This window comes from Hakea prostrata, chromosome 2, assembly GCF_041222555.1.
Source record: "Hakea prostrata isolate BN-2017 chromosome 2, UWA_Hpros_2, whole genome shotgun sequence".
In the NCBI taxonomy this organism is placed as follows: domain Eukaryota; kingdom Viridiplantae; phylum Streptophyta; class Magnoliopsida; order Proteales; family Proteaceae; genus Hakea; species Hakea prostrata.
In genome coordinates, this window is record NC_142601.1 from 24,105,971 (window position 1) to 24,166,918 (window position 60,948).

Genomic DNA, 60,948 nt, shown 5'->3' on the forward strand with positions numbered 1-60,948 from the left:
TGAGTGAACGTACTCACCTTGAATTTGATTCGTAAACTCCGAAGTATGAGACCAGAGGGTGAGTCCAAAATCACCAAAACAACCCTAAACAAACAAGTATAGAGTATAAGGATCAAACTCTAATGATCAAAGACAAAATGGATACAAAATAGAGGAAAGTTGTTGTCACAAACTCCTTTGGTCACTTGGGGCGACCAAGGCAGGCAACCAAGCTTGCTGTGTACGGACAACAAACTCCAACTTTGGTCGAAAAATCTTCGTTTGAGATCGGAACACTCCAAAATTAATAGGAAAATTATAAAATAACATATGAAGACAATCTATGAAAATCTAAACATCAAACAAGGTCATTGAAGTGATGATCCAATAAATCACATAGTAGGTTTGATCCGCGGATTCTCACGGAAAGACTAGAATGAATGGGGATTCATTCTCAAGATAAGAAACCAGTAGATCATGATTAGAAAACAACCTAAGAACAAATCTATCATAGATTAGAAATCAAACAACTCAAATAAGAATAGATTATGGTCATCATGCAAGGTTAAACACCAAAATCACACCATGCTTTCCACAAAAAGAATAGAGTGAATGGGAATTCACTCTAAGACTATGAGAATCATAGATTAGGTCATTACAGCAGTGTAAGACCTTCCTCACAATCAAAACAAAGAGTTGAAACAGTAGAGAGATTAGATCAATAGAGTATAGATGCGAATACTAACCTTGTAGAAGAAGATTCAATGGAGGAATCTTTCATGGATGCTTAGGGTCAACCTTGGCCTTGAAGAGGAAGCTCTAGGGTTCTCCTCACATTCTCCAATGGCTAAGAGAGGCAAAGTGGTATGAATTAGATCGAAGTTTGAATATATAGGGCTCCAAAAACCTAATTTTTTCCAAAAGTGACAATTTTGTCCCTTGCCAGCTTTGGTCGCCTAGGGCGACCAAGGCAATCCCCTTTGGTCAAATGCTGAATTTTGGTCTCCGGAAGCCATATTCACCACTTGGGTCCTCTTCCAACTTAAGAAAGGGTCTTACCTAACTGTGTAGGACCTTCTGAAGGTGTCAACACTGTACTCAAGGTCCATTCCCAAGTCCATCTTTATTCAAGCTACATCTTCTCTCAAAGTCATTCAAGGTTTCCCTAATGGAATCTTCATTATCAACCACCATTGGTTCTAGGTCAGACCCAATGGGTTCAAATGAAAGGGTCCACATCTATCTTCTACCTTGACTTTGGGTCTTCGGACCAACAACATAGATTAGGGTTTGTGAGGGATTTCACATCACTTGCCTTTACTCTAAGTTGATGATACCCACATCTCAAATCTATCTTTGAGAATATTGTTGCTCCCTTCAATTGATCGAAGAGATCATCTATCCTAGGTAGTGGGCACTTATTCTTAATAGCCAACTTATTCAACTCCCAATAATCGATGCATAGACGCATTGCTACCATCCTTCTTTTTCACAAACATAACTAGAGGTCCCCAAGGAGATAGATCTGGTAGATAAATGATCCCTTTTCTAGGAGCTATTTCAGTTAGTTTTGCAGTTCTTTTAACTCAATGGGTGCCATCCTATACGATGCCTTTGACACAAGAGCAGTCCTGGAGTTAATTCTATCATGAATTCCAATTCTCTTCCTGGTGGCAAACCCGATAAGTCTTCTAGAAAAACATCCATGAAGTCTCTTACTAGTTCAACTTCTTCCATTCTCTTCTCTTTCTTGCTTTCATTCCCAGATGAAGCATTAAGTGATTCACTTTCCACCAATGCTTTTACTAGCATAATTGCAGTCAAGGTCTTTCTACTAAATCTTCCTTGATCACCTTGAAATTTAGAAGATGAATTTCCATCAAGCTGGAACTGTACCCTTCTCAAGGAGCAAAGAATAACTACTTTGTGTGCAGTTAGCCAATCCATTCCCAAGATTACATTGAAATCTTTCATATCAAGGATCACTAAATCAGCTTCGAAGTTTCTTCCATTTATGGTAACAGGGCAAGCTTCTATTACTTTGTCTAGTTGAACTACCGATCTAGTGGGTGTACTAATCACTAGACACTTAGGCAACTTCTTTGATATTGCCATAGTTCTCCTTACGAATGTAGATGATAGGAAGGAATGAGATGCACCAATATCTAACAAAACGAAAGCTGGAACTGAAGCTACAAGTAGTGTACACGTCACGACATCGTGACTCTGATCTCACTTAGTCCTAATAATACTATACACTTTTCTAACTGGAGGGGCTTGTGTTGGCTAAGCCACAGTTGTTGTCGGCTGACAAGTCAAGGGCAAGTACGAGCATAGTGTCCTATCTGATGGTAAAAGAAACAAACATGCTCTTTTTGTTCCGCAAGAGTCACTGTTGCTGTTGGTCTTTGATTCATTTGCCTTGGATTAGCATAAGCTAGCCTGGGGGCTTGAGTAGTACCAACTGGTTGATTGACACCACAGTTACCAAACTGTCCAATATGTGCATTCCCATGTTTATGTCCCACACTGTCACATCCACCCATTCGGTACCCTATCTGGCATACCCAAGTGTGTGATCCACAACCCCGAAGTTCAGTATCGAGGAAACCAACCTCCCACATTTACAATAATATAATCACGAACAAGACATAATCAATGTTATATTACATTAACAGAGAGATCAAAATAAGATTCAGAGAAAACAACATAATCAGAGTGCGGAAAGAATGATACCAATATAATAATCAATGTAGAGTGTAGTGAAAAATCACTCCACATAACACAGCAGAATAGTAGATCGAAAGTCAAAAGAAAGATTACAACCGGTTCTAAAAATGAAAGGAATAGAAAAGAGGTAATCAAAACTAAACTAAGGTCTCTTCTAACTTATAAATACAACTTCTAAAAGTAAAAGTCTCAGAATCCAGATAACGCGTAACAAGCACGTGAGTACGACTAATCCTGACGCGATATGTCTTCTTCACCCATGAATTCCTCACTTGCGTTGTCATTGTAGCCAACACCTTGGGAGTAGTATGCGTCATCCGCTTGTGCTTCATGGTACTAGCCTTCATAGTCGTCAGTACCTGCAGAATAGTCTAACAAAGATATTTGCAAAAATGAGTGAGTTCAAAAGAACTCAGCAAGGCAGGTTATATCCATAGTAACATAGTAAACATGATTTTAAAACATACATGATACAAGATGATATAAAACAGACAATGCATGTATGAATCTAACTCTATGTATGTTGGTCTCTATTGGCAGACATGCTTTAAGTCATAGCACCATACTCCTCTGGGTAGGTCTCAAATCACTCTCCCTCAACCATCTCGGTATCTTGGGTTCTCCGGTGGTAATTGGGTCCTGCATCCCTCTCGGACGTTCGTTGGCTAGGGTTTAGGTCACCGCTCTCTCACATCACCATTGGTCAAAGTATTGGTGCATGTCAAGGTTAAGCCTAGCCAAATGCAAGGCTTCTACTTAGTTATATCAAGTCAAAGTCAAATACTTCCATTTCTTGGCTCTCGTGATCCTTTCCGGTATCATTCTCACTAGAGTCAGCATATCCTATGGCTACAACCGACTCGAACTACGGACTCATCAACCCTATTGGTCATCCACAAATAATAAACGGGAAGCTTTCATATCCTCTCACGGGTTGGATACCGATCTTGAGCGCCTGTGAGCCCAAGTCCACTACTTGCAACCCTCCCAACGAATGGCACCTCACAATGTGATCCATGTCCTCTCACGGGTTGGATACCGGTCTTGAGCGCCCACAAACCCACACTGTTACCATGGGTTAATTGGTCTTAATACCCTTCTGAATCGAGTCTGATATAACAGGGACATCTTAGCCAAACACTGCTAGACAAGCCCTAGGTATGACAAACAATAATTCAAGAAAGAGTCAAAGGTCACCATAGGAAATGTCCCACCACTTCCACTGATGTCCAAGGACAGAAATGTCAAAAGGACATTCCCCAATCCCAAATCATACATAAGCAATCACATTCCCAATTCAGTCATAACATACATAACTGATATTTCAACATATACAAGAATAAGTATATAAACATGATCAATTGAATAAGAAGAATTACATGAATAAGACTTATTGTACCTAAAGTACTTACAGCAGTAATATCATAATAAGAAAATGGAAGAACAGCAGTAAATCCATGAAATCCCCTAATTAGAAACTAAGATTCATGCAATTCGGAGAAAGATTCGTTGGAAAAACCATACCAATTTGGTACTTTTGGATATGAAGGATTTTGATATCATTTTGAGTATTGATTGGTTGACTACCCATAATGTTGTAATTCTTTGTTCTTCGAAGAGAATACAATTTCGGATTAGTGGAAGTTCAAATTTTGAATTCCAAGGCGAGAAAGGAAGAATTTGTAAGAAGACATTATCTGCACTGATGCAAGTCTGTTCGTTAGTTGAAGGTTTGCCATCTGAAGGAAAGGTTAAGGAAGGAAAGAAAGTAGAAGAAGTTGGCATTGTATGTGATTTTGCTGATGTCTTTCCTGAGGATCTGTCAGGTGTGCCACTTGATAGAGAAGTGGAATTTTCTATTGATTTAATCCCTGGTGCTGCCCTGGTATCTAAGGCTCCATATAGAATGGCTCCTATTGAGTTGGTTGAGTTACAAAAGCAGTTGAAAGAACTCTTGGATAGAAGTTTCATTCGACCTAGTGTTTCTCCCTGGGGAGCCCCGGTCTTGTTTGTTAAGAAGAAGGATGGTAGTATGCGTCTATGCATTGATTACCATGAGTTGAACAAGTTGACCATTAAGAATAGATACCCGCTGCCCCGAATTGATGATCTCTTTGATCAGTTGAAGGGTGCACCAGTGTTCTCAAAGATTGATTTAAGGTCTGGATATCACCAGTTGAAAGTGAAGTCAAGTGATATTTTCAAGACGGCTTTTAGAACAAGGTATGGTCATTTTGAGTTTCAAGTTATGCCTTTTGGTTTGACTAATGCTCCTACTGTGTTCATGGACCTCATGAACCGAGTCTTTCATGATGTGCTCGATAAGTTTGTGATAGTTTTCATCGACGACATCCTGATTTACTCAAAGAATGAAGATGAGCATGCAAGGCATCTAGATTTCACTTTGCGAAGACTAAGAGAAAAAAAAGCTTTATGCTAAGTTTAGCAATTGTGATTTCTGGCTCAAGAGTGTAGTATTCCTCGGCCATGTGGTTTCTGCTGAAGGTATTCGTGTTGATCCCGAAAAGGTATAAGCAATTGCTGATTGGGAAAGACCGAAAACTGTTACAGAAATAAGAAGTTTTCTTGGTTTGGCAGGCAATTACAGAAGGTTTATTGAGAATTTTTCTAGGTTGGCTACTCTTATGACTAAGCTAACTAGAAAGGAAGAGAAGTTTGTTTGGTCTGATGCATGTGAGAAGAATTTCCAAGAATTGAAGGTTAGATTGACAAGTGCTCCGGTTTTAACTATACCTGATAATTCTGGTGGTTTGACAGTCTACACTGATGCGTCGAAGATTGGTTTGGGATGCGTGTTGATGCAACATGGAAAGATTGTAGCCTATGCCTCTTGGCAATTGAAGGATTATGAGCGGAATTACCCCACTCATGACTTAAAGCTTGCCGCAGTTGTCTTCGCTTTGAAAATTTGGAGACATTACCTCTATGGTGAGAAGATTGCTATTTTCACGGATCATAAAAGTTTGAAGTACTTCTTTACCCAAAAGGAGTTGAATATGAGACAAAGAAGATGGTTGGAATTGGTCTCTTATTATGACTGTGATATTCAGTAACACCCTGGTAAAGCGAATGTGGTTGCTGATGCTCTTAGCAGGAAAAGTCAGAAGAAAGTATTGGACTTGAATGCTTTGAGTCAACCTCTGGTGTCTTTGATTTCAGATTTTGGTTTGGAAGTTGTCTCTGAAGGTTCGAAAGTTGTTTTGTCTGCTATGACAGCAAGATCCACCCTTAGAGACAGAATTGTTGCTCTGCAAGGTTCTTATCTAGATTTTAAGGAGAAGGTTGAGAAGATTTCTTTGAATCCTGATTCGGATCCTGACTTTGGTATATCTATGGATGGTGCCTTATTGTTTAGAGGAAGACTTTGTGTGCCCGCTGATGAAGGAATCAAGAAAGAAATTTTGAAGGAAGCACACCAGTCGATCTTTGCAATACACCCTGGAAGCACCAAGATGTATAAAGACTTAAGAGAAAGTTTTTGGTGGATTGGATTGAAGGCCGATGTTGATGATTTTGTTGCCAAGTGCGAGACTTGCCAGCGCGTGAAAGCCATTCATCAACCTCCATTTGGATTACTTCAGTCTCTTGCTATTCCTAGTTGGAAGTGGGAAGATATCTCTATGGACTTCGTGACTAGTTTACCTCGGACAGGTAAAGGTAATGACACTGCATGGGTAATCGTTGATGGGCTGACCAAATCAGCCCATTTCATTCCTATGAAGATCACTCATACTTTGGATAAGCTAGCTCGGCTATATGTGGATAATGTAGTTCTTCTGCACGGTGTGCCTATAAGTATTGTGTCTGATTGTGATCCTAGGTTCACCTCAAGGTTTTGGAACAGTTTGCAGAAAGCCTTGGGAACCCAATTGAACTTGAGTACAGCTCATCATCCACAGTCTGATGGACAATTTGAGCGGACGATTCAAACTTTGGAAGATATGCTTAGATCTTGTGTAGTGGATATGGGTGAAAATTGGGATGAACACTTAGCTTTGGTTGAGTTTGCCTATAACAACAGTTATCAAGCAACTATAGGCATGGCTCCATTCAAGGCTTTGTATGGTAACACTTGTAGGACACCCTTGTACTAGACTGAGACTGGTGAGAGAAAAGTCTTAGGCCCGGAGATGATTGAAGCTACTATCGCAATGGTCGACATGATAAGAGAAAGGATTAAGTCTGCTCAGTCAAGACAGAAATCTTATGCTGATAAGAGAAGTTCCAATTTGGAATTTCAAATTGGAGAAAAGGTTTTCTTGAAGGTTTCACCTATGAAGGGTGTGATGAGATTCAATGTTAAAGGAAAGCTTAGCCCTCGGTACATTAGACCTTTCGAGATTTTGGAAAAAGTTGGACCTGTTGCTTATCAATTGGCATTACCTCCGTCTATTGCTATTGTGCACAATGTGTTTCATGTTTCGATGCTTCAGAAATACATTGAGAATCCGGAACATATTCTACAGCAAGCACCTGAAGGACTTAGTGCTGATCTTACTTATGATGAAAAGCCAGCTGAAATTTTGGATAAGAAGGAGAAGCAATTGCAGAATCGCGTCATCCCTTTGGTAAAGATTCGTTGGAAAAACCATACCCCTGAAGAAGCTTCTTGGGAGAAGGAAGAAGATATGAAGGAGAAATTTCCTTAACTTTTTGGAAGTTCAGGTTCGCTCTCAATTTCGAGGACGAAATTTCTTTTAAGGGGGGAGAATGTGAAACCCAACCCTAACCTAACCCTGAACTTGACCCGGTAACCCGGTTGTTTGTAGGTCCGAAGACCCGGAGTAAAGGAAGAAGCCAACTATGGGCCATTTCAATAGAAGACATGGTGTTTGACTCTAAACCCATGGATGTTGATGATGGAGTTCCATACTTGGAAGTCTGTGCAGATTTGGAAAGGAAGCTGCACCTGTCTGAAGATGAGAGTAGTTGAAGGACTTGGAGTATTATCTGACTTGGTTTGAAGGTATTTCTACACGCTAGATATGTCACTTGATGTGTGTGCCAAAGCCCATAAGGTTTAGAGCCCATTTGATCCTTCAATTCCCTGTTTGAACCTTACTGTCTGCCTTGGTCAACTGATTGGTCGACTGGACCACTCGACCAAAGGATTGCCAAATCCGAGAAAATGTAATTTTAGGGTTTTTCACTTATACTTAAACCCTACTTCGTGTTTCTTTTCTACGGGTGCCTCCTAAACACTTTTTGAACGTGAGAAGACCTCTCCAAAACTCTCTCTGGTGATTTCGAAGACTCCTCTGCAGATCTGAAGCCTCTCATCTCTATTCTGACAATTCAAGGTTAGTATCTCTTCTGAAATTTTAATTATTCTTTCTTTGATCTTGTTCTTGATTGAGATCAGGAAGAAGATGTTGCATCCTTGCAACCATCTATTACATGATCTCATTCTATTCTTTGAGATCTATGATCATCGTCATGATCTTAACCCTAGCCGAATAAATTTCTTGAAAACCCTGATCTTGTATGATCTTTCTGGAAACCTTTGGTAACCTCCCATGCGAGGGAAACCTCATGGGCAATATTTATGTTAATCTAAACTAGATTTTCTATGATTTCTTGTTATTTTCTTGATAACAATCATTCCCTCTCACTCTGTGATCACAACCTTTTCATGAAAGCCATAAAAATTGAAACCCTAGTTTCTTGGGTCAAATCAAGAACCCATAGTTTGACCATGATTTGATGTTTTTATCTTCCCATATGATTCTAATACATCCTAGGAAGTTCCCCTTCGAATTTCGGATCAATCCAACTTCAAACGAAGAAGTTATGACCAAAACAGTTTTCACTTTTCCGTACTGACTCGCTTGGTCGACTGGGCCAGTCTACCAAGCACTCGACCAATGATGTCAGTAGCTTCATTTGTCACCCGATTTGATTCGTTTGGTCTTTGATCTCTTAGGTATCTTTCCTAATGTTGTATCTATGATTGTTAGGAGTCTATTTGCTAAGTTTGGAGTTGCTCTCTTTGATCTTTGGATTATCTTTGGCAATAATCAAGGTAAGGATAGTTATTTCATAATAACATAGATCGCATACTCTTTGGTTTCTACTTTATGAAACTATGAGTTTGGTTACTGTTCTTGTACTCTATACTTCTGATGTACTACTATAAGTACAGTAGCACTTGTTTATGTATTCTTTTTCATTATTCAAGTATATGAGATGTTTATTACTGCTTGATTGGACTATGCTTTTACATTCTCTTTTATATGATGAATTGTTGGTTGTGTATGTCATGACTGATCTGAAAATGTGTTTGATTAAGTATGGTTTGGGATTGGGAAGTGTCCTTTTGATGCTACTGTCCTTGGACATCGGAGGGAGTTGTATGGGATGTTCTCCGAAGATGCCCATCGACGCTTTCTTGAATCATTGGTTGTCATACCTAGGGCTGTCTAGGCAGTGTTTGGCTAGGATGTCCCCGTTATATCAGACCCGAATTGGAAGGGTATTGAGACCAAACAACCCGTGGTAGCAGTGTGATTCACAGGCGCTTAAGACCGGTAACCAACCCATGAGAGGACGGGAATCATATTGTGGGGGCCATTTATTGGAGGGTTGCATATGGCTAGACTTGGGCTCATGGGCGCTTAAGACCAATAACCAACCTGTGAGAGGACATGAGAGCTTCCCGTATACCATATGTGGATAACCAATAGGGTTGATGAGTCCGTAGTCTGGGACTATTAGGACTCTAGTGTGAAGGATACCAGAAAGGACCGTCAGGGACGAGGAATGGAAGTATCTGGATTTGAATTGATGTAACTGAGTAGATGACTTGCATTGGGCTAGGTTTTACCCTGACATGCGCCAGTACTTAGACCAATGGTGATGTGAGAGAGCAGTGACTTAACCCCCAGCCATGGATTGTCCTGAGGGATGAAGGACCCACTACCAACCGAAGCCGAGTGACTGACCTACCCAAAGAAGTATGGTGTTACAACTTAAAGCATGTCTACCAATAGAGACCAGCATACATAGAGTTTAGATGCATACATACATTATTTGTTTCATACTGCATTGCACCTTGTTATGATTTGCTATATGTTATTTATGCTGTTATGAGTTAACTTGCCTTACTAAGTTTCTTTCGAAACTCATTCCTTTTTGTACAATGTTTTGTTAGATTATTCTACAGGTACTGACTACTATGAAGGACAGTACAATGAAGCGCAAGCCGATGAAGCGTACTACACGCAAGGTGTTGGCGACAATCAAGATTACTCTGATGATCCCTCAGGCGATCACATTGTGTACTACGATTAGAGGCAATGTAGAATTGGAGCATCTCTGTTGGACTGACGAAGTCCACTATTTTGAAGATGTCATCTATAGGATAGAAGACTCTTAAGTTTAGTTTGACTTTCTTATTTTCTATTGATTTGGTTGTAATTCTTTTTAGACTTACATACTACGTTCCGTTGTATCTATGGAGTGAGTTTCCGCCTCTCTCTACTTCTTTTGATATCTTCAGATATCTGGTATCATTTTCCGCACTCTGATTATATTGATTATTCATTTCTTGATTTTAAATCTTTTGTTTATAATATTTAAACCTTGATTATTTCCTGTTTATGATTATGTTATTGTATATGTGGGAGGATGATTTCCTCGATACTTGATCTTCGGGGCTATGGGTCACACTCCTGGGTATGCCAGTTAGGGTACCGGCTGGGGGGATGTGACACTTGCTCTACAATGTCCGTTGAAGAGGATAGGTCTCCCTTTCTGACTCTTCCACCTTCTTTGAATTTTGAAATAGTTGGGAATAGCTCTCTATAGGTAAGACTAAAAGATATGTCTTGATAGAAGGTCGAAGTCCTTTGAAAAAATTCTATGCCTTTTCTCTGTCCTCTTTCATCGACTCAGGAGCAAAGTAGAACAATTCTTCAAACTTCTATTGGTACTCCAACACCGACAAGGGTCCATTACAAGTGCTATAAACTAAGATTCTTTAGCGTCCTTAATCGCTTTCATCAATACCTGTGAGAAAGATCTAACAAAGTTGTTCCAGAAAGGATGAGTTCAAAAGAACTCAACAAAGCAATTCATTTCACAAACAACTCATATAACATGATAGCAGAAAATACATGATGCAATATGATATGAAACAGATATGCAAGTATGCTTTTAACTCTATGTATGTTGGTTTCTAGTAGCAGACATGCTTTAAGTCATAGCACCATACTCCTCTAGGTAGGTCTCAAATCACTCTCCCTCAACCATCTCGATGTCTTGGGTTCTCCGGTGGTAATTGGGTCCTGCATCCCTCTCGAACATTCCATGGCTGGGGTTTAGGTCAACACTATCGTTCACCACCATTGGTCTAAGTATTGGCGCATGTCAAGGTTAATCTTAGCCCAATGCAAGTCATCTACTTTGTTATATCAACTCAGGGTTAGATACTTCCATTCATTGCCTCTCGCGATCCTTTCCGGTATCCTTCCCACTAGAGCCTTTGTATCCTATGGCACTGACCAACTCGGACTATGGACTCCTAACCTACTGGTCATCCACAAGTAATAGACGGGAAGCTCTCATGTCCTCTCACGGGTTGGTTATTGGTCTTGAGCGACCATGAGCCCAAGTCTACTAGATGCAACCCTACCAATGAATGGCCCCTCACAATGTGATTCATGTCCTCTCATGGGTTGGTTACCGATCTTGAGCGCCCACAAATCCCCATTGCTGCCACGGGTCACTCGGTCTCAATTCCCCTCCGATAGGATCTGATATAATAGAGTAATCCTAGCGAAACATTGCTAGACATGCCCTAAGTATGTCAACCAATAATCAGGGAAAGAGTCAAAGGGCACCATAGAAAAGCGTCCCATACCACCTCCACTGGTGTCCAAAGATAGAAATGTCGAAAGGACATTCCCCATTCCCCAGTTACAACTTAGGCAATCACATCTCAAATCGGTCATTCATAATCATACTAATAAACCATTCACATGAGTAATAACCAATCATTCATATTCAATATAAATAAGTGAATCACATGAGCAATGTCTTACTGTAGATACAGTAGCAATATAATTATAAACAAGTCCTGAAAGCAGTAGTATGATCATGCAATCCAATTCCAATATAAGCAATCATGTATTTTAGGTTATTTGCAAACGAACGTCCTTACCTTAGTTAACTTCATAAAACTCTGAAGAAAAGGTAGAGGATAGATCCAAAGTTTACCAAAGAAACCCTAAACAAACATAGGTTAGGCATTAGGAACAAACCCTCCAAGATTGAGATGAAACGAATCAAAACAAAGCAACCTTGTTGTCATTGACCACTTTGGTCAGTCATGCTTGGTCGCTTAGGCCCACCAATTCTGATCAACCAAGGCACTTCTGTACAAACAGAACTTCTAGTTTTTTTTATCCAAAACTCATCTTCTGGGATTCGAAACACTCTGAAATTTCAAGGAAATTTTTAAAATAGTAAACTAAGATTATCTAGCATAGTCTAATCATCAACAATGGTCAATGGAATAGAATTCTAATTTAATCATAAACTAGGCTTCTATCGAAATCAATCCGTGGACTCTACGGAAGACTAGAGAGAATGAGAATTCACTCTTGGAAAGAAATCTATCCAAATCTCTTCTTGAGACTTGTCAGCATCAAAATAGTGCACCTTCAAATCACTTTTCCAATTTCTCCACTTTGTATTGATGAAGTCCAAAATCCATGTTGAGTAATCTTCTTTTCCCAAATCAAATTTACTCTGCAAAATTAATAAAATCAGCTTCTTTTACATTTAACTAAAAAATAAAAATTTCGTTTACTTAAAAAGATTTATTGTTTTATTACCTTCACAGCCTCCAACATGTATTCTTTATAGATCTTAGGCATTTTCCTCCAATCATTGAAATTTAGAGAGCATAATGATTCCTTCCTAGCTACTGTACCCAAGAATTGCCTAGCAAGCCTCCCTCAACATCAATAGGTTGTCCTTCATCATTCCAATCCACCATAATCTTTTCACCATGTAAGTTCCATACACTTGTTAACACTGTCTGCCCTCGATGATTATCCGTCTTAGATTTATCTAGTCAGCACATGAATTAAAAAATAAAAAAGTAAAATAAAAACACAAATATATCAAAAGATGTAATATAATCCATTGGGTTATGAAAAATATTAAAAGGGTTCTTGATATAGTATTATTAGACATACCAATAGCATCAGCTTCGTGTTTAGTTGTTTGAAAATCAGCTTGTGAACCATCTGAATTCTCAAACGTGAAAGATTAACCATGATTTATATACTATAAGGAAAAGGCATGAACATATATTTAATTACTCGTGCAATAATTCATTAGTATAAAAAATCATGATCTACAAAAAAAAAAAAAAAAAAAAAAGACAATTGTACGATACCCCTATGAATACAAAGTTTGAAAAAAACCAGGATAAATTAATTATCAACTAATCACAACAACCAATTATTTGAAAATTATTCAAAATCACCATTTGGAAAGGAGGGGGGGGAATCAAAGTTAGTTGCTATTATCAGCTTCAACATCATTTGACTTTGTTTCATCTATATTATGAAATCCTGCCCTAACCTTGACCCGAAAACCCTGTTGTTTGTAGGTCCAAACACCCAAAGTGAAGGAAGAAGACAACTATGGGCCCTCTCTGTAGAAGACATGGTGTTTGACCCTGAACCCATGGAGATTGATGATGGTCCTCCATACTTGGAAGCTTTCGCAGTGCTTGATAAGAAACTGCACCTTGAAGAAGGAGAGATTAGTTGATGGACCTAATGCACCCTCGGACATGAATTGAAGGTAATTCTCTGACCTAGACTAGTCAATTGAGAAGTAGGAAGAAGCCCACTTGATTTTGAGTTGATCTAGGTTGTCAAATCCTTGTCTAGGCTTGTTGTCCTAGCCTGGTCGACTGGCCAATCGACCAACAAGTCAGCCACTGATTGTAAGATCCGAGAATATTTGATTTTAGGTCTTTTAAGGTTCTATTTAAGTAGACTTCGTGGTTATTAGCCTCCTTTGTTGCCAGAACTCTAAGAATGTGTGAAGCCTCTCTCAAAGCCTCTCCTTGGTGGTTGTGAAGAACTCTTGCAAGATCTCAAGTTCTTCATCTCTAGTTCATCTTCAAGGTTAGTAATCTCTTGTTTTCTCTTTGATTTACTCTTATTTGATCTTGTTCTTACTATCTGTGATTATAAAGAAGGTATTGCAACCTTGCAAACACCTCTTCTACAGTCTCCTTTGAGTTAGAATGAATCTCCATTCATTCTATGAATTCTATGATTCTCATAATTGATTCTAGCCATGATTATATGATTTTCTTCATGAAAGCAAAATTATTCTTCTAATCTGATTTCTCCAGCATATTAGATCTAAGTTTATGATAGTATTCATCTCTGATCTATTGCTAATGCTCCTCTTGTATGATCCTCCATTCTCCTTTGCATCCATGGTTGAATTGCTAATGATCCTCTTGATATGATCCTCCATTCTCCTTTGCATCCATGGTTGTTTTCATTGAAAACCATGCTTTGATCAAAATTAGAAAGTCATGTTTTCAAAATAGAAAGTCATGGTTTTGATCCTTGTTTGATGATTAATCTTTGCTAGATAGTCTTAGTTTACTATTCCTAAGATTCCTTTTGAATTTCGGAGTGTTTCGAATCCTGGAAGTATGGTTTCGGATAAAAAACTTTGGACTTGATTTCTTTGACTTCCAGAATATCTTCAAATCTATTTAAGGTAAGGACAGTTGTTTCCATAATTACATAGATTTCATGAATCTTAGTTTCTATTTTGGGAATTTCTTAGATTCACTACCATTATTGTATTTTCTTAGTATTGTATTACTATTGTAAGTACTTCAAGTACAGTAGTACCATATTCATGTATTCTTTTGTTATTATGAATACTTATTCTTGTCATTTAGATATGTGATTGATCATGTTTATGTGTATCTTTATGTACGATGGATTATTGATTGTGTATGTTATGACTGAATTGGGAATGTGATTGATTATGTATGATTTGGGATTGGGGAATGTCCTTTTGACATTTCTCGTCCTTGGACATCAGTGGGAATAGTATGGGATATTTCGATGGTGCCCATTGACACTTTTCCGAATTATTGGTTGTCATACCTAGGGCTTGTCTAGTGGTGTTGGCTAGGATGTCCTTGTTATATCAGACCCGATTTGAAAGGGTATTGAGACCGAGTAACCCATGGTAGCAATGGGGATTTGTGGGCACTCAAGATCGGTAACCAACCCGTGAGAGGACATGAATCACATTGTGGATACTCGTGAGAGGCCATTCATTGGTAGGGTTGCAAATAGTAGACTTGGGCTCATGGGCGCTCAAGACCGGTAGCCAACCTAAGATAGAATATGAGAGCTTCCCGTCTATTATTTGTGAATGACCAATAGGGTTAATGAGTCCGTAGTCCGAGTTGGTTGTAGCCATAGGATACGCTGATTCTAGTGTAAAGGATACCGGAAAGGAACGCCCTAGGCGAGGAATGGACGTATCTGGATCTAAGTTGATATAACCAAGTAGATGACTTGCATTTGGCTAGGCCTTACCTTGACATGTGCCAATACTTAGATCAATGGTGATGTGAGAGAGCGGTAACCTAAACCCCAGCCATGGAATGTCCCGAGGGATATAGGACCCAACTACCACCGGTAGAGCCCAAGATGTGAAACCCAGCCCTAACCTTGACCCGGAAACTTTGTTATTTGTAGGTCCAGTGACCCGAAGTAAAGTAAGAAGTCAGCTTTGGGCCATCCCAGTGGAGGACTTGGTGTCCGGCTTTGAATCCATGAGTGTTGATGATGAGGTTCTATTTATGGAAACCGAATCTTGATGAAGATCGGATTAGTTGATGGACTTGGAGTGCTCTCTATCATGGTTTGAAGGCATTTCTACCTATTAGGTAAGTCACTTGGTATGTGTGCAAAACCCCTTTAGGGTTGGATTTGATCTGGGCCTTGAATTCCCTGTTTAGAAGTTGCTGAACTGATTGGTCGACTCATTGGTCGATTGGACCAGTCGACCAATCCACTCGACCAATGGGTTCTGTCTTTGGTAATTAGGTCTTGCTTGCTCTATTTAAGTCCAATCTCGAGTCTACTTCGTATTTTCTGCCTCCAAACTCTTTGGAACGAACCAAAGACCTCTGCAAGTCATCTCCCTTGCGTCCTTGGTGTTTATGTTGACGGATCTTCGTCAAAACTCTTGTTCTTACACAAAAAGGTATGTTTACACTCTCTTCTTCTTCTTTATCCTTGTTTTCTTTCCTTTTTGAGTTGAGACAGTAGAGGAGATGCTGCATTCTCTGTTGCAAACATCTCTGAACTTGTCTCTCATGATCTTCCTAAGGATTAATGGCTAATGCGATGATCTTAACCATGATCATTGCAAGCTTTTGAAGGAATCATGATCAAATCATGATCTTGTCTTTGTTCATCTTTTGATTTAAATTCTGATCTTCTTAGATCTACTATATTGATCATGTTAGTAGTCAATCGCTGTGTTTTCTTTACATGATCCATGATCTATCAATCTCTAGTTGTTTCTCTTCTACCATACCATGCTTTCTTCAAGAATCATGACAGTTACATCTATGGTAGGTTTTGTTTCCTTATTTAGATTTATGTTCTTAGATCTATTTTCTTGAAGATCTAAGTATGCCTTCCATGATATCTTTATCTGAATCAATGATTCATTCTCCTATTGTTCTTGTCTATGATTTCTATCTTGAATTCTTCAAGAACCATGATTGATCTAATTATGGTAACTTTTTGTTTCCTAATTTGTAACTTGAAAACTTGATTCGATTAGTGTTTTGAGGTCCTCTATATGTTAGGATACTACCAATGTAGTTTACCCCTTGTTTAGTACCCTTTTGAACCACCAAATTCGGTTCTTTATTCTTAAAACTCTGATTTTGTAGGCCACCTGTCTCCATTGGTCGACTGATTGGTCGATCGGGACAGAGACCAATCCAATCAACCAATGAGTACAAAGCAACTCCAGATTTGGTCTGTTTTGGATGTTTTGATATCTTTTCTGTTAGGGATCTTTCCTAATATGTTGTATACACTTGTTTAGGACCTTCTTCTCAAGTTTGTCAAGATCTTACTTGATTTCTTAGGATTCCTTTGCAAGTTATAAAAGGTAAGGATGGTTACTTCTTTAACAACATAAATTGCATATCTTAAGTTTCTATATTTGAATCTTGTTAAATTATTTCTTTAACTAGATTCTTATAATGTTATACTACTGTGGTACTTGTCTTGATATCGTAGCATTACTTGTTTATATTAAATTGACTCATGTATGATTTACTTACCAGTTTATATACAAGTTGATTGTAATTATTGATTTCTTTCCATATATGAAGTTACCATATATGGGATGTTATGAATTGATGCTTGTGTATGCTTAAGTATGGTTTGGAAAGGAGAGGTGTCCTTTTGACATTCTATCCTAGGACTACTACGGGAATATTATGGGATGTTTCCGGAGATGCCCTCTGCACACCTTCCTAAACTGTTGGATGACATATTTAGGACTGTCTAGTAGTGTTTGGCTAGGATGTCCCGTTATGTCAGACCCTAATCGGAGGGGTATTGAGACCGAACGACCCGTGGTAGCAATGGGGATTCATGGGCGCTCAAGACCGGTAACCAACCCGTGAGGGGACGTGAGAGCTTCCCGTTTACCATATGTGGATAACCAATAGGGTTGATGAGTCCGTAGTCAGGGACTATGAGGACTCTAGTGTGAAGGATACTGGAAAGGATCGCCAGGGGCGAGGAATGGACGTATCTGGATCTGACTTGATATAACTAAGTAGATGACTTGCATTTGGCTAGGTTTTACCCTGACATGCGCCGGTACTTAGACCAATGGTGATTTGAGAGAGTGGTGACCTATACCCCCAGCCATGGAATGTCCCGAGGGATGCCAGACCCATTACCAACTAATGATGAGTGAATGAGACTTTCCTAAAGAAGTACGGTGCTATGACTTAAAGCATGTCTGCCATTAGAGACCAAAGATACATAGAGTTAGATTCATACATTCATTGTTTGTCTCATACCATATTGCATTTATGTTTGTTTTGTAATCCTGCCATTTATGTTATTATGGATTTAACTGCCTTACTGAGTTTCTTTGAAACTCATTCCTTTTTGTACAATGTTTGTTAGACTATTCTACAGGTTCTGAGTATCATGACTGCTCATATGAAGAAGCGCAAGGAGAAGAGGCATATCTCCAGGAAAGTGATTGCGGTTACGACAATTACACCGAAGATTCCGCGAGTGGTTATGCTCCATACGATGCTTAGTCCGACCATAGAGTGGAAGCGCCCTTGTGCCATTTATGAGATTTATACTTATAGGGATATTGTCTATAAGATTGAGAACAATTTAGTTACCTATTGTACCTGCTATTGGGATTATATTCTATCCTGTTTCTTCTCTTTTAGAACTACATTTCCGCTGGTTGTAGAGTGGGATTTCGCCTCACTTTACTTATCTGATTTAGACACTCTGATTATATTTAGTACTCTGATTTATATATGATTCATTCTTTCCTTATTTGGATCTATGGTTTATCTTTCGCACATCGATTATTATTGTTCATGATTATGTTATTGTTTATGTGGGAGGTTGATTACTCGATACCTGATCTTCGGGCTGTGGATCACACTCTCAGGTATGCCAGATTGGGTACCGACTGGGAGGAAGTGACAGATTGGTATCAGAGCCGAAGGTTCGAGGAAATCCTAACCACAAAAGACAATAACCGAACATTCCTGAGTCATAGATCTGAAATGACTCCTCTACTCTTAGAAGTGAATAATAGAACACTTGGATTAGAAAATTAACCTATGAAGCATAACAGAACATTTCTGAATAACATACCATAATTATACTTAAACAAATGTCACTAATGCAAATAAAAGAAAGGTGCATAATATACAATAATTAAGTGAAACAAAATGAACTTCATTAATTTCAAAAGCTTTTACAACGATTACATCTGAAATGCATAAATGAAAACCCTAGGGTACAGTCTATCTAGGTGATCTCCTCTGATCTCCGTATGCTCCCGAACTCCTCCGCTAGCTAAGTCACCTGATGCTCTATCCTATCCTGTCGTGACTCCATCCTTTCATACATCTGCTCCTGTCTGACCTCCATCCTCTCTAGCATGGAAGTCATCGAACTTCTGTTGGTACTCCAATAGAAATGAAGCTCCTCAAACTTGTTCATTGTTATATTATATTACATTGATTACATCATGTTCATGATTAAGTTATTGTGTATGTGGGAGGTTGGTTTTCTCGATACTTGTTCTTCGGGGCTATAGATCACACACCCGGGTATTCCATGTAGGGTACCGGCTTGGTGGATGTGACATATATAATATTCTCAATTGCTCGATTTCTTGAAATAAATGTTGTATCAACTGTTATTTCTACTATATCAGTCTTCATGCAATATTTTCAGTACCCTCATTCATATCACTCAAAGTGGGATATGAAGCAACTCATTTTCCAAATATGAGTAATCCATATCTTTAGAAACCTCTTCACCCATATAAAATAGATCCCTTGGCTTTATCTTTATAACAATAAACCAATCTTTCTCTTTTGGATCTGTCACATAAAATACTTGTTGAACTTGAGATGCTAGCACGAAAGGGTCATCTCTAGGTTGGTTACCAATATGTATCAAGTTTGAGAAGTTGACAAGCGTGAATCCAAATTCATCATCCATTATACCTCTACAATGGCCAACCTCGACCCTATTACACTTGAACAACATAACTTTGAAACTGTCATAAATAATTTAATTCAAGAATTTTCACCAACTTCCCATAGTATATGACATCTCCAAGAATCGGACATTTGTCTCTTTTGAACTTGAATAGCTTGAGGTCTTTGCAGAGTCATTAACTCCACAATTTTTTGTTTTCAACCTCCTTGACCATTTTAGAGTATAAAACCTAAAACCATTGATATTTAACCCGACTAACCTTTGCAACTTGATTTGGACCTTGAGTTAGCCACCTTATTTCATCAGTAATTTGTTCATTTCTTTCATTATCCAGCTGTGCAACCTAATATGTGAATAGATATGTTAATACATATACTAGAAACCTCGATATATATAATTAAAGCGTATACCTTGTATACTTACTTGGGTTTGGAACCAATCTGAAAAATTTTCAATTTGAATATTCTCTATTTGATATTCATTCAATTTTGCCTTTGATCACCTCAAAGATGTTCTCTATATAGACATTGATTGTATGTGATTACAAAATTATTACAATCCATTCATACTAGTTTAAGTATTAGAGTAAGAATTACCTCAAGAATAGAGCAATCGCTTCACAATTAAAGAGTACATATCGATGAGCTTGTATCCAACTTATTTTATCTAACCACATATTTTCTTCGCCCCTATTGGTTTACCTAATGTAGAAACTATTAATGAACCATTTTGATGTAACTCCATATAATCATCATTTTACTGTTAAAATTTGCCTCAACTCCGAGAGATTTGGCATGTTTCCTTCTGCAGTTTCCTTGCTGTTTGTGGGTGTTTGTTGTTTCTTGGGGGGTTTGGGGGGGGTTTGGGGGGTTTGGTTGGTTTGGGGGTTTGGGTGGGGGGGGGGGGGGGGGGGGGGGGGTGGGGGGGGGGGGGGGGGGGGGGGGGGGGGGGGGGGGGGTGGGGGCGGTTGGTTGGGGTTGGGTTGTTGGGGGGTTGTTTTTGGTTTTTTTGGGTGTGGGGGGGGGGGGGGAAAATCGAAATTGTTGTGGGGGCCTTTTGGTCCGGGTCGCTGGGTTTTGTCTGGTGTTGTGTGGGTTTTTTTGGCTTGGGTGGCTGTTGTGGTTGGTTCTCTTCTGGTTTGGGTTTCTCCTTGGTGTTCTTGGTGTGCCCCTTTGGGTTGGTTTGTCTGTTTTCTGCTGGGTCCTTTGGCCTTGGCAGTGGCCTCTGCCTGGGTTGCTTCTTGTTTTGTTTTTGTCTCTCGTTCCGTTTTGTTTTGGGCCGCCCCCGTTTTTGCTTTGGTGTTTTTTGCGTTTCTTTTGTTTTTTTTTTTTTTTTTTTTGGGGGGGGTGTTTTCCGCCCGTTGTTGTTCCGTTTGCGTGTTTTGTTTGGTTTGGGTGTTTTTTTGTTTTTTTTTTTTTTGGTGGCGGTTTTTTTTTTTTTTTTTTTTGTTTTTTTGTTTTGGTTTGGGGGCGGGTTTTTTTTTTTTTTTTTTTTTTTTTTTGTTTTTCGGTTTTGGGGTGGTTGTGTGTTGGGGGTTGTGGGGGTGGGGGTGGGGTTTTTATTTAGAATTTTAATTTGCTGGTGTGTGGTGGTGTTCCCCCCTTGGTGTCCCGGGTGGGGCCCCCCGTGTGGTGTTGTTTCTGGTCGGTGTTGTTGTGTTTTGGCCGTCTGGTTGTTCTCTTTTGTTTGTCTCTCCTTTGTTTTGTTTGTTTTGTTCTTGTTTTTGTTTTTGGTTTTCGTTTTTGTTTTTCTTTTTTTGGTTGTTTGTTGTTTTCGTTTGTTTGTTTGGGGGGGTTTGGTGCGTCTTCCGGTTCCGGGTGGTTTGTCCTCGTGTTTCCCCTGGTGGGGCTTTTGTGTTTGTGTTTTTTTTGTTTGTTTTTGGTTTTTTTTGTTCTTGGGTTTTTTTTCTTTTTTTTTTTTTTTTTTTTTTTTTTTTTTCTTGCCCTCTCCCGCGGCCGGCGCCCGCTCCGCCCGGCCCCGCCCCCCCCCCCCCTTTTTTCCCTTAGGCCGTTGGTGGATGTGACATATATAATATTCCTTGTTCGTTTTTGAGAATGCGATTCAGTTTCTCTCTCCCCATGCAATTTTCAGTTCCCTCATTCATATCACTCAGTGGGTTGAAGCAGCTCTATTTTCCAAATGTGAGTAATCCATCTCTTGAAACCTCTTCACCCATATAAAATGGATCCTTGGCTTTATCTTTATAACAATAGCCAATCTTTCTCTCTTTGGATCATCTCACATAAAATGCTTGTTGACTTGAGATGCCATCCCTTAAGGGGTCATCTCCTAGGTTGGTTACCAATATGTACTCAGTTTGAGAAGTTGGACAAGCGTGCACCCAAATTCATCTCCATTATACCTCTACAATGGCCAACCTCGACCCTATTACACTTGAACAACTCTTTGAAACCTTGTCATAAATAATTTAATTCAGTACTTTTCACCAACTTCCCATAGTATCTGACATCTCCGAGGTCGGACATTTGTCTCTTTTGAACTTGGATGAGCTTGGAGGTCTTTGCACTAGTCATTACTCCACAATTTTTTGTTTTCAACCCCTTTGACCATTTTAGAGTATAAAACCTAAAACCATTGATATTTACCCGCACTAACCTTGCAACTTGGGTTTGGACCTTGAGTTGTCACCTTATTTCATCGTTAAGTTTGTTCATTTCTTTCCATTATCCAGTGTGCCAACCTAATATGTGAATAGATATGTTAATACATATACTAGAAACCTCACGATATATATAATTAAAGCGTATACCTTGTATACTTACTTGGGTTTGGAACCAATCTCAAAAATTTTCAATTTGAATATTCTCTATTTGATGTTCATTCAATTTTGCCTTTCGATCCCTCGGCTGTTCCCTATATGACATTGATTGTTGTGATTACAAAATTATTACAATCCATTCATACTAGTTTAAGTATTAGAGGTAAGGATCACCTCAAGAACCGAGCCACCGCTTCACAATTAAAGGTACATTCGATGAGCTTGTATCCAACTTATTTTATCTAACCACATATTTCTTCTCCCCTATTGGTTTACCTAATGTAGAAACTATTACCGAACCATTCTTTGATGTAACTCCATATAATCATCATTTCTTACTTGTCTCAAAATCTTGCCTCAACTCCGAGAGATATCTTGAACAAAATGTTAAATACTCATCTTGCTAAATATCCCTATGCAATTGAACCCTCTCGGCGAGCTTTATTATGCACATAAGACTTTAATTTTGACAAGTACCTATATTCAAACAAATCTCAATTTGTTTTAAAATGAAAATAGTTAATCAGAATTAGATATAGTTGAAATAGATCTAAGATTTAAATTAATAAATGTACCTTTCTATAGGATACATCCATCGATAATGCACTAGACCTACAATCTTGGCTTCTTCTGCCAAATGAACTACTAGATGCACCTTGATGGTAGGAAAAGATGGAGGAAAAATCTTCTCCATATGGTAAAGTGTTAGTACAATTTGGGAGTTAAGGCGTACAAGCTCCTCTTCATGGAGAATTTTTGCACATAATTCTTTGAAGTAATTGCATAGGTCAATCACGGAGTTGTAACATTCTTGGGAAAAAGTCATCGTATTGCAATAGGAAGAAGTTGTTGCATCAAGATAAGATTATCATGACTCTTAGGATCTAAAATTTTCAACTGATCAATGGATACACAATGTGGGATGTTTGATGCATAACCATCTGGGACTTTGATATTCTTCAAGCATTTACAAAATTTCTCTTTCTTTGCTCTTGCCATTGTAAAACAAGCAAGAGGTAAATATGCTTTAGACCCACAATGTTGCAGGTGAAGTTCATGTCTAATACCCATATCTTGTAAGTCAAGACGTGCCTTAACATGATCCTTTGACTTCCACTCAAGGTTCAAAAGTGTGCCTAGCAAATTGTCACACGCATTCTTCTATATGCATAACATCAAGATTATGACGTAATAAATTATGCTCCCAATAAGGTAATTGAAAAAAAAATATACCTCTTTTTCAAAGGTTGTGGACTATTTAAATTTTCTTTAGTTCTCGGCCGTCTTACTCTCTTGCTAGCCAATGTGCATTTCTTTTTTTTCTCGTAATTGAATTTCATTCCCTATAGCCAATATAACATTGTAGAACCGGATGGTCGAATAGGTGCAACTTTAACCTCTACATTTACATCAAAAGCTTGCCGATCAAATCTAAATTTGTGAGACGACTCTAAGAATTGTGGTGGCCCATATAACAATTCTTCCTTGAATACTTCAAACACTTGCTGCAAGTGTGAAAATTGCAAGATGGGCATGCTAGTTTTCCATTGGTACTCCACCCAGAGAGGTAAGCATATGCAGGAAAATCACTAATTGTCCACATCAGAGCTACACGCATTTACTTTCAGCATCATAAGTCCCCACCCATGTTCCCCATAATTCTACCAACTCTTCAATTAGGGTTGCATATAAACATCAATGTCACTTCCAAGTCCGTTTGGTCCAGGAATAATCAAAGACAATGTAAGGCTAGATTGCTTTGTACACATCCATGGTGGTAAATTGTATGGCATCAAAATAATTGACCATATGCTACATGTACTACTTAGTGACCTAAATGGGTTGAATCCATCACTAACAAGACCCAATCTAACATTCCTAGGATCTAAGGAAAAATCTGGATATCGAGATCGAAGTTTTTCCAAGCAAGGGAGTCTCACAGGATGTCTTAATGTCCCCATCTTTATTATAACCCTCATCATGCCATCTCATAGAAGAAGCTCTTTTGATGACATGAACAATCTCTGTAGCCTCCCGCTTCAATGGAAAATAACACAATACCTTAGCCGCTTTCTTCTTCTTCTTATGTGAAATTGATGTTTCATCCTTCATGTCACATCCCGCCCTAATCCACCCGGGGGTTACCCTATCCGGATTACTCGGGGAAGTGATCCACAAATCCCGCCGATCAAGTTTAGGAACGATCATAGCCACTTAGCACAATAATATAATCAAAAGCAAGAACAATTCTTTGTATTCAAATAATTTAATAATAAAAGTCAATAAAGGATCTCAGAGGGATCACAAAGGACATCAGAGTGCGGAAAAGATACCAATAAAATAAATGACCAACATATGGAAATGAGGTGGAAATTCCCTCTACAACATTAGCGGAAGGTAGATCGAATAAAATTAAGGGTTACAACCGGTTCCCAAAATGACAAGGGAACAAACTAAACTACGGTCTCGAAAAATCAAATAAAAAGGTTAAAAAGGGAATGAGGTGATATCCCATCCCTAACACATAAGTGCAAAACCGGTATTCACCCGTAAGTCTCGCTCTCGGACTATTAGTCTTTATCAGCCTATTCACCATAACCAGTGTGGTACGAGTCACCAACTTGGTCTTCAGAGTGTTGACTGTCATGGTCAACAGTAGTAATACCTACAATAGAGTCTAACAAAAGATGTTGCAAAAAGGAGTGAGTTCAAAAGAACTCAGCAAGGCAGTTATTCCATAAAACATAAACAATATGATACAAACCACAACATGATGCAATATGTTATGAAACACATGATGCAAGTATGATTCTAACTCTATGAATGCTAGTCTCTAAGGTAGACATGCTTTAAGTCATAGCACCATACTTCTTTGGGTAGGTCTCAATCACTCAAGCCGGGGAATTGAGTTCTGCATCCCTCGAAACAAATCCATGGCTGGGGTTTCGGTCACCGCTCTCTCACATCACCATTTGGTCTAAGTATTGGCGCATGCCACGGCAAAGCGTAACCCAATGCAAGTCTTCTACTTAATCATATCATGTCGAGATCCAGAGATACGTCCATTCCTCGCCCCAAGCAATCCTTTTCCGGTATCCTTCACACTAGAGTCAAAGATAGTCCTAGACTACGGACTCATCAACCCTATTGGTCATCCACAAATAATAGACGGGAAGCTCTCACGTCCTCTCACGAGTTGATTACCGGTCTTGAGCCCCCATGAGCCCAAGTCTAGCTATTTGCAACCCTACCAATAAATAGCCCCTTTCGGGTATCCGTAGTATGGTTTATGTCCTCTCACGGGTTGGTTACTGATCTTGAGTGCCCATCAAACCATACCCTACCACGGGTCGTCCGGTCTCAATGCCCTTCCAATTCGGGTTTGATACGACAGGGACATCCTAGCCAAACAACTAGACAATCCTATGTATGTCATCCAATAACCCGGAAAGTGTCGATAGGCATCTTCGAAGAACATCCCATACTATTCCCTCCGATGCCCAAGACAGAGTGTCAATAGGACACTCCCCACTCCCAAGTTATACCTAAGCAATCACATACTCAAGTCCATCGTATCGCATACATTTGATACATTATCATGATAGAAGTTAAATCATAACATCGAAATGATCCATCATATATACAAGTAGCAAGAATAATAAATCATTATAACAAGAGTATATGAAATCACAATACTACTGTTCTAAAACATGTATAGTAGTCCTATGATATTCAAAAGCAATTAAGAGGCTATGTTCACTAAGTCATGAGCATTAAGACACAAGTACATAGCCTATGTATTTATGGCGATAACCATCCTTACCTTAAGTTGAGTCGATGACGATCCAAGAGTCACAAAGGAATGGTCCAATAATAGTGTTAAGACCCCGAACAAACATAAATAAGAGATTAGAGAAGAAATCGGGAAGATCGGAGGTCGAACGGGTCAAAACGGAGCAAGGTTGCTGTCAGCAAGATGTTTGGTCGATGCCCTTTGGTTGATGGGATCGACCAAAAGTGGTTTCGAGGCACAAGTTGGATTTTGGTGATTTGGTCCAAAATCGATCTTCCAGGGCTCGGATCGATCCGAAACTTGGAGGGATGATTAATAACAATGTAAGAACACCTACCAATTATTATCACAATCCAATGGTCCAAATGAAAACTCCCAATTTGAGGTCCTATGTTCTATAAACAAGAATCCTAGCATTCATGAGAAATCGATGTAATTGAAAGGGAAGCTAGAGAATTATTTGGGGAGTGGGTTAGGAACAAGATTACAATCATTTGCAAGCCAAAAATTAGACTAATCATACTCCACATTTCAGTCTAGTATAAGAAATCAAGTTGTTAAGCAAGGAATCATGGTAATGCCTATGCAAGGATCAAGTTGCAAGTGAGGCATAGCAAGAATGAAGGAGAATCAATGTAAATGGGAAGAGACATTCATGGCAAGGTGTTTGCAAGGTTGCAGCACCTTGGCCATGGTCTCATCAGTAAAAAGAAGAAGAGGAGTGAGTAGGATAGAGAGCAAGAGAGAGAATCATACCTTAGAAGATGATAATTAGAGAAGAGAGACAATGATTGCAATGATTGGGGGCAAGAATCCTTCACAAATACCAAGAGAGTGCCTTGGGAAGCTCCACTCTCGTTCTCAGTGGTCTAAATGAGTGTAATAGGGCTCAAAACACAAGGCTAGCATATATAGATGAAAGAATATTCCAACAGCATCTTTTACTCGAATCTAGGAAACTTTGGTTGATGCTCTTTGGTTGATGGCATCAACCAAAGAGGATCGACCAAAACAGGTTTCAGCAGAAAATCCAGAAATAGTTCAGCAACTTCGGATAGGGATTCGGAGGGCTATACAGGGTCAAATTTAGTGGGGTTTTCTCCTACAAGTCCATCAAGAAGTCTAGTTTCCATAAATACCTTTGGATTGAGCATGGGAGTCCATTAGGTACTTCAAATAGTCCACCCCTCTTCGATGCGCAGATTCTCACTAAACACCGACAATGTACCCAAGTAAGGGGTATCATCGTCAATGTCCATGGGTTTCGGGTCAAACACCATGTCTTCCATAAAGAGGGCCCACAAGGATTTCTTCCTTCACTTCGGGACATTGGATCTACTCTAAGGAAAAGGTCAGACATAACCTCCTAAGGCTTTCAAAGATAAAAACACTGAAATCACGGTCTAACATTAAGGTCTAACATTGAACAAGCCTTTCTTTAACCCAAGACAAACAGGATGTCCTAGTTAGGTTTGGGCTAGATTTCACACTTCATATCACTATCATTTGTTTGCCATCTAGAAGCACCACATGTTAAACATGAATCTTCACTTGATTTATCCTTCCAATACAACATACAGTCATTTGGGCAAGAATCAATCTTTTCATATTTAAGACCCAATTTTCCCAAGTACCTTTTGGTTTGGTACATAGATTTGGGGAAGTCTTCATCCAAAGGAAATGCTTGCTTCAATAATTCTAGCAACATTGTAAACAATTTTCCACTCCATCCATTGAGACATTTTAGATGAGATTAATGTATAATAAAAGATAGCTTTATAAAGGTCTTGCGACCAGATATAGTTCTTGATCGGCGCCTTTGACAACATTATAAAAGTTTTATGTTTCTACATCTGGCTCATGTCTAGGTTGTTCATTTAAAGGACCATCCTCACCTACATTGTGCTCTTCAATATGTGCTCCAAATAAATCATGTAGCACCCCATGCATGTCATCTGACACTTGAGGGTCTTGTCATACACAACTTTCTGTAGAAACTTGAGATGTGGACCTCAATTCTCCATGACAAAACCAATGTGTATAACTAGCAACAAATCCATTACAAACAAGATGTTCATAGACTTCTCCGTGAATCATCCAATATGCATTAACATACTTAATGCAAGGGCATGGGATCTTTCCATCAGAAGAAACTTTGCTAAATGCATAATTGAGAAAGTGACCAACCCCTTCCAAGAATTCCTTAGAAACCCTACTTGAATACATCCAACTTCTTTCCATTTATACCCAATTGCTCAATATGTATAAGAAAGGTAGACAAAGATTTAACAAGATCTCTGTTGATCACAAAAATAGTAAAAAACCTAGATCAGAATGCAAGGGAAGAGCAAGGTAGATTAGTGACATGAGCTTTCATGCTAAGAGATTCCCACCACTTCATGTAACAGTTGGAAGATCTTGGTTTTCTATAGACCAGAACACGTTTTGCTAACCAAATCTACCAAACAAAATCCACTAATCAGTGGTGGTCTTAAAACTTCACTACATGACATAATATTATTTCTAACAAATTAGAAACTTGATGACATAGCAAATCTAACAAATCTGAAACTTGGCCCACTCAAAAAATACTTAGGAAGGATAGAGATGCTGTTTTGTAGCTCTATGCCTCTACCATGGCAGGTTCCTTGACCAAGCAAAATGGTTGTATAGGGGCACATGGCAAGCAAAAAAAAAAAAGAACGATATTTATTTCACACTTAATTTAAGACTCTGCATTGCAGCATAGTACTTAATTTAACTGTGCATTACAGCATAATACTATGGCATAGGAAAGCATAAGGAATATAGATTTGTAAGTTTGCACTTAATAAGCTTTGACTTAACTTCAATGATCTAAGTTTGCTACAATGGGCTGAGTTTTGCTACTGACAATTCTAGATTATCTATCCCTAACTCCTCAACCAATGGTTCTCAACAACGAGACACGACCTCGGATCTCTCGAAAGCCTTCGGAGCCTTGCTATTGGCGATCACTCTAATGGAAGGACCCCATAATATTCAACAAATTTCAAATCAGTTGTCACCATTGCAAATGGTCCAAACACTCCACACACTAATACAGTTTTATCATCTGACCAAAGAGCCTTTTCAAAATATTTTCCACAATGAAGCATGCAACCACTAGGGACACTGAGTATACTAGGTAAAGAGGCAGTCTCTCTCTAGACTGCTGAAAAGCACACTACACATAATTGAGGTCTTAAAATGGAAACTGACATTTTTAAGGTGTGAGGGTATGCAATAGTAACACTCTAATGATGGCGTAACAAATCTCATATAACATAGGAAATTTTGAGAAAGTCCATAAGTTTGTGTAGAAATTTATGCATAAGCACATAAATCTATGTGTGAAACTGTAATTGTGGTTCTGTGATTTACATTGTTTTCTGTTCATGTCTTTTTACAACTTTTTAATAGTTCATAAAATGGTTTTTTCTACTCAAGAATATATACTTAGGAGAACTCCTAGGTGAACCAATAATTGCTAATTACAATCCTCATCTAAACCAAAATTTTCAAGTCAAGTCCATTTAAGTACTTGCTACAAGTGATAAATCCAATGATGGTCAAATTGAGGTCGATGAAAAGCAAAGGTTTTTAGTCAAAGTATCAGAAAGTGTTGACTTCATGGCATATCATGGAAACTTGGCAAATTTGCTTGGACATAAAAATCAATCTGCTGTGATTGGTAGCTTCAATGAGTAGAGGAGAATGTGGAGTTCACCAACCAAACAAGGCCCATTCACAAGTTTTGAATTAATTGTTTTTTCAGATTGTTGTAATAATAGCAATCCAAGACTAAATAGTTGTATTTTGTTTAATCTTTTAATATCAAGTCATGCTCATCTTTTTCACTCTTTAAGTCTAAATCTAATTGTCGAAATCAACTGAAGTTTAAGAGATTATTAAACTGAATTAAAACGACTTAATAGAAGTCATGAAAACAATTCAAATCAAGTAGACCGCAATCCATATGGATGAGCGATACCTAATCAACCAAGCGAGAGGCTCAAGAAGGTGGTGTGGTGAAGTTATCAAGCAAATCTTCAGTATTGGAGAAGGAGACAAGCTATTGAATATCTCACAATGTTATTTGTCAATGCTCAAGTATCAACTAATAGTGTAACCATTAGGATATGTTTACCCAATGAGATCCAATCGTCCATTGCAAAACAACAAACATGTCAACAATATAAATCAGAAGTTAGTTGAAATCCAATACACTAAAATCAGAACATGATTTACCCCTTGTTTGGAGTGATTAACAAGCATGAAGATACGGATTTAAGCGAGAGAGAGAGAGAGAGAGAGAGAGAGAGAGAGAGAGAGAGAGAGAGAGAGAGAGAGAGGGATTGGAGAGGGGAAGTGTGCAAATTGTGAGACAGAGGAGGGGGAAGGAGAGATTATTCTCTTCCTCTTCTTTGTTCTCACTATCTCACTCTCTCACCTTTGGAAGTCGCAATCACGACCTCTCCCATTTCCAACCTTTCTTGCTAGCTAGAATAATCAAAAGAAGAAAAAAATCTAGAACATACTGTTTCATTTTAATACATGTAGAGAGGGATCAATTTACCTAAAAATTGATGTAGAAATGGATCAAAAGAAATCAACTCAGACAGATCTTGCTGCTCTCTCCACATCAAACCTAGGTTTCCTGAACTACTGTTTACTGTCTCATTGCACCATTCTATTCACAAAGAGGAGAAGAGAATGCGGGAATATTAGGAGGGAATGGGTTTTCTTGGGAACGTGGGTTTTTGGGTGTGAAAAAGTTGTTCTTTTTCAAATAAACCGATTTCTCCCCAAAAAACCGCTAACAGCTGAATCCAAATAAAACTTCCTCCTTTTTTATTGGGTAGAATAATCCAAATTTTCCACTTTAAATCTAAAATATTACATAAAATCCAAGTTTATCTTCTTTCCTTAGTGTTTCAATTTCTATTATTTTTATCTTTTTCCTTATAAATATATTTTGCTTCTTTATTATTGTTACTTTCAAACTAGCAAGATTTAAGTTTAAATAAATTGGTGATTTTGTTAAATAATTTAAATCATCAAATATTTTCATTTTAGGGGAAATATTGTTTCTGAAAATTTATTGTTTATTTTTTTGTTTAATTTGTTTGACGTTTCATGGTTTTCCTCCTTTCATAGGTCAATATAAAATTTTTAATTTAATATAATTCAATAATAATAAATAATAAAAAATTCGATGTAGAAAGAAAGGAAACTCTAAATACTTATAAACTCTGATTTTCGAATCTGATTATCATCCATTTTCAGATAAAAAAATGTTGTATACTTTACTCTATTAGGAGATTATTCAATCAGATAAGCAATTATCCGAAACCGAATTTGGTTGCTTAGCGGACGAATATCGACATTTTTCGGATACGGACACCCTTAAACGAATATGAATGCGAATTCGGAGGCTGATTTCGACTATAGGTCCAAGTGTAACAAGGTCTATGATTTAAATGGGAACAAAATGGAGAAATTTCTATATCTCCCATAGATGAAGCTACATTGGGGCAAGAGGACCATTCCCCCTCCACACCCCCCCCCCACAAAAAAAATAACAAACACAATGTTTTGAATATTCCTCCGTTCTCTTATAAAAATTTAAATATTTTCCCTTTGACCCTGACCCTCTTTTCATGTATGAAATATAGGGATGTCAATAAAACCCGCTTGACGAGCAAAGTCGACCCGAAGGGCGGGTCAAGGTTACAAAATAGATCTTTAAACAGATTGGATACACTAGTATCCGAATCTAAATCCGATTAGCAAAACCTCTATCCAAATCCGAATAATCTGGCAGAAATTTAGAGAAGGCATCGGAATTCAAATCTGGAACTTTACCAGATATTCGATAATAATCCGATCTGATAAACTATCCAATTATTGATTGGTGATTGTCTTTTTTTTTTTTTAATTCCAATTTACAATTTCCTACTACTGATTACTAGAATCCGAATTTGATTATCTACCCTTTTTTAGAGAAAAGTGCTAAATACTTTACTCTAACAGGATAATTTTCGATTTTCCGGTTACCAATTATTGGTTTCCAAATCTGATTAGCATCCATTTTTAGAGAAAAAAATGTTAAATACTTTATTCTATGCAAATAAATTTTTATCCGAATATTATCCGATAGGATAAGCAATTATTCAAATCTGAATCCAGTTGCTTAAAGGACGGCTACAGATATTTTTCGGTAAGAATAATTTCGAATACGGACACCCTTAAATGAATACGAATGCGAATTCGATGGCAGAATTCAGCTATCCATTTACAGGTCTATTACAAAATACTTGATCTTAACAGGGTCGAGTTGGGCTTGGGTTCCATCCTGTTATTATAGTATAGAGTTAAAAAACTCAATGTCGCTTATTAATTACCACAGCAATATGTTTCTCATATTACTACAATTCCTAATTTTAGTGTTGTTTATGTAATTGTAGCATTTTTTTTTATTGTTGTGGTTTAAATACTAGAATCTAAAATATCTTAAATTACTACAATACCATAACTATAATAATATTTCTATAGTTATAGGGAATATGTTTTACTACGATTTTTAGCAGCGGTTTTGTTTCCGCAGCTAAAAAGAAATTATTATTACAATTTTAAATATTATAGCTATTATATAAACTATATTACTACAATTCCACTTTAATAACTAAAAAAGTTGATATTGTTACACTTTTAATTCCATAGTAATAAGTTCCATATTACTACAATTTTTAGTTGTAGTTTTGTTTCCATAGTTACAATTTTTAGTTGTAGTTTTGTTTCCATAGTTACAATTGTTTTTTATTACTCTGGTTTTGAATATCGTAGTTAAAAATATTTATTTTAAATCACTACAATACATAACTATAGTTATATGTTTACAATTAGAGGTAATATATTATTGTGGTTTTGGATACTGTAGTAAAAAGTTGTTCATATTACTACAATTTTTAGTTACACTTTTACAAGCACATCTATAAATATTTTTGTTATTGCCGGTTCTACATACTGTAGCAATAACTGTTTTATATTACTACACATGGAAAAACTGTAGTTTGAAGAGACTAATAGCTTCAATTAAAAAAACCATAACTAATTATCTATAGCTATAAGGTATTTGTGTTGTAGTGGGAATATATTTTGAAAACAACAAACTAATCCATAAACCTTGGTTGTCCTATTGTTTAATTTTTATGAGGAAGAAGAACAGTCACTCATTGCAAAAAAGAGGAAGAACAAGAACACACATCATTAGGTATTTGAGGTCAAGGCAAAGAAAATTGAGTTCGTGGGACTAATCTGAATTTGTTCTTCTCATGCTAAACCAATGAAAGAGTAACTTGGTACATAATTCTCTCTGCAAAAGGTATCCACATACGTTCTAGAAATAAGAAAGAAAAAATAACAACAAAGAAGCCAAGAATGTCGAAATAGAAACAAGCAAAGAAGACACAGATTTGGGGACTCAAAACTGTATACCCTATTCGACATTAAACATAAACCATTGGACAGTTCGAAGTAGAGTGAAAGAGAGTTCGAAGGTCAATATACCTCTCTGTTGTCACAGCTTTGGCTCTCGAGGAAAGAGGTATCAGCTCTCTCGTTGCAACACCCTCTTCCAAAGCATCTCGCAGCTCTCTGTGTGTCGATTCCTAGTTCCAAATCATAATTTCAAGATTACTAAGCACAGTTATTAAAAAACTGAAATCATCTTCGATTTGCAGGTGAAACTCGATTTGCAAATCTCAAATTGTTCGATTTGCAAGTGAAACTCAATTAAGGCTTTGAGAACTTTCAAGCTTTGGTCCCGTGAGTTGCAGATCTTCTCAGAACTCCATGGATAGAGCAAATCTTCAAAACCCTAAGGCTTTCGTTCTCCTTCGAGTTGCAGATCCTCAAAGCCCAATGAGTTGGAGATTTCTATTATGTTTCGATGTCATTTGACATTAATACCCCTCACTTTCATCGACTGAACAAGCGTGGCTCGCATTTTGGGACATAATTGCTATTGTGCCTTGGGCACAACCAATTTGTGTGCATAATGCTTAGTTCGACACACTTTTGCTGAACCGGCACACTAATTTCAGACCAATTTACCATACAAGGTTTTAGTGACTTTTGTGCTAAAATGGACAAATGACACAGAATAAATGTTAGATTCGTTACTATACAATAAATGTGTCAATTGCGTATCAAAAACCTTTTAACTGTATCAATCAGTGTCGTCTAAAACTCAGACCTTTGCATCGCATTCAAAATTCATGATGGTATGTACCGTAATCAATTTTTTCAGGACGCTTTTCGATTTTAGGTACTCATACCCTTGGTATGTACCAAAACCGTACCAAATTGGTACCTTACCAAATTAAGGGAAATAAATATAATTTTGCAATTAAAACACTTTACCTTTACCCTATCCCTAATTCCTTGTTTCAATTTTTCGTTTTGTCATTCACTCTTCTTCTTAGATTTACTTGCTTTGTCTTTGTTAATATTAGATTCTATCGATTGTTTGATCACAATTTCATGAGGATCTTAATGAACTAATGACAAAAGTGGCATGGGTTTGTTTGTATCCAATTGTACTCGTACTAGGTACTCGTGTTTAAACCGTTTTTCCTTACCGATTAAATACCGAAACATTTTTGCAAATATTGAAATCGCATCGCGTGCCGTAAAATTCGCATGCGGTACCTTTGGTTTTCGGTATTCAAATTTGGTATCGTACCAAAACTGTCCCGAATTACCGAAACGGTATGGATTGGCATTCTTACCATACGACCCCTGAACTTCCAAATTTATCATTCCAATGAAGTAGCCTTCCCCCTTGGATTGAAATCTACTTAATAAATCTCAGGGCTCTTATTGAAGTAAATGCAGCACGTGCGTGTTGGTTGGTGTAGCCACCTTAGTCTCGGAATCATAAATCTCTATTACGCTCAGACAGAGTGGATTACGGATATTAGTTGAACAGAGCAAACTACTATTTAATTTGATAATCCAGTATTAAACTGTTTAAGACAGTTGGATTTAAAAACGACAGGGAAAGTGAGGGTAGTGTACTGTGTACGTGGTGGATATCTACTTGAATGACTAAATGGAAATATTCTCCATTCCTAAATTCCATTAGATTCCGAATAATTCGGGCGAACAGAGAAAAAGATAGAGATTTGTCTGCAGCTACATTGTCTTAGTTGTAAATTTGTAATCCTTTTTGGCGTTTTTCCGATCCAAATTCGTCTAATGTTCACACGTCTCCTTCCCTGATTACTGAAATCTTGAAGCTTAGCGCAGAAAACCTCTCCCTTGCCTCACTCGAAACCCTAAACTAGTGAACGAAGTAAACTACTTCGGGAGCTTGGATACCAGTAAGTAGAGATCAGATCTAGAGATTTTCTGTATTTGTTATCCAGTGATGCAGATTTAGCTAGTCAGAGGAAATGGCGAGCAGCACCGACTCAACAAGACGCCCAAAGCCAGGGCCATGGCCACCGGCTCCTGAGTCCACTGCAATGCAGTCATCGTGGGCTAAGAAGACCGGATTTAGACCGAGGTTTTCTGGTGAGACGAATGCGAGTGAGTCTGGTCAGATTGTTGCAGCTCCCTCACCTAAAGAACCAGAGCCGCGAGTTGATCTGGAATCTGGCCGTGCTCGGCCGCCTCCTGCTGCTAATGGTGAACTTGAGAATGGGAAAACGTCGGTGCCGACGGATAGAGATCAAACTGTTAAGAAGAGGAGAGAGACGGAGGGGACTGCGAGAAATGGAGCTGCAACGGGTACCAACGGTCAGGCTCGGCCTGACCCTCCTCCGCAGGTTCCGAAACCGAGACGAATGGAGGAGGTTGTGGGTGTTTTGCCTCAGTCAACAGACGACGATGGGTTTGTGGCTCGTCATTCTCACATGAAGTACGAGCTTAGAGACACCCCTGGGCTCGGTGAGCTTTAACAGGAAAATAAAGATTGTGGCTTTCAAATTTTCTTATGATTTTCAACCTGTAACGGATTTTCCCGTAAATGTTTCAGTTCCTATTGGTCTGTATGGGCTTCAGCATTATCTTTCAATGTTGGGTTCATTGATTCTCATTCCACTGGTCATAGTACCAGCAATGGGTGGCAGTCATGTGAGTTTTCTATGCCTGTCATGATTTTTGAAAGATCTCTTTCGTTTATGCACGTTAATTTGTAGATCACCTGGTCTAATTCAAGTTAGTGAGTGTCAGGAGGATACTTCTATCGTGGTGTCCACAGTACTCTTCGTTTCAGGGTTAACTACACTTTTGCACACCTTCTTTGGGTCGAGATTGCCATTGATACAGGGTCCCTCTTTTGTTTATCTGGCTCCGGCGTTGGCGATAGTTAACTCACCTCAGTTCCAAGGTCTGAATGGCAATGTAGGTTTCTTCTCCCATTAGTATATTTCCATCTATGTAGTAATATACTGAGTTTTCAAGTTTTGGTATAAAGAATTTTGGGAAACATCAGTTCTCGTAATTTGTACCCCAATCTCAATGTTCTTTATCCTTCATCGGGAGAATCTAATGAAGTTATTGGGCGCAGTAATAGCTAACTGTTTCACTATTTATAACTTACAAGGTGGTTGAGGAGATGAATGATGCGTATTTTACAGATGACCTTCAAGCTCATCCCTTGAAACAATCCAGTCCTATTCTCTCTTGGAAGTCACTTCATATGTTTGAGAAATAAGTCACTCAGATAATTGTGAGGGAAAATATTCTATCAGCTGACTGTGGAGGGTATATTTGCACCTTCTGTTTTCTTTCCTCTGATACCGAACAACATTTGGCCTCCCCCCCTTTCCTATAGCTCGCTCATATAATCCTGTCCCATATTTTGAAAGTAAAACCATGACACATTTTATTAATTGCAAGTGTGAAAAGATGCATAATATTTTTTTCGAGTTTAATTTCGAGAATGAATGCTGAGGTTTTCCTTATTAGTTATGTTCTTGGAATATGGACTGACATTAATCTTCCACGAAGTGGAGATTTAAATGAGCACTGTTATCAGAGTGACGCTCATATGTTTGTGGAGGGATGCTTTAGGTTCTATTTCCTCATGTTTCGTCCACTATCTCCAAATTGTTTAAATAGTTCATATCATAGTTCAAAATCCTATTGAAATCTTGCCAAAATTTCGCTTATGGCTCTGACTTTAACTACACCAAGATGAAACAGGAGTTGACTAGAAGGATTGGCACTAAATTCAAAATTCTATGATTGCTTTAGTTCAAAATTTTGTTTTGAAAACAGTCTAGGAAGATCTTGGATTCAATACTTGACCCTTGCCTTTTGAGGCATGTCGAAATCTCAAAACTGGACTTGAACTGTATTCAGTTCTCTTATAGAGCTTCTACAGATCAAGGCTTAATTTTCAGAGCTGTGAATAACTGGAGCTGGAAGTCTATGTTCTACTCCTTTTTCTTCTTTAGAATCCCATAAGCACAAGGATCTATTTGAAACCCCAAGACACTCCCTAGTCAAGAGAAAAGTGAGAACTTTTCATATTTGTGTGTGAAACATTTCACGAGTTTGTCAAAGTTGGTAGATTGATGTGTGTTTTGTTGATCACTGGTTACTATACTGCATTTGTGTGTTTTGGTGGTGGTGAAGATATAAAACCAATGAATGGCTGAAGATTTTGTCGCTTTGTAGAAATAGGTTGACCACTGAGAGCTTCTGAAATTTATTTATCTGTCCTTTCTTCATTAGTAGCTTATTTATTCATGGGACTTCAGTTAATCCTCAGCATAATCATTTTCTGTTGCAGAATTTTAGACATATCATGAAGACATTGCAGGGTTCCATTATTATATCTTCTGCATTCCAAGCAGTGCTGGGGTATAGTGGATTCATGTCATTGTTTCTAAGGTTGGTTCCATGAAATATTGTTCATTCTCAACTTTTTATGGTTCTCTCTTTCTGTGCATGTGTGTGGATTGTCAAAGGAAATGGAAGTTATTTATCAGTTTGTTGGATCTACATAGACGTAGAAGTTCGCTTTGCATCTTTCAGTGGAGTCTTTTTTCTGTGTTAAACAAAATAGAAGCGCTTCCAGTTATTAAATGTATCCAATTTTTTCAAAAGGATGATATTGTATCTTTTCATTGCGTGCTAGATATTTCATTTTGCTACTGTGGACAGAGTAGATTTTGAATATCAAAGATGTTTTTATGGTCTTCCTGTTTAAATTGACACAGATTGAGTCTCACAACATGCGAATTTGAGCTTATGAATGTCTCTTCAAGCATCTTTGGACTTGTGGGTTATGTAAAGATTTTCATAGAAGTTAGAGAAACAGAATGTGATTCAGTTATCTTATAAGTACAATAAATGTGAAATTATTAACTTAGTACGTCCATATCATAAACGTTACTGCATATTGTTGCAAGAGTCTATGAGAGAACTTTCTAGGGCAAGGCAGTCAGAGTAATATATCAGTGTGAACTTACCTCATCCCAGATCACTGGTTTTGTTCTGTAAAACATATATTTCTTCTACAATGAATTCCTGAATTTTAGAAATTGTTGCTTGCATTTCCAATTACTCATCTTTATCAATTTTTTTTCTCAGATTGATCAATCCAGTGGTTGTAGCCCCTACAATTGCTGCTGTTGGACTTTCCTTCTATAGTTATGGTTTCCCTCAAGCAGCTACCTGTATTGAGATTGGTTTAGTGCAGATATTGCTAGTCATCGTTTTTTCACTTGTAAGCTTACATGACATCTGTTGATTCTAGTTGCACTAAATTTTGGGAGTAACTTCTTATTCCATCACCGTGTTAACAAAATAAGTTGATTATAATGGCTAACTCATGTTTCATGATATGCCAATTGCCAACTTACTTTATTATTATTGTGCTATATTACTCGGAAATGTCTAATATATGTTTCCCTGTGATTTACTGCAGTATCTTCGTAAAATATCTGTGTTGGGTCATCGTATATTTCTAATTTATGCAGTAAGTATACAATCTTTTTATGTTCAGTGGCTGTTCTATTTAGCACATTTTAATTATATTACTAGAAAATAATTCTCATTTTGAATGTGAATTTTTACTGATATATCCCACAGGTTCCCTTGGGTCTCGCAATCACATGGGCTGCAGCTTTCCTTCTTTCTGAAGCAGGTGTATATACTTACAAGGGTTGTGACATCAATGTTCCTTCCTCAAATATTGTATCTGAAGACTGCAGAAAACATGTTTCAAGGATGAAGCATTGTCGAGTAGATACTTCTCATGCCTTGAAATCCTCCCCATGGTTTAGATTTCCATATCCATTGCAATGGGGTTTACCTGTTTTTGACTGGAAAATGGCTATTGTAATGTGTGTGGTGTCCATAATTGCATCAGTTGATTCGGTGAGTTTCCTATCTTTTCTTAGCATGTATTGGGAATTTGATAGGATGACATTGTTGTATTTTGCTGTGTTTCAGCACTTCCTAATTATTGTACCCAGTCTAGGCAATACATAACAGGTTTGTGTGGTTGCTTAGAGTTCTTGGTTTATTATGCTTAGGCCATTAGGAGATAGTTGGGGCATATAATTTTAGGCACATGGCTCTGCCCGTTCAGTTATTTTTGCTTTGAATTTTTGGTGATGATAGGCTTATATTTCCTTGCATTTATTTATCATGTTTAATTTGCTGATTGTGTCGCTAACCAATCAAAAGTAAAGTCCTAACTAACCTAGCTGGCAGAAAGTATGGGGTTGAACTATGGGGAACTAAAAGGCTAATTTACTAAGATTGAATTGAACAAAACCTAATTTAAAGTAAATCTGATTTTTTTAAAACTTTATTAGCAAAAAGGAATTAACTAATAATTAATGTGAAAACTCTAACTTTGAGTAAGTGAGGGTCTTTGGGATATCAAATCCCCAATGCTTTTCACTAATCTATTTAACTCTACACCTCAAAACAAAAGATGGTCTCTACTAGATATGCCTTATCTTCACAAGACTATCTTCCTTGGCCGAAGCTTGGCATACTTAGTTTACTTAGCTATAGAGCATCATTGATCAGACTCAATTAAAAGCATCAGCCAAAAAGGCATATTACTATCAAATTAATGAAATAAGCAATGGTTTATCTACATTCCAAAGAAAAATAAACTAGTTACTCATTTAACAAAAACTCATAAAACAAATAATAATAGATTTGAAACTCTTGCAAGGACTGCGACTAATGCGGACAACACTCTGACGAAAGCTTCATTTTCGGACAAAAAACGCAATTGATCTCTTGGACAAAATAGGGGTGGAGACTGTTTGTGGTCTTCTTGTTGCGCAATGAGAGAGAGGATGGTTCGCTTTCTTCTTCTCTATCTGTGGCTGACTCCTTTTTATCTCTCCCGCACACTATGAATTCATCCTCTTTACTCGTTAATTTGACCCTTACTAGTTCCGATTCTGGGAAAACTCAAAAGTAGAAAGTTGTAGATTTTTTCGTTTTCTTTCCATAACATCTTGAATCACCTCATCTGAGTTCAAACGAGAGAGTTATGCCCCAAATAACTCAAGGTGGGTTTGTTTGCGAGAGTTTTGGATCTTTTTACCAATTTTTTTCCTTGGGCCTCCACCTGTTTCCAATTTGGCTAAGATTTGTGCTCACCTTGCATTAATTAAATTGGATCTCAGCATTCATGATTCTTGGGCAGCAAGATTGGATCCCATGATTTTAATTTGATTAAAATCCACCAATATCTAATATAGGTGTCAATTTTGCTCCATATTATCTGTAATAACCAAAATCACCTTATTCCTGAAAAAGACAAAAGAAACTTAATTAGATCTCTTCTAATTAATTAAGTTTGGGAAATTAAATCACATGCATAATGATAAATGCATGCTTATCAATTACCTTTAAAATGGATTTGTTTACAAGAGTGTAAAATAGATGCTGATATAATGCTTCACATCCTGTAATTTTTCAGAAAGAAAATATTGAATACGAAGTAAATGTTCTACTTGTTTTGAGGAACGAGTTTCCATTATCCTTGTTGCTTTAGTTTTTCTTTTCTGCATGTCCCTCTGTAACAGAAATACAAATCTGAGATGAAATCATCAAGATGAGTTTTAAAATGGCTGGAGAAGATCGAACTGTGAAATTTTTAGCCTACAGACCCTTTGCATCCCCCATCTAACATGTAATAAAGGTATATGGGAATTCTGGGTATTAGTTTGCATAATTGTTTCTCGATGCTGCCTTTACCTAGGGCTTCCTAGGTGGTTTACAAATATGGGGATGTTTGAATCCTGAATCTGATGCAATTCTTGTCAACTTAGTTTCACATAAAGTACTTGCAAGATACCTTCAAATCAATCTTTAGGTTTTAGGAACTTTGACCCCCCCCCCCCCCCCCCCCCCCCAAAAAAAAAAAAAAAATCAATTATGCAATGAATTTTTAGAGCATACAGGCCATTTGGGTATTACTTTGCCCAAGTGCCTGATTCATCAGGATTCAGGAATTCCACTGGCTATCAACCAAGCCGTTACCTTGGAGTTGCCCTGATTTTGTTTAAAAAAGTTGGTGTTTTTTGAGTTGATTCTTATACTGAATATGCCATTGAAGTGGGGGCAGTTTATGGTGCATTGTTTCCTTTGCCAACTGCATTCTCTTTGTATTCTGTTGGGAGACTAGCTAGGACAAGGGTGCACGCATGGGTCTATGTGTATATTACTAACGGATTACAGCCCCGGAAAATAAGCCGGGTTGTGTTCGAAATATGTCCGGGTTTTGTGTGATCAGCGTATTCCATTAAAGCTTAAAGAAAAATTTTATAGGACCGTTGTTCGACCAGCTATGATGTATTGTGTAGAGTGTTGGACTGTTAAAAAGAATTATATAGATAAACCCAGTGTAGTAGAAATGAGAATGCTAAGATGGATGAGTGGCAAAACTAGGATGGATAAGATAAGAAATGATCATATTATAGTTGGTTTGGGAGTTGCTCTCATAAGTGATATGTTTCGAGAAAGTCGTTTGAGGTGGCACGGCCATGTTCAATGGAGACCTTTAAATGCTCCCGTAAGGAGAAGTGATATAATCTAGATTGAAGAAGAGCTAGGGGTAGACCTAAGATAACCTTAAGAGAAGTGGTGCGAAAGGATATGTATAGCTTATGCCTCGTATCTAGCATGGCCTCGAACATAACTGATTGGAAGGCAAGAATCCATGTAGCCGACCCCGTTTAGTTGGATTGTTGTTGTTGTTTTGAAATGTCATGTTTCTGCTATACAGTGAACAGAAGTTCCTTATGGTGATGCAAATTGAATCGTAGTTGAACTAATTTTTATTATGATCCAAGACCAAAAAATGATGGAGAGGATTTATCAAAATAGAATTTCTTCAGGTCTAACTTTGAACCTGAGTAGCCCAGCCAGCGACCCATGTTTATAGGCTGAGATATTCATATGCAATCTTGTTAATCTTCATAGAATAGTCATTGTCCCTTGGCAGCTAGTATGGGAGAATGATTTTAGGTGTTAACGTCTGCCTCCTGGCCTCATATCATGGTTGTTGGTTCTAAATCCAGTACCTTATGCTCTTAAGTTGTACATAGTATGCTCTTAGGTTGCTCTTAAGCCTACATATCATATATACATATGTATTTTTTTAAAACACATAATTTAGAAAATAATTATTAAAATTAGAAAATGAAAAAAAATGGTAGCAAATAATAAAAAATAACTTTAACAAAACAAAATCATAGATCATAGTCCTTGGCTAAACATATATTAATTTCAAGGCAATACAAGATATCATTAAAGGCATGAACAAAATAAAAATAAAAAAAGGGAAATTTGGAATTGTGGGATATGGCCTATGCTTCATATTCTATTGCTGCCGGAGTTTCCTTTGTAGCTGTTGTGGATTAGGAGGTGTTTGGAGACAAAAGATGAGTAAAAGAGGTGCTTGAAGGTAAAGGAGTCGTGGAAATTAGGTGAATATGGGATAGAAATAAACAAAAACTTAGGAAAAACAAGTTGGAATGTTGAAATGGTTGAAATTTCGGTCGAAACCTCTGAAATGGTCAAAATCTCCTAAATTTTGGTCAAAACCTATAACTTTTTTGAAGTAATTGGAATTTCATTTTGGTTTTCAAAAATGCAGGCATTTCGGTTGAAATTTTGATTGAAATTTCTTTTATGGTATCAAGATGGTGGCTAAAGAAGTCCTAGGTGAATCAAAAGAAAAGCTCCATTCTATAGAGAGACTTGGTGGTGCGATAGTGATGTTCAAGCTGCCATTGAGAATAAGAAAGCTAGTTTTAAGACATGACAAAGAACTAAGGATGTTGAGGATCTTTAAAGGTATAGGTTGGATAGAAATGAAGCTAAGAAAATTGCGGGAAGAGCAAGGGAAAAGAAATATGAAGAGTTATACAATAAGTTGGGCCCGAAGGAAGGGGCAAACCTATTTATAAGATAGTTAAGACGAGGGATAGGAAGAGTAGAGATCTTGACCATGTTAGATGTATTAAAAAATGGGGATGGTAAAGTACTAGTATGTGATGAGGACATTAAGAAAAGATGGGAAATCTATTTCTCTTGAACGAGCTTACTTCAAACACCTATGATTCGGACAATTACACCATTCACCAAGGCACCAATTTTCGAACTTATTTACGGAGAACTTTGATGTCCGAAGTTAAAGAAGCATCAAGGAGGATGAAACTCGGAAAGACACAAGGTCCTAATGAAATCCCAATGGAGGTATGGAAGAGCTTAGGAACCCATGGACTAGTTTGGTCGACTAAGTTGTTTAATAAGATTATGAGCATAGGGAAAATGCTAGATGAATGGAGGAGAAGCGTCGTGGTTCCAATTTACAAAAGTAAAGGAGATATTCAAAGCTGTAATAACTATAGCGGCATTAAATTGATTAGCCATACTATGAAATTATGGGAGAGAGTAATTGAAACCCGTTTGAGACACTTAACTACAATTATGGAGAACTAGTTTGGGTTTATGTTGGGAAGATCTACAATAGAGGCTATTTACCTAATTAAGAGACTTATGGAAAGGTATAAAGAATGTAGGAAAGACTTTCATATGGTATTTATTGACCGAGAAACAACTTATGATAGAGTTCCTAGAGCGTTAATTTGGCAAGTATTAGAGAAAAGAAAAAAGAAGTGTTGCAAATAAATATGTGATAGTTTTTTTGGATAAATAATATGTGACATAGTTAAAGATATGTATGATGGTTATACGAACAGTGGGGGCCTGGGGGGACAAAGTAATGAATTCCCAATTAGAGTTGAGCTACATCAAGAATATACTTTAAGCCCATATCTATTTACAAATGTAATGGATGACCTAACCAAGGACATTCAAAATGAGGTCCCATGATATGTTTTTTGTTGATGATATTATGTTGATTGATGAGACTCAAGTGGGGATTAATACCAAATTAGAATCATGAAGAACAACTTTGGAATCAAGAGGCTTTAAACTAAGCATAATGAAGACATAATATTTAGTTTGTAACTTTAGTCATGATCGGGCAGATGATGAAGTGGTGATACTTGACGATAAGGAGATTCCGTAGACTAATTGTTTTAGGTACCTAGGTTTAATCATAAATAAAAGAGATGATATAGAGGATGATGTGCATCCGGGGTCTTGTGTGATCGCGTATTCTATTAAAGCTTGAAGGAAAATTTTATAGGATCGTTGTTCGACTAGCTATGATGTACACTGCAGAGTGTTGGACTACTAAAACAAATCATATAGATAAACTCAGTGTTGCAGAAATGAGGATGGTAAGATGGATGAGTGGCAAAACTAGGAAGGATAAGATAAGGAATGATCATGTTAATTGGTTTGGGAGTTGCTCCCATAAGTGATAAGCTTCAAGAAAGTTATTTGAGGTGGTACAACCACGTTTAATGGAGACCCATAAATGCCTCTGTCCGGAGAAGTGATATAATCCAAATTGAAGGGACTAGAAGAGCTAGGTTTAGACCTAAGATAACCTTAAGAGAAGTGGTGAAAAAGGATATGCATAGCTTAGGCCTTGTATCTAGCATGGCTTCAAACAGAACTGATTGGAAGGTAATAATCCATATAGCTGACCCCATTTAGTTGGGACAAGGGTTATTGTTGTTGTTGATGTATATACTTCAAGTTCTCTCATGCTGGCTGTACAATGGATCATCTGGAAGTTCACATCCGCATGCCAACCCACACACGGAAGCCCCCTGCTCAGCTGATCTTGCAAATCTGGTAATCTTTTGTAAATGTGCTGCTGGTTGATATTCTCATTGCCACTTTCTCGATGTGGATGGAATACAACAATATAGGTTGGATCAATAGCCCCAGTATGGAGCAGTTGTTAAACAGATATGGAGCCCCAATTGAGAACTTGGCCTTCATAACTGGGGCTTAATTCTACCAAAAACTATGCATGATTCATCTGCGTCAATTCTCCTAGGTTTAGGGGAGGGAAAAAAAACTTGACCATGATTTTTCTATTGACTAGGTAATGATAGCATCTGAGTTAACAGCCTTGACAAAGCCCTCACAGAATTCGGGTTGTGCAAGACATTAGGAGTGAAGTCTGCAACTCTAGTACTGTGATGAAATGACGAACTCCATAAAATCTTGACAACATGAATCTCTTGAATATTCACAGTTCATGGGTGGAGTGTTATCGGAGTTCTCTTTCACTGGGTACACATCTAGTATCACTACTAAATCCTTGTCTTTCCTCTGTTTTTTGAGTCTTGCAACGTCATCTTTCCCAGAATGGTTTTCTTCAAATTGATTCTTTTCCTTGTAACTTAGCCTGGTCCCCTTTTTTCGTCTCAGGTTTCTTTCATATCTTCATCTTTATCTTTCACTAAGTAGGAAAACTGGATTTTTCACTCTAGCTTTTGAATAAGAGCCCGATTTTCAATTGAATTGACTCTGTTGTTATTTTCTTTTCACCTTGACAATCAATTGAATTGACTCTGTTATTATCTTCTTTTCTCCTTGACAATCAGAAATAGGAAATTGGATTATGGCTGACTCACCCAAAGTGATAGGCTTGTCGTCTTTAACTGTTTCATTTATTTGTCCAATGATGTGCTAAGTTAAGCACAGCATGTGCATTCTCATTTTGGTGTCAGGCTTCCGATACTCTCTAATTTGTTAACTACTTCGACCTCGACTATAGATTTGAAGAGAGCTTCCCCAGTAGGGACTCGTTCTTTAACTTGTGCTTCATCCCTTCATAACTCTAGTTTCATGTCTTCTAACTCTAGACTCATTCTGTGGATTCCTCACCATTGTTATAGTACAACCTGTCAATCAAAATGAAAAAAATCTAAGAGTTCTCTATCCTTTATCTAGTTGTAGCAGTCAAAATGTTCCTCTAGAGAAGCTAATTGGTCAACAGCCATGGGTTCATCAGTCCAACTAAGTGTCATGACCTGAACCTGGATGATGGTAGGGGTTCAACCCTCTCGGGCGTTGATCAAATGATCACTTGACTCAGCAGAATCAGTTATGATGAGAACCACCACATTTAGACCACGAGCCAAAACAATCAAATCATGATTTCAAAATCTCACATCTAAAAAATTAGGCATGACATTAAACCTAGATAACTCCTACTAGTGGCAAACTAAATTCTTGTCCAAACCAAGGTTCAAGTTTCGGCCACTGCGATATGACCTAAATTTTGGAATTTCGCAGAAAACTGCTACAAATTCTGCTAGGTTTGGTGCTAGGATTGGGTGTTTTATGCATTGCCAGGGTGTGGTTATTTTTTGGACAACCTATTTAGGGTCTATAAACACATATCCATGGTTATTTTGGTTATGAAACAACCTAAATGTTCTTTTGGATTTGCACTCTTGTTTGTGTCTATGTAGTCAAATCGGATTCACACATCTAGATATTCTTGACGTATAAAGTCACATTCATGGAAGCCCTATTTTAGGCTAAGTGATGCAGAATGGAAGACATATTTACGAAAGAAGAAGCCCATTGGGTTAGGCCCATCAAAGGCCTAAAGTTGTCACCTGAATCAGCCCATGGCTTTCATGGGCTATGGCTGTTTTAGTGGGTTAAAGTTAGCCCATATATGTTGAACTTCATAGTCTAGACCTAAGCCCAAATCTAATTTTTGGAAAGTCAATAAAGGGGGCTTTGGTTTGAAAATAAGAGAGCTCATTGTCAAAGGAGTTCTCCTTTGTCAAGAGTTAGGTAGTAGTTGAGTTATTAATAGGTAGGTGGTGTTAGCTAGTGGTTGAATGTTGCCATTAATGTTTATGTCTCTTTAGAATTCTATATAAAGAGACTTATGTAAGTGGTGAAGACACAACTTATGAATTGAAATCAAATTGTTTGCTAGCATTCCTCCTCTTTGGAGAACCCTTGTGTTTGATCAAGGTAGGTTGGTGTTCGATCCAATCGATCTACCTTGCGGTGTGAAGCCTGGGTGTTACATGTTACATTGTTATTGTCACTTTCTTCATTATAGTTCTGCCCCTATTTGAAGATCTATTCAGTCCATTTCGTTATATGCTATTATCCTTAATTCCTTATAATACCATTTTGGTTTCAGCCCTCTTTCCCATCTAAACTCTGTTTCACCTTAAGTCCATCAAATTTGCAATTGATTCCCTGTGAAAAGGTCCTATTTGGTTACTGTTTTGATCAATCAAATTCAGTATCTACATTACTATGATAACACATTCAAATGATCATATTGCAAAAATAGTTACTTAAGGTATTTTGTATTCTAAAATTTCTGAGATTTTACCGAAATTTTTGGATTTCGGATCGAAATACCGAAATTTCAATGAGATTTTATCGAAATGCCACTCAACAAGTCAATTTTGTTTTTCAGATATGTTTATTTCCGTGACCTTGAAACATCCAAAATCTTGTGAAACTGGTGAAACTTTGCTGGATTTCAAGACATGGTCCCAACTAATAAGGACCCGTTTGATGACCCACCAAAAAACAGTTTCTGGTGTTTCTTGCTTCGATAACCAAGTGGTGGCCCAATTCGGCCTGGCCTGGTCGGGAAGAGATTCACATAGAGACTACTGCTATCTGGGAATAGATATCTATGTTAGCTAGCAGAAAAATTGGCTGAAAACAGTTTTGTTTTGCATGATTTTTGCATCATAAATTGAAATTTATGAAAATTTTTGTTTTGAGAAACACTTTAGAGGTGACAGCTACTTCTTGTTGTGTTTGTTTCTCAAAGCAAAAATTGGTTGCGGCTTGGGTTTAAGTGAAACAGTTTTAGAAGGGGTATTTATGGGATTTGGCACTCTCAAATAACAATGCCGAATTTTGTAAATTTTATTACAATTTTCAAATTTGTTTCAAGAAACAGATTTTATCAAATGCCTATGGTTTTTTACTTCCAGTAGCAAGTTTTATCAAATGCCTAGAAAAGTGTTTCTGCTTCCAAAAGCACTTAGAAACTGAGTGTCTTTGGTGTTTTTCGAAGCAAAAACACTTGGTGAGTTATCAAATGGGTCATAAGTCTTCGAAATTCAAATGATTATAAAGTTTACACCTTGCTTGTACCCTACTAAATCAACTAATGAAATAAAAAAAAAAATGAAACTAAATTTTGTCTTCTAGTCACCCTAAAATCTCTGCATCTGAACCTTAACTTCATCTTGATCCTCTGTGATGTAAGAAAAATGGGTGAGCTACACTGCTCGATAAGTTGGACACGCTACAAAAGAAAAAAAAGACAACCTGTAAGCGCCGTCAAGTAAAACAAAACAGTTTCTGTTTGCTTTAAAAAAAAAAAAAAAAAAAAAATTCAATAATCACTTTTAATTTCTGCAGAGTCTTGTTGCTTTAGCTGGTATAGAGGGAAATGTGCTGCTACCATCCATAATATAAGTGGAACCTGGCCACAGTATTGGCACCCATTTTGCATCAATGGGAGTTCTGACGGCCGCATGGAAGCTCTTCCTTGACATATAACATTGGGTCAAATGATAAAATATTAAATAAAAAGACAGAAACCTGTACTAAGGCAACCGTCCAGCCAGCAAGGTAGTCATGTTACTTGCATCTGATAACGCTATGCGTCATTTTTGCACCTGGTTATAGCCTTGGCAACTTTGGTTTTGAAGTGTACCTCTTCCAGACCATCAGAATTGTTATTGGGAGATATAGCTGCGGAACCTCCATTGAGTTCATAATCTTAAATAAGGAACACTGGAAATTCTCTAAGAGAGAAAATTTGATTTCCTTGGATCTGTTGTCCTGGATTCTGAAATGCCACAAAAGATGCTGAGAAATCGGACAAGTTTTGGTTCAGATTACACTTGGAACCAACATTATATTTTGCTAGCTATGGTGTTGTTGGTGTAATAATCAGTAGAGCTGTATACTCTAATTCAGTGTCGTGATGTTTGTTTCTGCTGTTCCTTGTCATTTTTGTCTTTCTTCTGTATTTGACGCAGGTGTCTTCTGCCCAGTTAAATTTGTGTATCATAGATGTCATCAGTAATGGGACTTTTGGGGATTGTTATTTGCTAATCATCTGATATAAATCCAACTGAAAATTTCTTGAACTCCGCAAAAGTTTTCATGGATGGTACGGGATATCGCAGCATTTTGATTATGTTTGTTAATTGAGAATACATGATGATCTAGAACTGTTATCAGAAAAGGTGTGAGGGAAATTTAATGCGTTCCTCCCCCATGATCTAAGCTTGAAAGCATTCCTTTACTTATCCAGATTTCACAAAAAACATATTAAGGGAAATATGTAGTAAGCTGAGGCCTAATTGCAATTTACTGTAGTCTGCTGTATGTAAAGAGTTCTTTAACTATGTTAAAAGATTATTTCATAGGTAGACCCTGATATTTCTAAATGATTGTTGCAGGTTGGCTCATACCATGCATCATCATTATTGGTTGCATCCAGACCTCCAACACCAGGTGTTCTCAGCCGTGGTATTGGTCTTGAAGGACTTTCAAGTGTCTTGGCGGGTCTCTGGGGTACAGGGACTGGTTCTACGACGCTGACTGAGAATGTACACACCATTGCTGTGACCAAAATGGGTAGCCGGAGATCAGTTGAGTTAGGGGCTTGCATTTTGATACTCTTATCTCTTGTGGGTAAGTGTGTTTATATTTCTAGTTACAATACTGAATTGCTGACTGGGAAATATCTCTGCAAAAACTGGTCTCAGCTTTATAGCATGACTTCGTGGAATATTTCCTGCATGGCACTCCTTTATTTGGTCCTTGATTGCTACAATCACTGTACTGTGCGTCCAGTACTCTGAATGCCATTTGGCATGGGAATATTTGGATATTCGTTAGGACTAAATCTATATATCTATGTTTTTCTCAACATATAGTTAGTACACATGTGTTCACACACACAGGGGCTAAACTAGGATTCAGCATGGGGGGGTGGCGAAGAATGAGAGTCTGAATCAACTTCCTGTTGGGGGAGCACATACTTTGTGGGCCCATATAGGTCCCACGTCTGAATTATTTTATCATATTCAAACGTAGGCATACATATTTTGTGGGGCCCACACATTAAAAAATATTTAAATTATTGATAATGATATTTTTTCCCTTGACAAAATATGGGTAAATTAAAGCAACACTACAAAAAGATATAAATGACACATGGTTTCAGACATAGTTATTCAAAGATATAAATGACACATAGTTATTCAAAGTTGTAATAACTATAGAGGCATTAAATTGATGAGCCATACGATGAAATTATGGGAGAGAATAATTGAAACCCGGTTGAGACACTTAACTACAGTTACGGAGAACCAATTTGGGTTTATGCCGGGAAGATCTACAACGGAGGCTATTTACTTAATTAGGAGACTTATGGAAAGGTATAGAAAATGTAGGAAAGACCTTCATATGGTATTTATTGACCTAGAAAAAGCTTATGATAGAGTCCCTAGAGCGTTAATTTGGCAAGTAATAGAGAAAAGAAGTGTTGCAAGTAAATATGTAGATATAGTTAAGGATATGTATGATGGTTCGGTGACTAGTGTTAGAACAGTGGGGGGACAAAGTAAGGAATTCCCGATAACAGTTGGGCTACATCAAGGGTCAACTTTAAGCCCATATCTATTTGCACTGGTAATGGATGAATTAACCAAAGACATTCAAGATGAGGTCCCCTGGTGTATGCTTTTTGAGACCAGTGATTTTGTGTTGTTGATGAGACCCACAGTGGGGATTAATACCAAATTAGAATCATGGAGAGTAGCTTTGGAATCAAAAGGCTTTAAACTTAGTAGATCGAAGACAGAATATCTATATCTGTTTGTAACTTTAGTCATGATCGGGCAGATGATGAAGTGGTGATACTTGACGATAAAGAGATTCCTCAGAGTGATTGTTTTAGGTACCTAGGTTCAATCATAAGTAAAAGAGGTGATTTAGAAGATGAGGTTTCCCAAAGAATTAAAATAGGGTGGATGAAGTGGAGAGGTGCATCCGGGGTCTTATGTGATCGGCGTATTCCATTAAAGCTTAAAGGAAAATTTTATAGGACCGTTGTCCGACCAGCTATGATGTACGGTGCGGGCAGTGTTGAAAAAGAATCATATAGATAAACTCGGTGTAGCAGAAATGAGAATGCTAAGATGGATGAGTGGCAAAACTAGGATGGATAAGATAAGAAACGATCATATTAGAGTTGGTCTGGGAGTTGCTCCCATAAGTGATAAGCTTAGAGAAAGTCGTTTGAGGTGGCACGGCCACGTTCAACGGAGACCTATAAATGCTCCTGTTCGGAGAAGTGATATAATCCATATTGAAGGAACTAGAAGAGCTAGGGGTAGACCTAAGATAACCTTAGGAGAAGTGGTGAGAAAGGATATGTATAGCTTAGGCCTTGTATCTAGCATGGCCTTGAACAGAACCGATTGGAGGGGCAAGAATCCATGTAGCCGACCCCATTTAGTTGGGAAAAGGCTTATTGTTGTTGTTGTTGTTGTTGTATGGTTTCAGACATAAAAATTTAGATGCAACCCAATTTTTTTTATTTTTAGGTAGGAGATGCAAATTAATCGTAGTTAGTTAGCAATTAGTTTGCTAACTATAGATATTTCATGCACAATATAAAATCAAATAACAAAAATAGCAAAAAGAAATAAAGAAAGAGAGACTATATAATCAAATAAAAAGAATTAAAAAAAAAAAGAGAAAAAAAAAAATTAAGAAAGAGAGCATGCCTAATTGTGTTGAAGATTTATTTATTTTTTTCTTCAAATTTTCCTTAACCCACGTTTGTAGAAAGAGAAGAGAATAAATAGGAAGAAAAGAGGAGAGACGAGAGAATAAATATGAAGAAAAGAAGAGAGAGAGAGAGAGAGGAGAGAATAAATAGGGATTGAGGAATTAGTTTCTAATTAAGAATGCCATTTATACCCATTATTTTACCTTTAAAAACTATTCTCAACATTGGGTTGGGGGGGGGGGGTAAATAATGATATTTCACATGTGGGAAGAGAAAAAATAGGAAGAAAAGAGAAGGGAATAAATAGGGATTGAGGAATTATTTTTCTAATTAGGAATGACATTTATACCCATTATTTTACCTTTAAAACCTATTCTCAACATTGGGTTTGGGGGGGGGGTACATAGTGATATTTCATGTGGGAAGATAAAAAATAGGAAGAAAAGAGGAGGGAATAAATAGGGATTGAGGAATTAGTTTCTAATTAGGAATGACATTACACCCATTATTTTACCTTTAAAAACTATTCTCGACTTTGGGTGGGGTGGGTTGGGGGGGGGGGGCTGTGGCCCCTTAGGCCCCAACATAGGTTTGCCTCTACACATACACATACACACTAAATATGTTAAAGTAAAAATGAAACTACATTGGTTTTTTCACTCATCTGTTTTAATCTTGTTTTGTCATTCATATTTATTTTAAGAGTAATTTTTATTTGGATACCTCGAGGTTTGACTTAATTTTATTAAAAAAATTACATTTTTCATTTGCCTCCTCTGTGGTATCTCTAAAAACCAACCAAGGACACATTGTTATTTTTATGACCAAAATACCCTTTTGCGTTTTTGATTTTCTTTCTTCACCTAGTAGCATATTCAGTTAGAAGATTACTCCAGTACCAAACTGTTGGTACCTCATACCTCCGTAACTGTGAAAATTGAAGAAAGAAAATCTAAAGGACACAAGGGGATTTTGATCATAAAAATGACGGTATGTTGTTAATTGGTTTTTTTAGGTACCATAGGAGAGGCAAATGCAAAGTGTCATGTTTTTTTCTTCATAAAAGACTTGGAACAAACCTTAACCCTTTATTTAATTTAGCCTATTTGAATCATGTTTTGTTCTAGTATTCTTCTCTATTTAATGCAACATCATCTATCAACTCAAAAGAAACTAGTCACTGGTCCAACAGGACATTTTCACTACTTCTCCACAGCAGTGCAATCATCGGTTTCTGGTTGAAATGTTTGGGCTTTCTCAATTGACTCACTCTCTTCTTTTTCATCAATTAGTGCTCCTTTTAGGCGTCTTTGGATGCAGGTCATGCAGTCATTTAGTCTTTTTCCCCCCTTCCAGTGAAAGGTCAATTAAGTTAAAGAAAGGAAAAATATAGCACATATGGTGGTTACAGGTAGTCAAAGACATTTTTCAACATCAAGAGAAACCAGCAAGCAACTAGTTAATTCTAATATTGGATTGCCTTAAGCATCCCTTTCAGTATCTTACAAAATCAACCTAGGCCAAAGTCCAATCGTAGCTGCATTTTGTTTCTTTTCAGCAGAAGCCAAGTAATTCGGAATGGGTTAAGCTTCCAAAAACAAGAGTAATCTTCCATTCTATAGGTTCCAAGTAAGGGCTCAGGGCTTTCTACCTCCGAACAGAATCCATAGAGGAGCTTTTGGTTGACTAAGCAGGCCACCATGAGTGAGTCACACTCAACCACAGCTAGTTCACTTTCATCTCCTTAACTTTCTCCCAGCCCAAGAATGAAGCCTCAAACTCAGCTTTAAAATTGGTTTTCCTCCAAGCCAAATCAAGAGGACACTCACCACCTTTGTCATATCATCACAGAAAACTCCCCTGCACCCGAGTTTCCTGGATTCCCTATGAACTGCCATCAAGTAAAATATCGAACAGCCCATCCTTGGAAGGAGCTGAAACGCTGCTTGTGATGTTCTTGAACTCACCACCTAGGTGTTGAGACCCAATCTTCGAGCCATCATAAGATCATTAAAAGAGAAACCTGTCCATTAATATTGTATTTAGTGAAATTCATCTTTCTTTTCACCAGCTTAACAGTCCTGGCATCAACCTATTTCCTATGCTTCCCTTCAAATATCCTAATTTTCCTTTTAAGCAATGTTAAATGAGCTGTCAGAGAGAGAGGGGAAAAAATAAAAAACAATGACTTTTTCAACCAAGCCTTGCCTAGCTTCATTAATTTTGACTTGGCTGTCCACCATTGCACTAGCTTGTAAAACACTGCTGCCGCTCCCATCTTACATCAAAGCTTGAAGCACTCCAAATGAAGACAGCATCATTACATTTTACAAAGTGATGCTCCTTGGCCTCCGCAGCATTTGCACACATCTCACAATGAGACACAAGTTGAATACTGTTGCTTACATTATATTAGTTATTTCAATGATTATTTAGGAAGTTTAATGGGAAGTTATTTGTTTTAGATATTTAGTTAGAATATGATGTATGTGGGTTATGTGGGAGAAGTTTTAGGAGGTTTGAGTAGTTATAACTACTGGGTTGGTTTTCCCTATTTAAGGAGATAATATGTAATTGAAGAAAGGAGTTGAAAATTTTTATTTAATTTTTAAGTAAATCTTAAGAGAGGATTGGCCGCCTCCCAATTGTGGCCAAGATGTTAGAGGCTTTGTCTGTAAGGCCTCAAGCTCTATTCTCCATCTTCTCTTTCTCTCCCTTCTATTTCTATTTCCTTTTTTATTCATGTTGGAATATCCGTGCACGTATCAAATACCTCTTTGTGTAAACGTTTCATTCTACCGAGAGCCTGTTCATGAACAGCCACCAACCAAACAACTCTTGCCACAGATAGTGCTGTGTGTTCCACCCCATATTGCTCCAACCTACCTCCAAATATCTGCAGCCAAACGTCCCCATGCAGGCTTGAAATGGAACATACCATTTGTTGAAGGACTCCAATGATATACATCAATTTCCCCATTTCACGGGATCTTTATTCTCCTGACAATCTCAAATAAATCCTAAACACTTGGAATGGAAGTGAAGGTAAGACCCAATCCCTACCTTGAATAATATCTGCAATCTGGGCATTTTTATTTGGAAAGAAGTGTCATCCAGCCTAGGGCTTTTTGCATTTGAAGAGGAGCCTACTCACTGGTCTTCCTGAACGTTGATGCAGTTCTGGGACATATCTGCAATGGTAGGCTGTAATGGTAGGAGAATTAGAAGAATAGGAAGAGGGAGATGGGGGAAGTAGAGACAGGCGAGGGAAATCACACAAACAATGAACGCAGTTTATCTCAATTCAATCTGAAAATTCTATCCAAATACAATCTATTTAAAGAAGGTAGAATGCAAATTCTAGTTGAAATCAAAATCCAGAAGATAACCTAAACCAAATCTAAAACACTCTCACATAGTTTTACTGAAAGAAGTAGAAAACTGAAATAAAATAGTCCAACTCTCACATAGTTTTACTGAAAGAAGTAGAAAACTGAAAGTAAAACTGAAATAAAATAGTCCAACTTGTTGGACTGGTTCTTTTTTGGGTTCGACCGAACCAATTGAACTGGTCTGATACTGCATCTCTCCTCAGCTTAAAAGAACTCTACTTCGACGAGCTTGGATGAGGTCCAAGAATTCCATTTGAGTCAACCCATCGTAGAAGGTATGTACAAGTAGTCTTCTAAGCTTGCTAGATGGAAGATCTTTCACTGGGAGGAATTTCATCTTTAGTCCATGCCAGATGGAATATATGTTCTCATAACCACAATGCTTGACTTTCTTGTCCAACAACCATGACCATCATAAAAGAATGTGGCAGACTTTTAAAGGAAGAACGTCACACTGCACCTGATCAATTTGCAAAACACCTTTCATTCACTTGAGGGTTTGTGTAGTTCACCCATGTTTTTTTGGGGTAAGGGTTTGGGTGTGGTTCGTCTTCAAGCCTAGCTTCTGAACAACATCTTCAGCAACTATAGTTATGAAGGTGGCAAGGCATCCAAGGCGTTTGTAGATCTTCCTAAATCCTAAGCGCTATGGCGATTAGGCAGCTGCAAGGTGTTGCCTTAGCGAACAAAGAATTTTCTTTATGGTGTTTATTTAATTTATTTTTTATTTTTAATTTAATTTTAATGCGACCATTTTATGTGGCACAAATAGCATACTAAAATGTTTATGCTTCTACTTAAAGAGTCATAATATTGCAAGACTATCATAACAACTAGAGAATTAAAAAAGAAATAGACATAAGTGCATCTCATCATAGTACAATAGCAACATAGTGTAATAACATATGATTATGATTTACATAAATATGACAATGAAAGCAGTGACACTCTATGATGTCAAACTAGTAATGATTTTGATGGTGTATGGAATAGAGTTTTTTTTTTTTTTTTTTCCTAATCTGATTTCTAACAAGTCCCAATAGATTTGGTCACTTCTACAAAGGTTCTGGCTTTTTTTCTTCTTTTTTTTCTTTTTTCTTTTTTCTTTTTTATTTTTTATTTTTTAATTTTAATCATTTAATCTTAAAAAATATAAGTACAAAATGTCAAAAAAGTGACCATTTAGCCCATAAGGTGTCAATGTGGTGTACAAGGCATCGCCTAGAGAATAAAGAGTGGATTACCATCACATTGGTGCCCATTAAACCTTGGTGCTTGGCAACTATTTGATTGATTGCTTGAATTTAACCTTAATCAAAGTAAAGTTAACTTTGTTGACCTTTCATGTGGTTTTACTTGATATCTTGTAAAGAAGACGATTAGCCTAAACATAGGACCATCATTCAGACCTCCATCAGCTTGTCTATCCCCTAACAGTAGTCACATCTTTTCTTGGGTCTGTCAATATCAAGTTGAAACAGTTCTGAAAAATGCGCATGATTTCTTGGTACCAACCATTACTTTTTTCGATCCCAAATGACGGTTTGTGCCTATCCTTTTCTTTGTACTTCCATTAAAAAGAATGGCTGTTTTTCTCACTTTTTTTTTCTTTTTTTTTTTATTTTAAGTTGCCTCTTATTTGAGTGCCAATACCATATCAAATTCTGGTACTCTTCTTTCTTTTTTTCCCTTAAAATTTGTTTTTTAATAAATTTATGAAGGTTTAGATGCATACAGAATCTACTTCTGCTTGTTTACCAAAAAAAGAAAAAGAAAAAAGGCATCTATTTCTGCTTTGCTGGAAGTTGATGATTCTTTTCAATCTGTTATGGAGTCTTTTGTGAGACTTTTCCATTTACTGGCTGCTTTACTCTATGGAAGGAGTGAGATATTAGAGTTTTTCTTTTTGGTACATAGATACTAGAGTCATTGATGAAAAAGGGAAATGTGTGGATTATTTTTTTTCTTTTTCTTTAGGGTAAGAAATTGTACAGATAATTAGGTGTTAACACTGTAACTAACCCTTTTTTTTTTCACCGAAATCCTTCTCAATTTGGGACTGTTAACATCTCAGATCTTGTTCAGAATTAGATAGGGTTTGTTTAGGTGCTTATAAGGGGCAGGCCTTGGAGCAATGGTCGGTGGGCCATAGTTGTAGCCTGAGGTCAAGGTATCCAAACAGCTTCTCAGTGAAATGTGTTGGGATATGGCTGTGGGAAAAATGCCCCCGGGACTCTTACTTATGTGGAAGCCTTAGGCACCGGGTTCATTCTTTTTACTTTTTATTCAGGTGCTTATCAAGGCAGTCTAATTGTTTACAGTAATGGCTAGATCTCATATTATTTTACCATTTAAGCATTTAGTGAACCCATTTAGCAAAGAAATTCATCAAATCGACATTGCTTCTTTTAATAGCTCAACATGTGCAACCATGGTCTGGAAAACTTTTATAGATTTGGTCGATTGCTTAATTTTTCCCTTGTAATTCTGGTCACTAGATTTTGTTCTCTTTATACCATGGTACTGATGTCCTTGTCATGCTTTTATAGGAAAAGTTGGTGGCTTTATTGCTTCCATACCCAATGTTATGGTTGCTGCATTGTTGTGTTTCATGTGGGCAATGCTCACCGCGTTAGGTCTGTCAAATTTGCGTTACAGTGAAGCAGGAAGTTCCAGAAATATTATCATAGTTGGGCTCTCTCTGTTTTTCTCCTTGTCAATACCTGCCTACTTCCAGCAATATGGTGTCGTTCCTAATGCCAACTCATCAGTACCAAGCTATTTCCTGCCATACGTTGTGGCATCTCATGGATCTATTCACAGCAAATATGGCGGGGTATACTTCTCTTCTCAACTTTCAGTTGTTGAGAATTAAACTGTGATATTGTTCAATTTTTGGTCATGCGAATTCATCTACTACTGAAAAGAACATGTGAATTTATTTATTTATTTGTTTTATCTTTTTTTGATTTCCTTTGAAAAATTGATTACCTGGGTCCTTCTAAACTATCTGATCTTGTGGGCTTATCCACATGTCAAAATGATCCAGAGAATCTAAAAAGGTTTAATGGCTTTAGTTGAAATGATTGTCTGGCTGTAGTTCATCTGTCATTCTTTAGAGCTGTTACGGAAGTTGGGAACTTCAGGTGAATAGAATTGTATTAACAGATGAGAGTAGAACTGGAATATCTTTAAATCTACTCCTGTACAAACTTCCTTACAGGGAACCTCAGTTGTGAGTGATGTGATTAATTAATAGCAGTTTCTTTAGAGTTTACTCCTGGATGAGTCTCGATATGGGGAATTTCAAATAGTACTGTGATTAATTAACGATTTTTTGGTTGCAGTTGAACTATGTTTTGAACACCGTACTGTCATTTCACATGGTCATTGCATTCCTCTTTGCGCTAATCTTGGACAATACAGTGCCCGGAAGCCGGCAAGAACGCGGGGTGTATGTTTGGTCTGAACCAGAGAATGCAAGGAGAGAGCCTGCGGTTGCCAAAGATTATGGTCTGCCCTTCAGAGTTGGACGAGTCTTCAGATGGGTCAAATGGGTTGGGCTTTGAGAAACAAGGTTTTTATTATCTCATTCATCGTTACTGTCACACACTCATCTGCAGCAACTCCTGAGAAATCGCCGGACGCGGTAACAAAAAGATTAATGATGCAGGTGTCAGTTGCTCTTAATCAACTGCATCAAAATGAATACAGAAAAGGTATTCCATCAGGAGACATGTATGATATCTTGTTACAAGTGACTTCTGTACGATATTCAAGTCGGAAAAGAAAATCGGTAGTTGTAATTCTAAAAACATACAGCATATGTAGTCCTGAGTTGTGGGGAATCGCTACATGAGATGGATTCTTTTTGTACTTTTTCCTTTTTCCCGTGTTCATCAGTTAGTTTCTGAGTTTCCACTTTCTGGAAAGTTTGATACCTGGAATAATATTGAAATTGAGAAATTTTTTGTACAGGAATGGAGGCTAGGTTCTTTCACAAGAGTTGGTCATTAAATATATGCTCATGTAACAACTTTTTGAGAAATTTACGGCTATGGTTCTTGGGCAAGTTAGACTAGCTACTTTGTTTAATACGTAATTCATATGTGCTGAAATTTTTGGAGCTCTAGGGATTTGGTGCTTCAAATTGCAGCTGCTTTAAAATATTATATGGTAATTGTCGATTTTGTTTGATCCCAGGTCCTTGCTACTGCATGATTTCAGAGAGGGAGATAGAATAACACCGTATGGGAGTTTCTGACGGTTCAGGGAAGAGTAAGATAAAGGAGAGGTGAGATTCGAGAGCTGACCTCTTTAGCTGGGCTAATACATTCCTTCAGAAATTCAGGGAGTTGCAATGTCACATAATCATTGGCATCCAATGGGAAACTACACCTATCCGTGGGGAACCTTCTTACAGCACGTATTCCTTTTAAGAAAGCCGGCTGTCTCCTTGGCGTGTTGATCGATGTGGCTCTACCTGGCTTTGGTCATGTAGTGGTTTTTGCTCATGTTGCTCATCTGATGTGGCCTCCTTACGAGCTTGGTTCGCTTCATCACCATTCGCTGCAAGACCAAGCTTGTCCTCAAGGTTGAAGGAAGGGGACAGAAAAGAATTTCGTCGACCCAGGAGGCATTTTCAGGTGGTAGATGGCGCCACTGAATCAGTAATTGGAGAACCAGCTGGTGGTGTCGATGGAAGGAGCAGCAACAAAAGATGGTCATCAGCATTATTTGAGTCGAGATTTTCATGGGCCAGGAGGGGATTTGGTCCGTGTCTCCCTTACAAGGCTTTAGATTCGAAATATGGAAGATAGGATGAATTTGTGCTTCTCCGGGAAGAGCCAATTTATTTCGGTCATTTGGGTCATTTGACGAAAGTGGAGATCTTTTCCACCTAGGTTGTCCGTCAGACCGTTCTCTCTCATACTCACATTAATGTGGGGTCCACATTGTTTAGCCAATTTTTGGTTCAGGCACCGCACTATGGAGCTCTGGACTTGAGGGCCTCAACCGGACATACACCCAATTGCATTGCCAATGGAAACGTCCAGATACTTGCATCTTCAATCTTCCATAGACTGTAAAATAACTAAGTATCAGGAGCATGAAAGCACAATGGGAAAGCTGGAACTTCTAGGCACGTTACTATAGTCATTGTCCTTAAGATGTGATTT

At 37.7% G+C, this 60,948-nt stretch overlaps 2 protein-coding genes across 2 annotated transcripts; one reads left to right on the forward strand and one right to left on the reverse strand.

The window, feature by feature from the left end:
* Positions 1-1,560: 1,560 nt before the first annotated feature.
* Positions 1,561-2,094, reverse strand: LOC149024122 (uncharacterized). The gene has a single exon (XM_089143418.1). The coding sequence runs from the start codon at positions 2,092-2,094 to the stop codon at positions 1,561-1,563; it is 534 nt and encodes a 177-aa protein (XP_088999544.1).
* Positions 2,095-35,201: 33,107 nt separating this feature from the next.
* Positions 35,202-60,537, forward strand: LOC149024123 (nucleobase-ascorbate transporter 12-like). The gene is made up of 10 exons (XM_089144453.1): positions 35,202-36,088; positions 36,177-36,274; positions 36,374-36,544; positions 37,941-38,041; positions 38,744-38,879; positions 39,081-39,131; positions 39,245-39,532; positions 50,035-50,269; positions 58,318-58,604; positions 59,116-60,537. The coding sequence occupies exons 1-10, from the start codon at positions 35,593-35,595 to the stop codon at positions 59,335-59,337; spliced, it is 2,085 nt and encodes a 694-aa protein (XP_089000579.1). The 5' UTR covers positions 35,202-35,592; the 3' UTR covers positions 59,338-60,537.
* The last annotated feature ends 411 nt before the right edge of the window (positions 60,538-60,948 follow it).

Coding starts and splice junctions, on each gene's coding strand:
- LOC149024123 (XM_089144453.1), top strand. CDS start 35,593: ATGGCGAGCAGCACCGACTCAACAAGACGCCCAAAGCCAGGGCCATGG. Junction 36,089..36,176: donor TAGAGACACCCCTGGGCTCG/GTGAGCTTTAAC, acceptor TAAATGTTTCAG/TTCCTATTGGTCTGTATGGG. Junction 38,880..39,080: donor TAGTCATCGTTTTTTCACTT/GTAAGCTTACAT, acceptor GATTTACTGCAG/TATCTTCGTAAAATATCTGT.
- LOC149024122 (XM_089143418.1), bottom strand. CDS start 2,094: ATGGCAATATCAAAGAAGTTGCCTAAGTGTCTAGTGATTAGTACACCC.